General features: G+C 33.0%; 9 protein-coding genes and 1 pseudogene across 11 annotated transcripts; 2 read left to right on the top strand and 8 right to left on the bottom strand.

Moving 5' to 3' along the window:
- Positions 1–868: 868 nt before the first annotated feature.
- On the bottom strand, positions 869–4,435 carry LOC105764871 (putative lipase ROG1). Its single transcript, XM_012583653.2, has 10 exons — positions 3,877–4,435; positions 3,409–3,476; positions 3,029–3,099; positions 2,668–2,910; positions 2,118–2,281; positions 1,946–2,001; positions 1,799–1,851; positions 1,583–1,706; positions 1,376–1,473; positions 869–1,294 (listed from the first exon to the last, which is right to left on the bottom strand). Exons 1-10 carry the CDS (start codon positions 4,011–4,013, stop codon positions 1,223–1,225), a joined length of 1,086 nt encoding a protein of 361 aa, XP_012439107.1. The 5' UTR covers positions 4,014–4,435; the 3' UTR covers positions 869–1,222.
- An 11,115-nt stretch (positions 4,436–15,550) lies between these two features.
- Positions 15,551–19,752, bottom strand: LOC105764873 (uncharacterized). Its single transcript, XM_012583655.2, has 6 exons — positions 19,435–19,752; positions 18,378–18,866; positions 17,803–18,024; positions 17,660–17,729; positions 17,315–17,422; positions 15,551–16,098 (listed from the first exon to the last, which is right to left on the bottom strand). Exons 1-6 carry the CDS (start codon positions 19,549–19,551, stop codon positions 15,731–15,733), a joined length of 1,374 nt encoding a protein of 457 aa, XP_012439109.1. The 5' UTR covers positions 19,552–19,752; the 3' UTR covers positions 15,551–15,730.
- Positions 19,753–24,818: 5,066 nt separating this feature from the next.
- Positions 24,819–26,400, top strand: LOC105764874 (F-box protein At5g07610). Its single transcript, XM_012583656.2, has one exon. It carries the CDS (start codon positions 25,000–25,002, stop codon positions 26,218–26,220), a length of 1,221 nt encoding a protein of 406 aa, XP_012439110.1. The 5' UTR covers positions 24,819–24,999; the 3' UTR covers positions 26,221–26,400.
- A 486-nt stretch (positions 26,401–26,886) lies between these two features.
- On the top strand, positions 26,887–28,420 carry LOC105764876 (F-box protein At5g07610). The gene has a single exon (XM_012583658.2). The coding sequence runs from the start codon at positions 27,058–27,060 to the stop codon at positions 28,267–28,269; it is 1,212 nt and encodes a 403-aa protein (XP_012439112.1). The 5' UTR covers positions 26,887–27,057; the 3' UTR covers positions 28,270–28,420.
- Positions 28,421–28,849: 429 nt separating this feature from the next.
- LOC105764879 (putative kinase-like protein TMKL1) lies at positions 28,850–31,425 on the bottom strand. Its single transcript, XM_012583665.2, has 2 exons — positions 30,803–31,425; positions 28,850–30,012 (listed from the first exon to the last, which is right to left on the bottom strand). The coding sequence occupies exons 1-2, from the start codon at positions 31,287–31,289 to the stop codon at positions 29,420–29,422; spliced, it is 1,080 nt and encodes a 359-aa protein (XP_012439119.1). The 5' UTR covers positions 31,290–31,425; the 3' UTR covers positions 28,850–29,419.
- Positions 31,426–36,065: 4,640 nt separating this feature from the next.
- Positions 36,066–39,465, bottom strand: LOC105764881 (acid phosphatase 1-like; annotated as a pseudogene).
- Positions 39,466–40,036: 571 nt separating this feature from the next.
- LOC105764880 (derlin-1.1) lies at positions 40,037–41,929 on the bottom strand. Its single transcript, XM_012583666.2, has 7 exons — positions 41,762–41,929; positions 41,542–41,677; positions 41,370–41,443; positions 41,048–41,141; positions 40,824–40,952; positions 40,562–40,722; positions 40,037–40,377 (listed from the first exon to the last, which is right to left on the bottom strand). The coding sequence occupies exons 1-7, from the start codon at positions 41,776–41,778 to the stop codon at positions 40,146–40,148; spliced, it is 843 nt and encodes a 280-aa protein (XP_012439120.1). The 5' UTR covers positions 41,779–41,929; the 3' UTR covers positions 40,037–40,145.
- Positions 41,930–42,267: 338 nt separating this feature from the next.
- On the bottom strand, positions 42,268–48,042 carry LOC105764875 (ceramide kinase). 2 transcript variants are annotated; one of them, XM_012583657.2, is made up of 13 exons: positions 47,474–48,042; positions 46,788–46,964; positions 46,546–46,713; positions 46,353–46,445; positions 46,058–46,150; positions 45,493–45,715; positions 45,377–45,403; positions 45,151–45,235; positions 44,132–44,281; positions 43,819–43,920; positions 42,942–43,310; positions 42,709–42,775; positions 42,268–42,630 (listed from the first exon to the last, which is right to left on the bottom strand). In XM_012583657.2, the coding sequence occupies exons 1-13, from the start codon at positions 47,645–47,647 to the stop codon at positions 42,493–42,495; spliced, it is 1,866 nt and encodes a 621-aa protein (XP_012439111.1). In that variant the 5' UTR covers positions 47,648–48,042; the 3' UTR covers positions 42,268–42,492. The 2 variants fall into 2 exon arrangements, with proteins under 2 accessions (XP_012439111.1, XP_052481350.1); XM_052625390.1 differs by lacking the exon at positions 47,474–48,042 and adding an exon at positions 47,095–47,232.
- Positions 48,043–49,435: 1,393 nt separating this feature from the next.
- LOC105764878 (probable isoaspartyl peptidase/L-asparaginase 3) lies at positions 49,436–52,674 on the bottom strand. Of its 2 annotated transcripts, none has more exons than XM_012583664.2 (7): positions 52,411–52,674; positions 52,125–52,299; positions 51,576–51,640; positions 51,073–51,477; positions 50,923–50,981; positions 50,369–50,473; positions 49,436–49,846 (listed from the first exon to the last, which is right to left on the bottom strand). In XM_012583664.2, exons 4-7 carry the CDS (start codon positions 51,457–51,459, stop codon positions 49,627–49,629), a joined length of 771 nt encoding a protein of 256 aa, XP_012439118.1. In that variant the 5' UTR covers positions 51,460–51,477; positions 51,576–51,640; positions 52,125–52,299; positions 52,411–52,674; the 3' UTR covers positions 49,436–49,626. The 2 variants fall into 2 exon arrangements, with proteins under 2 accessions (XP_012439118.1, XP_012439117.1); XM_012583663.2 differs by having other exon boundaries at positions 51,073–51,465; positions 52,411–52,669.
- Positions 52,675–53,340: 666 nt separating this feature from the next.
- Positions 53,341–57,199, bottom strand: LOC105764877 (hypothetical protein). Its single transcript, XM_012583661.2, has 11 exons — positions 57,053–57,199; positions 56,818–56,911; positions 56,440–56,702; positions 55,727–55,789; positions 55,596–55,614; positions 55,359–55,457; positions 55,189–55,266; positions 54,860–55,104; positions 54,282–54,444; positions 53,796–53,988; positions 53,341–53,656 (listed from the first exon to the last, which is right to left on the bottom strand). The coding sequence occupies exons 2-10, from the start codon at positions 56,876–56,878 to the stop codon at positions 53,843–53,845; spliced, it is 1,137 nt and encodes a 378-aa protein (XP_012439115.1). The 5' UTR covers positions 56,879–56,911; positions 57,053–57,199; the 3' UTR covers positions 53,341–53,656; positions 53,796–53,842.
- Positions 57,200–70,321: the final 13,122 nt, after the last annotated feature.

A 70,321-nucleotide genomic window follows, 5' to 3' on the forward strand; every position in this document is an offset into this window, starting at 1 on the left:
CTAGAAAACGAGCCTAAAATTTTACATTGACCCAATCCGACCTAGGTTCAGTTCTTATGTTGTCCTAAAGGGGGAAAATGTATCAGCATTCCGCCCCCCCCCCCAAATGAAAAAATCTTCATTTAGACCCTTTATAATTTATAAAATTTTAAACTAATAGTGGTAAAAATTATACTTTAACTTCCCAAAAATGATAAAAATTTGATTTAATCCCCTAAAAATTATAAAGATATAGACTATTAAAATGATGAAATTACAATTTAATTCCAGCCAAAATTTTTTTGACTCTACCATTGACGGGAGGATGTAAAAATCTAGGTTGGCAAATGTGAAGGATGTTTATTGTTTAGCTTATTAAAGTCCTTGGAAAGCTACTAAATCGTATCTATAAAGAAAGAGAGCATATAATTTTATGTAGGTAAAAAGAAGACAGATTGGTCTTAAAATGTAGTAAAATACAATAAGAGGGAAAATGTAGTGTTCCTTGAATTTTGTGTGGGTTTGTTGTTAGGGTTTTAAATAACAAAGGAAATATGATTTATGTATTATTGATTTGAAAATATACAATTACCATTGCTTGCATATTAATGGCTATAAAATTACTTTGGAAAAATTATTGCCAGACTATATATTGAAAACGTTTTGCAGATTGCTTGCCTTCTTTTTAGATAATATTAGTGTAAGTTACTGTTTGAAAATGTTGTAATATTTTTAAAAATAACTTCAAATAATTTAAATATGCATATATTTACAAATTTTATTCAATATTTTTAATCCAAACACATAAATTTTGATGTCAATGCGATGATAATTAATCTCATCAAAAGGCGCATAGATGGACCAAAAATAGAAACTATCAAGAAATTAGTAACCAGAAGCTTCAAAGTTCCAATTATTGACTAATTTGGTCCAAAGAAACAGTAATTTGTTAACATGGAAAAAAGAAACTAGAAAGTGATAAAATGGTTATAAATCTTAACCATTAAATCAACGGGCTTTTCATTTTTATCCGTATTCATCCTTCTTAGGGGAGAGAATTAATGAATGAACTGCTGACTTAATTGCCCTTGTCATAGCCATCTTTACCAACCAATGTGAGTACTGATCCATTCAACTGCAACCAATGGGAATTCGAGCAATAACTTAACAGTCGACAAATACAGTGAGGTAGCGCATTAATCTTCTTTGCTCATATGATGTGTATCTCAAACACCAAAAGGTTTCATGTAAGAAAATGGTCAATCATATGTTGGATGACATCTGAACCTTCTATATGCATAACTTCATCTTTAACCTGCAAAACTCCGCTCAGTAAGAACTTCTGACTGCATATATGACCGGATAAACTTTTATCAACTCCAGAAAGAGAGAGAACCTGTATAACACTATGAGCAGCAAATCTCTGTCTACTGCTCTGAAAACTAACATCTATTTTTTCCCATGAAACTCGGGATAGGCCTCTCACAAGTTCCTCTGCACAACATTATCCAATTAACGGAATTATGAAAACCACTAAAAGAAAGTAAACTTAGCAAAAGTATAATTTCTATTTTCTTCACAATCAAAAGTTATGCACATATACCTTCTAGCTTGTCGGATGAGCCATCATCCTCTATTGAAATAGTTGCATGCTGATCAGCATCACAGGCCTTGCAGTGTTCTTCATACACGATATGTGGATATGTTTCATTTAGAGACTCCTCCCACTAATAACAATACAGGTTTTTGCTCATCAGCTTCAACCCCAAAAAGTAGCAAACGTGAAGTCAAATGAAAAGCTTCACAAAGATGATAATACCTTTGGCAGTTCACTGTCTCGTCTTATTGATGAGGTTCTCCAGCCCACAATATCTTTACAATATTTCATTAATGGAAACAAATAAAATCAAATTAACCAAAATCTGGAGAAGTTATTAAAGTCACACAGAAAATGTAAATTGGATACGGTCATAGGCCACATTGGAATACAGAACACGGCGTTTGAATGTACGTAATGCAGACCTGCATAGATGAATTCACTACTATTTCAGTCATTCTACAGATTCAGAACAAAAAAGTATGACATTTCGAGTAACTTTACATAAAAAGAAATCTAGACATCAGGGAAAGTTGCATACATGAAATAGAACTCATCATAATCATCCAGCATCCGCTTAAGCAGCGGTGGCTTTCCTTCATCATCATCAGTAAGAAAAAGGTGTCGACCTGTTCTCCTAAATATCCAATGAATAACACAACTAGCAGCTTTCTCAAAAGCAGGTACTCCAAAAAGAAATGGTACCTGGAAACAAATATTTTAGTGACCAATAAGCAAAGACAATCCAACAACAGCTACTATCCTTGACATACTGAAATGGATGACAGATAGTGTGTTGCATAGAAAGCAACGCAAGTCAACAAATGAAAGCATCTTATCTTACAACAAATAAACTACTGCAGTAAAGAAAACTCATCTACTAAACTAAAATTCATTCAGAAGCAACAAATAAGTTACACTCTGAAATCACCATATAGGCATATACAAAAGCCTGTAATGTTGGAATAAACTCCTGCGACATAGCAATCTTTGAGTGAGTGCAAGTACTTGCACCTGATACATAGCAAAAGAGAAGAATAATTTATTTTGGCTATTATATGCATAAACATTTGTCAATACAAAAAACATACCTGCTTATTACCCCTTGAACCAAGATGAGGAGATACAACTGTGATAAAGTTCATAGCCTCCAAGCCACCAATTGTACCCCTCTGTTCCTCCTTGCATCCATCACCTGATTTATCCTCTTTAACTTCTTCCTTAGGTGGTCTATAGAGCCTCCCAATTGCGTATCTTGCCACCAATCCTCCAACAGAATGTGCAACAAAAGAGATCTTGCACAAATTTGGTTTTTCTTGAATTACCTCAAGGACCTAGCATTCAAACATTTTTTCTCGATAACATATTGGAATATGAAACTGATAGTCCTGTAATATAATAAATTTCACTGGTTTCGATGACCTAAATAGGACATTATCAAATATTGCTAACCTCCTTTGCTAGTCGTTCACCCATTACATCCACACCATCTAAAGTCAGCTTAGACATATTCCGTTCACTGCCTGCAGAACACATTAATCAACAAAGTGAAATCAAGCAGAAGTACTCTAGCTAGAAACTTAGATATCATCATTGTTGATCTCAAAAACTTCAAAATGAATAAAACAATTTCTAAAAAAACATGTATAAAAGTGAGGTTTTGGAGCAATGAAGAAAATAAAATTAATGGTGTTTGATGCCACTATGAATGCATTAATGGACTCATCATCCCCGGCAATCTAAGGGGATATGAACAATTGGAAGGAAAGGGGAAAGCCTTTTTTTTTTTTTTCCCTCTGTTAAAAAAAGGTGCCTAAAAGAATGCTACTTACAATGGACAAATACTTTATCCGGTAGCCTTTTAACAAATTGCTCAGCTCCGAATTTCCAATCTGAAGAACTGCACAAGCAACCATAAAACCAGGGCCAAAACCATTTCAGTAGAATTTTTAATACTAATAATCCTATAAAAATCACTAATAGAACTTAAACACAATTTATCATCACAGAATTGAAAACAAAGATATTGGTGCTACAGGCAAAAGTCAAACACTGCCAAATTTTCAATTCAAATCCAACATTTGTTGAGTTAATCTCAAAATCACGAAATTTTAATTTAATCACTTCAAATCAGACCGATCACAATCAAACCAAGCTCAAAAACATGTGTATAATACAAAGTTAAGCATCCACTAAACTAATTCAAGCCTCCAAAATCCAACTCAGGAGAAGGAAGGTAAATTAAATTAAATATCTCAAAATTCTTAACAAAAAAAGTTTAAGAAGAAAAAGAAAGGCACCTGCCGAGGATCCCGTGGACCATGATAACAAGATGATCAGCTGATGAAGAATCGGAACCTTTACAACTCCAAACATCTCGACTCCCATTCGCGGACTCCGAGGAGCAAACTCCGTCGGCGGCGACGCCGTTTTGCATCTTTAATTACTTTAAATTATATATATTCTCAGCCCCGTTCAACGGCGGCTAATAATAAGTAAAAAAACTAACGACAAAAATCAAGCATTTGAAGAATCTCGAGAAAAGAAGTTGAGAAAGAGAGAGAAAGCGCTAGAACAAAACAGATGAGAGATGTGAGAGTTACTATGAAATTAAAAATAAAAAGAAAATTTATGAGTGCAAAAGAAAGAAGGAAAAACCTTAACGCGAAGGAAAGCGTAGTAGCGATGGACTCTACCAATAGGAAAACTTTCAAACGCTAGCAACCAAATTTATGATTCTACAAATATGAGAAACAAATCCTATTTAACCTCAAATTATCTAAGTAAAATCACAAAATTTAAAGTTTGTGTTAGTTAATATTGAAGCAATCTTCTCTCCAAATTAGGAGAACTTGGTGATGTAGAATACTTCTAAGGCAGCCAAGTGGCAAATTAATTTTTTGACATATTTTTAATCCTAACCCTATTTAAAAAAATTTCCATTGCTTCATTCCTTCTAAAAGATTCATGGTTTCATCTCTTCCAATTTTTTATTAAAATTTATCTTCCAACATTACCTACTATATTTATAATATTTTATTATTTAGTTTTTAAATAATAATAATACTTATATAATCAAATATAATATAATTTATTTATGTTGCATCTTTTGAAATTACATCCGATTAAAGATTCTACTAAATCTAAATAAAGATTCATATTATGATGTGAAGCAAGAAAGTTGGACTGTCACATTGTTGTTCAAATCAAGTTTAGTCATTTGGAGGAAGAACATTTCTATTAGGGGTGATTTTCGTCAAATTCTTCTAATTGTGCCATGAGGTAGTAGATCTAACCTTGTCTCATAGAACTATTCATATGAGGTTGGGTGGTGGTATAATGATTCTTCATCGGATGAATATTCAAATATTAGAATACCATACAGTTCTTTTATTAGAAGAAATTTCAATTCATTTCATGACAACATATCTTAAAAGATCATGCTATACTGTCAACTACAAATGAAATTGTCGACGAACTCAATAATTACATGCTTATTAGTATTCTAGGTGAATCTTAAACACATCTAGGTATAGATAGAATTGCACCATCGAATTCAAATGTTGAACAAGAATCTATTTTTACTACACCAGAACAGGTTTTTAGTGGCGTTTTTTTAGGCCTTTAGCGGCGCTTTTTAACGCCACTAAAGGCATTTGCGGCGCTTTAAGAAGCGCCACAAAAAATGCCGCTAACGACAACGTCGCTAACTTTTGCGGCGCTTACAAAAAAAACGCCGCTAAAGATCATGTTCTTTAGTGGCGCTAAGGAAATAAACGCCGCTAAAGATCATGTTCTTTAGCGGCGCTTATGAAAAAACGCCGCTATAGATTATGTTCTTTAGCGGCGCTTAGGAAAAACGCCGTTAAAGATCATGTTCTTTAGCGGCGCTTAGGAAAAAAACGCCGCTAAAAGTAATGTTCTATAGCGGCGCTTGGTCAAAAAAGCCGCTAATAGTAGTGTTCTTTAGCGGCGCTTATTTCACAAACGCCACTATTTGATATGACTTTTAGCGACGCTTTTTTAAAAAACGCCACTAATTTTGGAATTTTTTTAAAATAAAATTTTCTGTTTTTTTCAGCCCTCCTGCAACAACAAATCAAAAGCAACCAGATCTAAACTAACCAAAAACAATAAATGTATATAATATTTCAAATTAAATGACTAAAATAATATTAATTGATATAAATAAAAGTGAATTCATACTTTTCTTTACAAAATGTTAAAAGTTAAAATGATAAAATATTTATGCAATATACACTATGATTGGCGGAAGTTATGATCTTTGAAACATCTTCATCATAATCTGAAGTCATTGTTGAAGTTCGTCGTACTTTTTGCTCTACTCGCTTCTCTCGATGCCGCATCTTTTGAAGTCGAATGTAGTTCTTCATATTTCTTTTGAACCTCTGCTTCTATCGCTGCTTCTCTCGCTGTAGCCTCTGCTTCCCTCGCTGTCGCCTCTGCTTCCCTCGCTGTCGCCTCTGCTTTAAGTTGTTGCTGAAGTTCTTCATATTTCCTTTGAACCTCAAATGTGGTCGCTTGCATCTGAGCCATCTGGTCTTTTAACCTCTGAACTTCAGCTTGAGATTGACTCCCCAAAGCCATGTATTGGTGCGAGCTAGATCCAAAATATTGGGTTGGGCTGATAAAGATCCTTGAAATCGAACCCACCATACTTTTCAGACCCAAAACTTGATAATAATCCGGTTATCAATGTCTTCAAGATGAACAGAACTATCACTAGAAGCAATCGCTTCAGACTCAATCTTTTTCCTTTAGTTTTCCTAATAAATAAATCACATAGTTAGGAACATAATATATATTAAAAAAACAAATGCAATATAACAATAGTCGCATTACAAGCAATGAATTAAACCATTAGAAAATAAACACTATAAATAACTAAAACAAGTCAAATCGTATTAAGTAAACGTACCATAATTTCACCGACTTGAGAGTCACAATGAGATCCATCTTTCTTCTTATGTCTAATTTCAAAAAGTTGAAGGCGTCCAACTTTTTGACCGGACGACCGTTCCTACAATTTTTGTTATTAAATAAATAATACTTTGAATTGCCATTACAAAATAAATATATTTGAAAAAATATTTTTATTTTAATAGAAAATATAAATAAATATACAAATTTATTTGTATGTAAAAGATTATTAATCATTAACATAAAACCAAGTTGCAAATATAAGATCGATAATTAATCATTAATTTGAAGTAAAATTTATAATTGCAACACATAATATCGAAATCGATGATTTATAAATGCTAAACCGATTAAACGATTAGCCCATAATTTATTCAATTACTCAAATATATAAAGTTGTTTAAGAGTTGTATTCAATTTTAATAGTTTAAAACAATTGCCTTTGCCAAATAGCAATTCTTAAATTTAAACATCAAATAATGTAATAAGCTGCAAAGTCAAATGCAAATTTAGCTAAAATGGTAATTAAAACTCCTTCTAAAAATGAAAATAATAATTAAATTATACAACTAAAATATAACAAAATTTTTTTAACAATTTGACTTTTTTATAAGAAAACTAAATAGAGAAACATAGGAATAAATACCTTAAATTTCCTCAATTTGAAGCAAATCTCGGAAAAAAAAAAAGAAATACATTAGTCTTGAAAAAGCGAAGTAATTAAAGCCAAAAACTAAAAAAAGGAGTTTATACTCACAAAGTTAGCTAAACTAAAAAACTAAAAAACCTAAATGTATAAATGATTTAAAGCCATATCATATACATTGTTTCTTTTAAATAAGCCTAAATGCATCCATGTGCAAACCGGCACATATAAAAACTATTACATTATTTATCAGCTTATAACCTATCATCAAAACTGATCAGCTTGGTACCTTAAAAAACACCATGACAGTGAATTAGATGATATTAGAGGTTTAAAATTGAACATATATATGAATATATGTTGAAACCTAACCTAACCAAATCATGCGGGAGAAATCACATTTTCTTCCAAATTAAACATAAAAAAAAAGTATGTTAACTGACAATTTGTTTCAGTAATTGACCCATCAATAATATAGAATGCAAATGAATTCAAGAAATAATACATTTCCCCTTAAATGGATGCTGGAATAACTCCATAGCCAAGGATATTAAAGAAATCATGATTAAAACAATACGAAAAACATAATTTTAATAATGATTTCTCAAAATAAATCATGATTAACTATATTTAATATTGTGTTTTGTATTTAAACGCAGCACATATAAAAAGCAATTGTACGATTCAATCAATTGCAGTGAATAAATCGGAGGTTGTTCCAAGGTTATTGTTTCAACTCTCCAGTAACAAAGAAACTCACAAAATCCACAATTTCCTATCAACACTGCTATACACGAGTTATTTATCAACCACCAATCGAAACAACTTAATGCAGATATAAGAAATCTAAAACGGATTACTACATTGATACCACAAATCAAGATTCTCACCTTAGTTTCTAATTTGTAAAAGACTTTGCCGACTGACACCAGAAATCCACAAATCGGGTCGGATAGGGGTTTAAGGAAGGAGATGAAGAAGCAGCAACAATGCATCAAGGCAACACGGAAAGAAACCCTAAATTTTTTTTCGCTTTTATCTAATGATTCACCATATTTCTGATGTTGTTTAATCGAAACCCTAAAACCCCAAATAACTTAGACTGACCTAAAACCCAAAAAATTTAATCGAAAAAGAACAGAAACGGCTTACCTATTCAATCGACAAATCTCGCAGCTGTGCCCACCTTGTTTCAAGATCGACTCCGACCACCTTTCTTTCCTTTGTATTTTTCGTGAAAAGCTTTCTCCCCTTTCGACACTTAGAAAATTTCTCTCCTAATTTCTCTGCAATTTCCCTCATGCTGTAATTGGAGGACGACACAGATCTAAGTTAATTTGTCCTCTGAAGAAACGGCGCCGTTTAAGTAAAGTTATGTAAGTTTTGCGGCGCTTTGTGGAAAAACGCCGCTACTGATTCCCTAACACGTAACGACGTCGTATATTGCAATATTTGTGGCGTTTTTGACTAAAACGCCGGTAAAGGATACCTTTTGCGGCGTTTTTATATAGAAACGCCGCTAAAACTCTCATTTTTTTTGTCTTACATTTAAATAATTAATTACCAATTTATTTAACAAATAAATAATTACTTACTTATTTATTTGTTTATTTATTTATACCAATATTATTTTGGTCCTATATATACAGATTAAATAATTAATAACTATATATATATATATATATATATCCATATATATCAAAAATATATCAAATGGCCGTTAATTTGGGTTAAATGTTTTAAATATATAACTATTATTAGTTATATTGTATCATTTAACAAGTCTCAAATTATAAATTAACCTTGTAATCTTCATATTAACCAATCAATTTATGTAGCTACATGCATAAAGTGATCATCTACCTATTATACTAAAAACTTATCTTAATATTAAATTTATTCTGGATCTATATTTTACAAATATATAAGAACATATATATTTACCTCCAAAGTTAATCAAACTAATATTAACCTCTTAAGAAACCCTAAACCCCGGCCAAACCCCTAAAACCTCTCTAACCCTTAAATCTCCCTAAACCCTAATTAACCCTATCCCTAACCCCTAAATTCACGTCTGTAACCCCTAAAGCATAACCCAACCCCTAAACCCTAAGCCATAAATACCAAACCTTAAATTCATATATACCGGCCCGTACTCCTTAAAATACCATGCATCGACCAAAATATTCCCTAAATATTCTTTAATAATAAAAAATATAGTGAAAATCTATTAAACAACAAGTTAAATATATATATATATATATATATATATATATATATAGTTAAAAATGTTGTATAAAGTTGAAATAAGGTAGCAATATTATCTTTATGACAAATTTTCGTATGAAGCTTCAAATGTCCTTTTAACAAATGGATGAAATTTGTTATAATAAACTTGGTACAACAAATTTTGTCTCTTTATATAAAAACAATTTTTTTATAAAATTTGGTATAGAAAATGCATTTTTTCCGATAATAAATTAAGTAAAGGATGAGGACACGGGTTAAATGGCCTTTAAAGAAACGGCGCCGTTTAAATTAATTTTAAGTCACATTTGCGGCGTTTTTGCGTAAAAACGCCGCTATTGCATGCCCTTTTGCGGCGCTAGGGGAAAAAACGCCACTAAATTTTCAATTACACAAAGAAATGGTGACGTTTTCACAAAATTGTAGACATATTTGCGGCGTTTTCCCGAAAAACGCCAGTAATAGAGTACGTCATTCAACTGAAACGACGCCGTTCTGACAGAGTTTCAAGAATATTAGTGGTGCTTCCCTATAAAACGCCACAATAGAAACTGATTCTCTAACACGTAACGACGTCGTATATTGCAATATTTGTGGCGTTTTTGACTAAAACGCCGGTAAAGGCTACCTTTTATGGCGTTTTTATATAGAAACGCCGCTAAATTTCTCTTCTTTTTTTTGTGTCTTACATTTAAATAATTAATTACCTATTTATTTAACAAATACATAATTACCTACTTATTTATTTGTTTATTTATTTATACCAAGATTATTTTGGTCCTATATATACAAATTAAATAATTAATAACTATATATATATATATATATATATCCATATATATCAAAAATATCAAATGGCCGTTAATTTGGGTTAAATGTTTTAAATAAACAACTATTATTAGTTAATTGTATCATTTAACAATCTTCAAATTATAAATTAACATGCATCCATAAAATGATCATCTAAGTACCACACACCTATTATATATATATATATATATATATATATATATATATATATATCTATTAATTATAATATAAACTATACTAAACTTCAATATATTAAATTTATTGATCTGGATTTATTTTACAAATATATAAGAACATATATATATTTACCGTAAAATTAATCAATCTAATATTAACCTCTTAAGAAACCCTATCATGACCGTCTAAACCCCGACCAAACCCAAACAATTCCCTAAATTAATATTCTTTAATAATCAAAAATATAGTGAAAATCAATTAAACAACAAGTTATATATAGTTAAAAATGTTGTACAAAGTTGAAATATGCTAGCAATATTATCTTTATGACAAAAATTTTCGTATGGATCTAAATATAAGTTTTATCATTTTGAACTTAAGTATCGATATTTTTGCATCGGTATTGCTATAGCCATATATATAAAAAAATCAAATGGTTAAGGTTAAATGTTTTAAATATACAAGATAATTAATTGTATCATTTAACAAGTCTCAAATTATAAATTAACCAATCAATCGACATGCATAAAGTGATCATGATCTACCTATTATAATATTCAATAAATTAAATTTATTCGGATCTATTTTACAAATATATAAGAACATATATATTTACCATAAAAAATAATCAAAAACTAATATTAATCTAAATTAAACCCTAACATGACTGTGAAACCCTAAATCTCAAACCCTAAATTAACCTTAAATCCCAAACCTTGAATCTATACCCGTACTCCTTAAAATCATCCCATACAAAAATTCCTTAAATCTTTAATATATACAATCATAAAATATAGTCAAAATCGATTATACAATAATTAATTGTTAAAATATATTTTGTATAAATTGGTGTTTTATATTAATTCCTTTGATTTATTTAGTCGAACAAGACTACCAAAATTTATTACTCTTATAAAAGTTAATTCTATTTTTAATTTATTCTTTACAATACAAAATTTAAGTTTTATTATATTTTATTTTATTCATAATTTAATATATTTTCTCTCGTAAAGTAGTTTAAATCAATTGTGATTGAAAATTAGTAATAAATAGTTAGTCATTATATATATATCGACTTCTCTTTAATAAAAACTTTTGTATTAATCAATATTATTTGTTAATTATAATTTAAATGTAAATTGTACCACTATATAATAAATAGAACAAAATATTAATTATTTTTGTTACTATTAGCGGCGCTTCGGCAAAAACGCCGCTAAAGGTAAATGCATTAGCGGCGCTTAGATACAAACGCCGCTAAAGGCCAGAGAATTAGTGGCGCTCAGATAAAAACGCCGCTAAATATCCGAGCATTAGCGGTGCTTAGATAAAAACGCCGCTAAAGGCCAGAGAATTAGCGGCGCTCAGATAAAAACGCCGCTAAATATCCGAGCATTAGCGGCGCTTAGGTAAAAACGCCGCTAAAGGTTTAAAAATCGCAAAAACGACGCAGTTGGTCTTAGGTTTTTTGCGGCGCTTTATATAAAACGCCGCTAATTCCTATTTTTAGCGGCGCTTCTGGGAAATCGCCGCTAATGCTCGATTTTTTGTGGCGCTTTTGTTCTAAACGCCGCTAAAAGTGCCGCTAAAAGCCTAATCTGGTGTAGTGTTTATACCCTAAACTTTTAAACTCATTACCAAATCATGAGATTCAGTCTATTGAAGAGTTGAACCAAAGTTTTGGTGTTTGTAACGGTCAGTTTGATAATGATCGAGTGACATTGCTTCTTTGGTCCGAGCCGGAGAATCCCTTATAAATGATGCAAAATGGATCTTATTCTATCGTTGATCAGAGAAATCTCTATAAAAAATGCGAATCGGAGTTTGAAGAAGGGGAAGGAGAAGGAGTACTCGACCCGCAACAGATAGAGGAGGATTTATTCAATCGCATAGTTTGAGCTCCTAGGATATGGCGCCCTTGAGGCTTTCTATTTGATTGTATCGAAAGGCCAAATGAATTGGGATTTCTCTATTGGGCCGGGTCATTTCAGGGCAAGCGGATTATTTATGATGAAAAGGATGAGCTTCAAGAGAATGATAGATCTCCCAAAGAACAATGCTTTTTTCGAATAAGCCAATTCATTTGGGATCCTGCGGATCCACTCTTTTTCCTATTCAAAGATCAACCCTTTGTCTTTGTGTTTTCACACTGAGAATTCTTTGCAGATGAAGAGATGTCAAAGGGGCTTCTTACTTCCCAAACAGATCCTCCTACATCTGTATATAAACGCTGTTTTATCAAGAATACGTAAGAAAAACACTTCGAATTATTGATTCATCGCCAAAGATGGCTTAGAACCAATAGTTCATTATCTAATGGGTTTTTCCGTTCTAATACTCCATCCGAGAGTTATAAGTATTTATCAAATCTATTCCTATCTAACGGAAGGCTATTGGATCAAATGACAAAGACATTGTTAAGAAAAAGATGGCTTTTCTAGGATGAAATGAAAATTGGATTCATGTAAGAGGAGAAAGGTTTCCCATTACTTAGCCAGAAAGATATGTGGTAATGAAATAGGGATTAAGTGGAACGGAATTGACTGGGTGGTAGAGTTGTGGAAACACCTATTTCTTCCATATTTTGGACCGGTTACAAGTTAAATGGATTGATGGTTACATGTTAATTGAAGTTGAGAGAAGTAACATTGGTGAAGAGTTTTTCATCCCACGGGTGAAAATTTCTCTAAGGGATACAAAATGGCCTTTCACTTTTTATCGCAGACAGTTCTCCATAAAAGTATATTTTGGCATGACAAATTAAGAAGATTAAAGTAAAATTTTATTATTGTATTGATTTATTAGTTTAGAATTTTTAGAGAGAAATTTTATCATCTTAAAAATTAGAATATAATTTTATCATTTTATTTACTTATAATTACAAAATTTGAAAGAGAATAAAATTAAAATTTACCATTTGACTGTCTGCGATCTTGACCCATCTCTGAATGCTACATTTTTTTTTGAATTTTTTGAAAACTGAAATTCCAAACACAAATCATAGTTTTAATGATTCTTTTGGAAAACTTTAGAGTTTTTTTTTGCTAGAATTACAGTCCACGTGATATTTGGAGCAATAGATGAGTGAATATCTATTTATTAGCCAAAAACAACAAAGAAAAGACATTAAACAAATTTGTACAAAAACATTAAGATGAACACTCATTTGACCTATTTTTATTGTCCTTTTCTTTTTCTCTTATTATCCTCACAAATAAATCTATAGTCCCTACAAGTTTCTTTTTTTTTTTTTTTTTGATAAAAAGTCCCTACAATTAAACATTCATCTCCATTGTTTGCATGTCTTGGCTCCTACCCTTTTTTTTTATATCTAGTGTTTTGTATTTCAATAAAATGGATTAGATAGAAACCTGTAAATGATTATCATATTCGTATTTTTCTACAACTTAGTATGTATACCACAATTTTAAATACAAATAGGAAACATAAATATATTTTGAAATGACAATTACATTAGTAGTTTCTACCAGAATAAATCCATACAAATACTGAATCTAAATTGAATAATTATTTAAACTAGAAACAACCCACGTATTTAACTCGTCATGTTAATCTAATTATAATCATATAATAGAAACTCTTAATCTCCTACTCCATTGGAGCTTAGCTTATCCCCAATGGCTAGTGATGGTAATAAAGAAACCACCAAAAAAAGGAAGTGGTGCTCCACTTCACTGATCTGTGTGGACGACTGCGAGTTTAGAACCAAGAAAGGAAGCCCACTACTTATAAATTAGTGCAAAGTCACCCTCTTCCACAATGTGCAAAGGCATGTCTGGGTTTACTAAAAAGATTGGTCCTCCGGGACCTCAACTGTAATGTGTTGGCTTTAATATATTCCAATCAACTCCACCAACCTTGTGCTGGGATTGCAATATTGGAAGCAAAGTGAGACCACCAACAAATTTGGTGCCTTAGATGCCATTTCCCATTCAATCATATCCCCCCGGGTTTCTTAAACCATCTTTTTCTTCCACTTAGAACCTCTTCCACAACAACAAAAAAACCACCCTTTCTTTTTTGTTAAGTGTAAATATAAATAATTAATACGTGTAATAAAATTTTAACCTTTTCTTTTTCCATTTATTACATTGCTTTTGTCTCGTGACTGTGTTGTCCAAACGAAAACAATCAATAATAATGATGATGATGATTAATCCTGGATGAGGGCAAATGTAATTATACCTCTAGTCTTTACATTTCATTAATCCTGGGATTTCCGTGTAGGTAGGTATCCGCTAAAAGAAAGAAAGAAAGTGAAAACAAAGTTACATTTGGGCAAGCACGCATGTACCTAATTGGAGCATGCTTGCTTCAGCTCATGTAATCATCTAACCTTATCAAAACAAAAATGCCTTGAACAAGGCTTGCACGCTAAACATCCTAAGCACGCTTCCAACCTCAGCAACCTCTGTTTTTGGATTTCTTAATGTTCTAAGATACAAACATCACACTTCTCAAAAACTAAAATGAATAGAAAGGAGCCATCCAGGCCAGCCTGAGGAGTTTTAAAGGTAAGATATAATGATCAATATCGTACAGAAAATAACTGAATAAAATGGAAAACTTTGAGCTAGATTATTCTGCAGATTATAGAAAGCTGTTTGCTATTAGCAATACATGCGCACATATATATACGTTCATTACCAAACTGACGCAAAACATAAACTGAAAAAGTTGAGCGAAACCTATCAAATACTTAACTAAAAAATATATGTATATAAATCCAAATAATGAAAAAACACTACAAATTATATGTGTATATATAAGATTTATCTCTTCTACAGCATTATTCCCTACCCCTACCCCTTTTCCATTTTTTGTTTTTCCAGGAAGAAATAGAAAATGAGGTGTTAAGAGGGAAAGGAAAATGACCTTCCTGTGTATCAAGACTCTGCTACACTTCATTATCTTCAGTGTAATGATCTCAACTAACATGCCAAAAAACAGTTGACAAAAAGAAGCGATAATATCACAAGAATCATAAATAAAACAAACACACAACTGAGATATTGCCATCTTAAGGGTTGGGTACAATTTCCTGCCGAAAACCTAGCAAACTGTACTTAATCTGGTATCCCTCTAGAAGCTTTTGTTCTTTTCCTAGAACTATGAACGAAATGGGAAAAGAATGGCATAATACAGAGAATTTTCATAGCTTGATAACTCTTCATTGAAGTCTCAAACACACAAGAGCATATTACAACAGTGAGTGAGTGAGAGAGAGGAATCCATATTAAAAAACTAAAGGTACCTATTTATATTTCTGTTTCTCTAGATAACAGCAAGACAAATTACAAGAGAAATTTGTTTCACTCATCTGAGCTATAGTCACTGGATTCTGGCAGTAGAGGCACAGCTGCACAGCAGAATGACTCCTTGTCTTTGAGAAGAAGACAGCTCCCATCTGAATTCCATTTCAAATCAGTTATAGAAAACTGTGGTAGCGGATTACTTACACAGTACGCACCGGAAGGGGTCCACATATACAAATGAGAGCTGCCAGTGCAAAGAACAAGACGAGTGCTTATCGGATCCCAAGCTGCTGCACGAATAGGATCCTTTTGCACCAAGATGGCAGCCAACTCCAAATGGCGAATGTCCCAAATCCAAAGTGCAGTTGGCATGCTATCATTGCGAGTACAAATATATTGGCTATCATTGCTCCATGAAAGAAGACCTAGAATAAAATTAAATTTTGTTGGTAACAGCATTGAAGGGAGGAAAATCAAAGTTAATTTGGTCAACTATTTCTGATTAGTTTATAGAGTAGCTTAATGCAGCCTTAAACTTGAGTGTACATAGCATGATTAATCCCTAGAAAAATATTTTGAAACCAAATCATTATATCCAATAAGATTACATCTTCTGAAATCCTAGTGTGGCACTGGCCACGCTAGTTGGTAATTGTCATATTTAAGTGGCGGTATCCTACATTTATTAAGTATTGGGCCTCATCCTCTTCAAAAAAAAAAAAAGCTTGACCTCTCAACATAATGCCAATTGGTTTTAGGTTAGATGCTTAACATGATATCAAAGTCCAGGAGTGTTAAGTTTTCTTGCCTAACCGCATGTGAGGTTGTCTATGCATGGACCCTTGCTAAGTACACAAGGGGAAGTGTTAAGTTGTCACAACCCCAATTGACTCGTGATGCATAATCTAGAAGTTTTCTTTTTGGGTGCCCACAGGTCCTCAAGGTTTTACCACCCTCAAATGCGCCTCCACAAACTTGAACCCATATCCTCACACACAAAGAAGTGCACACTATAGCACAAATACCAATTGATCTAGTGGTATCCATTCTACACTTTTTATGTCACTGCCCGGCCTGCCAGGCCATCTGTCATAATCAGAAATTGTCCTCTTTAGGTATTCATAGGTCCCTCAAAGTTTTGACAACCTTAGATGCGCCACCACATTTTTGAACCCACAATCTCACACACAAAGGAGTGCACTCTATAGAATGAATACCAATGATCTACTAGATGAATAGGACAATTCTAAAATATGACACACGACCTGCAAATCGAGTAGTGACATGGGTGGTACTATCCCACATTATTAAAAGTATTAGGTTTCCTATGGTCCTATATTAAGTTTGGCCTCGCCAGTCATTAGAAATTGGTTTTAAATTGGATGCCTTAATAGTCACCAAGGGCATTCATCAAGCAGAAGGGCTGACACGTCTAGTGGTAGGGGTAACGTGGAAAGGAGAGAGATTATTTCCATATTAAACAATATTTCTCGAATAAAATAAAATGTACTGCAAGATCATTATGCTAATATTAGAAATAGAGCATACTAAATTCGTTGTACTCATATTTTGTGTCACTTATTATATGGTATGAAAAACATAAAATGTTTAGTAAATCTACATCAATTTGGTAAGACTTACCAATTCCTTGTTTAGGGTTAGGTTTGTCTGCAGGAGGCTTTTGGAAAGGAAAAGTAATGGGTACTTCCATAACCTCATATCTAACTTTGAAGTGTCCGCCTGGGGCATCTGTTAGTGGGGCATATGAACCATATTAAATAACTGAAGGGCTGCAATTCACGTATTGAAAATGACTGGAAAGGCAGGCATGCAAAAGCATTTAAGCTTAATAAACTGTATACAAAAGAACAGAGCACTCAGGTCCTAAACAGTCGAGCACAATTTCATATCAAGGTCATGTATCAAGCAGTACATCAAATTAATGAAAAGTCAATAATAAGAGATATAGAATCTCACTATCCTTACCAGAGCCTCCCATAAAGTCATCGTCCAAACATAATTCAGACATATCAAGTTGCAACGGCTCATCTACCTCCTGCCAATATCAAATACAAAGTTAATAGATGCTTCTCACAGAATGAATCATCATAACAATGAAAACAAATTACCTTGAAAACGGCAGCACAACAAGGAGCACGAACGGTTGATAGGTGCATAAACTCAGCAAAAGTTTTCCAAGTAAGGTGGTTTAGAACTCGTAGCATCTGATCATAACTACCCACAGCAAGAAACTGGCCACAGGGAGACCATGAAACACTTTTTACTCCCAGTCCACTTTCATATGCTTGATACTTAAAGAGACACCTTCCATCTGGAGAATATATTAGAACCTGTCTCAAATTAAATAAGGAACCATGAACACTTTAATATTTCCAACTATATCAGCTCCAAGAGAAAGTATTGGCACACAAAAAGAAATGCATGCTTATACATCACTAAAACCATAAACATAACTATGTGCTAATAGATGGTTAAGTAGAAATGCAACCATCAGGGCCATGTAAATTCTCATTTGGAGATATCTTACATAAGATACCATTTTCACCACAAATTTCTTGTTCTTTTCTTTTTTTAAATCAATAAAGAAGAGAAGAAACGGTTCTTCCCAATATACACATCGTATATCATCTAGGAACCAGAAAGGGGCAATTTGGCGACTGAAAGGAAAACAAAGTTCACATACTTTGTATTCAAGAGGTGAATCCCCGATCACTATTGCACTGTCATCCGGTGACCACTGAATATCAGTCATATCCAATGTGTCAACGGCGAAAACACCCATTATCTCCCAAGAGTGACAGGACAACAAATTTATATAGTCCTTACAATCACGCCTTGTGCAGATAGCAGCAAACTTTCCATCTTTAGTAAATGAAACTCCTTTGGAACCATGCTTTGGCCATTGTACATGAACGCAAGCTGTGTTCACTAAGGACCAAACTGTTAATCGCAGCTGAAACTCCGAGGTGGTCAGTATGTGACGGCTATCTGGGCTCCATCTTGCATAAGCAATACCAGCAGGACCTTCATCTATTTTGCATGTCCATTCGGGTTGGGTGAGTGACCATGCCTGTATCATGGGTCTTTTATAGAGACCACAAAGAATGTACTCAGAATCAAGTGCCCATTCAATATAGCTTATCTTGTCCAAGCAAGAAAACAACTGCACAACCTGCAGCAATTTGAGTAAATTTACCATTTAGAAATACAGGAAATGTAAGCTGTGAACCTCAAAAATGACCTTTGCATGAAAATAAATGCTTAAGCAAATTCGTAAATCAAAGAAACGAGACAAAACATAGAAGATTAATTTGCAAGTTTTTTTCATTGAGAGGAGTGTTTCAATGCTAAAAGATAAATTTTGCTCAAGTAGTTTGTGATTTCACAACAGACACAATGCCCAAAGAAACAGAACAAACATCAAATCTATTAGCTTGGTCTAAAGAGTGAAGCAATACAAAGCAAATAGGAAGCATTAGTAATCGAATCTGACTAAAATGTTGTCTAAATAAGCACAAGAAGATCTAATCAGAAACTAAAATGAGGTGAATCTACATACCTAAAATTTGAATCAAGCATACAATTCATTCAAAAAAACCAAATCAAAACGCACCCAAAAGAAAAAGAGAAAAGCATTTTATCATATCAGTCGTCTCCTTCCTCGCATTTCATCAGCAAACAAAGAAAGCAAATGAATTGGGAATTAGAAGAAAAAGAAGGAAATATTGAAAATATTTTACCTTGAAGGAGAGTGTATCCCGAATCATAAGACGGTAATCGACAGCAACCGCAATGTAACGAGCATTCGGTGAAAAACAGCAAGGACCCGTTTGTTTATAAGCTTCAGTGAACTCCATTTTTACCAAAAGAATCCTAGAATTTTTTCCAGATTTAGATTGAATAAAATTCAATGAAGGCGAAATCCCTATTTCCTTGGTTTTTCCATCGCAAAAAACAATAATAATAATAATAATAAGTGGAAAATTCAGTTGAGAGTGGGGAGAGTGGTTTAAAATTTGAAGGAGATACGACTCCCTTTTCACTTTTTCTTTCAGCAAAACGAGCACGACAAAAATCGCTTTGACTGAATAAAATAGTATAATGGGCTTGTTACGTTTTTATCAGGTCAGACCCATTTATTTCCGCATGAAGGAATATATTCACTAAATCCGCTTATCAATGGGCCATGATCTGGGATTGGGTCAACCACTTTTGTTTCCTTTCGGAGACTACGATGGATGTGCAAGAGGGATAGCTTATCCTTTGGTAATCATGATTTAGGGAGTGTTGAGGAGCTACTTGAATTGCATTTTACTTGGACAAACAACAAATTTGGGGAAAGGTTTGATGGAGGTTTTTAGAAAATGATGTTTTATGTTCCAAGCACTCCTTTAATCTCTCAGTAACAGTTTAGGATCATGGGCCTATGATGCTTTATATATCGTGTATAGATTTGTAATGACATCAAATAGGCATTGAAAGTACAAATTTCAGGGGTTTGCTTTAAAGAGGAAGTTGAATATCACAAAAGACAGGCTTTTGATTTGGAAAGGAGTTAGGTGAGATCCAAAGTTCTTTGTCTTCAATTCAACAATGCAGGAGGAAATTGATTATGCCAGAGGAGAATACGTCCGAAACAAACACCTAGTAAAGGGTTCTTAAGGGTTATCGTAATACAAAATCTTTTTTACACCACCATCATCAATACATTTTAGAGTTGCTAATGGAACAAGTACAATATTTCACTCATATTTATGATGCTTTGTTGGTGGTTTGTTTTCTAACACGATCACCTGACTAGTGTCTTTGTTTTCTAACACGATCACCTGACTAGTGTCAACCACTTGAATCTCTCATTCATATCTGTTGGACCATGATACATGAAGAATGGGTGGTTGATATTTGACATATTCTTTGAGAAGGCAATAGATGTACGGATCATTTGAAGAAATTGACTTAAAGTTATGATTTGGGTTCAACTTAGCTTCTTTTTTCTCTCGCAAGTCTCCTACCTCTTCTACAAGTTGATTCTTGTCGAAAGGTGTAGTTAGAGTTTAGTCTATGTTTTCTTCTTTTTGTACCAAAAATTTATCACTAGAAGTCTTCATGGGTCAGGTTGAGTCGAGTTTAAGTATAATATTAACATATTTTATGTTTGTTTAAATTCGATTCGGCCCGAACCATATTTTACTCAAATTTGCCTATATTTGTAAATAGTTAATTCAAGTCTATTTTAGGCTTGCTCATATTATTTTTAATTTTTAAAAAATATATTTATATTATTTTAAATTTAATATTTAATAAATTTAGATAAATTTCATTTATCAAAATTTTATATATAAGCAATTTAACATTTTTTAGTATGCTTACATTATAGTATTATTTATTATTATAGATTTAATTTTTGTGTTAAAAATTATTTAGTATATAAAATAACATAATATAATACAAATTTTTAAAAAATATATGTCGAGCTAGACTCAAACCTTACATGCTTGAATTCGAATATGTTCATATTTTAAATAGATTACTTTTTTTTTGTTTAAACTAATTTTTCAAGTCTAATATTAAATTTCAAAATGAGTTCCCAAAATTGGGCAGTGTAGTTATAACAGTTGATGTAAAGTTTGTGATAATATTAAGGGCTACTGTAACACTCCTAACCCGTATCCATCGCCAGAATAGGGTTACGAAGCATTACCGGAGTTTTCATTTCAAAACAAACAAAATTTATAAACATTATATCAATAATCATAACAAAATCAATCCATAACATGCATATCGTCCCTTATATGAGCCCTCGAGGCCCTGAAAATACATTAGAAACAAGCCGAGACTAAATCAAAAACTTATAGAATTTTTCAGAAAACAATGAAAATTTTCAAAACTATAGGGGTCACACGGCCTTGTGGCCATTCGAAGTAGGGACACATGGTCGTGTCCCAGCTCGTGTAACTCACTGACTTGGGTTACACGACCAAGCCACACACTCGTGTGTCAAGCCGTGTACCCTTCGAAATGACCTCACACGCTCGTGTGCTAAACCGTGTAACAGCCTGACTTGCAACCCTTTGAAAGTTACAGGGGACACACAGCCGTGTCACCAGGCTGTGTGACACACACAGCTGAGACACATGCTCGTGTCTCTACCCGTGTGGACGAAAAATGGGCCAATTCCAAGCCATTTTTCTCACCCATTCATGCATGTACCTACAATCACTTTTGCACATATAAACAAGCATCCAAAATGCACCAAAACCATGCATAATCAAATTATTCAAATAAGGTCAATAATCCTACAACCAATATGCCCAAAAGCACCTCAATGACAACATATAAATATACATAACCATGTGCATCATTTAACCAAAAATTATCACTTGGTTTACATATCAAATTCACATCCACAAAATACCAAATTTACCATTTAGCAATTAGCATCATAACCCATATATGCCAACTACATTTTCATGCCAAAATGACTATATTCACTTCCACCATCTAAACCTTCATAAATTATAAATTCAACCATTATAAGGCCACATTCACATAACAACATATTCAACCATTTCAAACATTCAAAATACCAAACTCACAAGCCAAACCACATTGGCCAAAACAAATGGCTACTTCACCAACCAAAATACTTATACATGTCATTATAACCAAACTTAGAAACACTGAAATCTACTGATTTAACCGATGGATAGTGTGATAAGTCTCTGACAACTTTCCAACCCGAACGAGCTTCCGATTAACTACAAAACATAGAAAATAAATACAAAGCATGTCATGCTTAGTAAGTTCATAGTATACAAATTATGCTTATTTATACATTGCATAATCTTAAATTACATATGTATCAATCCAACATAAGAATAAAAGATTCATAAACTTAAATCAAGTGAATTATACTTCTCATTGTCATGGCTAACACATACTTCCTACTTTTCATAGTAATAAGGTAAATTGCATCAATAGTCCTTACCGAAGCTCACACAAGTAAAATTATGATAAGTATCCCAACCCTTTTCATAGCTCAATAACCGAAGCTATCCTTTTTCATTGTCCGATAGTCGTCACCATTCATTTCCATTGTTGATGGTCGTCACCATCCCTTTTCATAATTTGATAGCCGAAGTTATCCCTTTTCATAATTCGATAGTCATATCTATCCCTTTTCATTGTTCGATAATCGTCACCATCCTTTTTCATTATTGATGGTAGTCACCATCCCTTTTCATAATTTGATAGCCGAAGCTATCCCTTTCCATTAGTCGATGATTGTCGATACGCCGTTAGATTTTTCCACCGAGACACAATTTGATATTATATAAAACAATAGCATTTAAAACATAATTTGAAACACTATTTAAATGTACGAACTTACCTCGACGATAAACATAAAAATGGAGTCTATTAATTCGAAGCTTTTTCTTTGCCTCGATCTAGAGCCGTACGTAGTCTATCTTGATCTAAATTAATAAATTCGATCAATTTAATAAATATTCTATTCAATTCAGTCCAAATTCACATTTTAGAAAAAATACACTTTTGTCCCTATAATTTTGATTTCATTACAATTTAGTCATTAGCTCATAAAAATGAAAATTCATGCAATTCACCCTCAACCCACCATAGCCGAATTTCATGTAGGTCCCTAGCAAGTCTTACATTTCATTTAATTCACAATTTCACAATGTATATTTTTTTCTATTTTTCATTTAATCCTGAAATGACAATTTTATCAAAAATCACTTAATAAAAGTTGTTTATCTAACAACAACTAACCATTTCTTTCATCAAACATAAAAAAAACATGGATTCATTCATGGCAAAACCCTAACCTTTTAAAAATTTTGCAAATTAGTCCCTGAGCTAGCTAGATTGAGCTACAACAACTCCAAAAACATAGAAATCATTAAAATCGGGACCAAAAATCACTTACAGAAGCAATGGCCGAATGTAATAACCCTAAAAATGGCTTCTCTTCTTCTAATTTTCGGTCAAACATCACAAGCTTGAAGATGATACAACCATTATACACATTTTAATTTAGACATAATTATTTAATTACTTATTTAACCTTTTAATTAACCTTTGAAAACACAAGTATAACGTCCATAAATGTCCACTCAAATTTCAAATGGTCTAATTACCTCATAAACCCTCCAATCATTTAATATCATAGTCAAAAGATCCCTTTAGCATATAGAACTTAAGTTTTGCACATTTTATAATTTAGTCCTTTTTATCAAATTAAGCATGCAAACGATAAAAATTCTTAACGAAATTTTTATACAATACTACTAACTTGTTGTAGAAATTAAAACAATAATAAATTAAAAATTTTCACATCATATTTGTGGTTTCAAAATCACTGTTTCAATTTTACTAAAAACAGGCTGTTACAGCTACTTTAGCAATGCTTTTGAAAAGTGCTTCTAAAAAGTGTTGTGGAAAAATGCTTTCGAGAAGTGCTTCTAAAAAAGTTTAGTTTAAGATTTGAGTATTTAGCATTACTGTCAAAAAATATTTTTGAGAAATAAAATGTCAATTTTAAACATGGTATTATCAAGTAACAAATATGAATTTAAATAATGTTTAAATTAATTAATATTATTATATTTTAGTAAGAATATAAAAAATTTATTATAACTTGGCGTTAATATATTAATATATGAAATATAAATTTTAAATTTTTAAGCAATAAATATTAATTATTTATAAAATTTAATTAGAATATAAAATTATATTTTAAATATTTAAATATAACTATCAAATATTTGTAATTAAATATTAACATATTTGTATTATTTTAAAAATATTTTCTTTATTTTTAATTAATGATTTTAACAAATTTGTAATTAAACACCAACAAACAAAAAAATTACAAGTACTATTAATAAAAAATAGTTTTAGGAGAGAAGAAAATAAAAATTTAAACCAAAAACAATTTGTGTACCACAACTTATTTTAAGCAAAATACTAAACAAGCAGTAATTTAAGTTGAGGCTTTGAATCTAAACAATACTATCTTGAAGTGAATGGTTAATCACACAGTGCAGTGGAAGTAAATGAGCATCCAATGAAGCCTACTCCGGAATCCCACAATAGGTTAGGTGGTTAACTAATGAGTAATAAAGAAGTGTTTAATTTGGTGGAAATAGAAAACTAAGCCATCTTTTTTGCCGGAATGTCAACTCTCAAGCGTGCTCGGGAATCATCTTCAGCTGTCTTACACTGTAATCTTCCTACAAACAATAAAACCCAGACACCAGAAGCTATAGATTTCTCAACTCAAGATGCTTTCCACCAAGAAAATCAAGGCATCCCCTCAAAGTCCTACCCAGCTTGTATCATCGTCATCAGCTGATATGATAGCCAGCAACGATGACATCTTAACTCTAATCCTTCATCGCCTGCCCCTAAAATCCCTCCTCAAATTCAAGACAGTGTCTAAACACTGGCTTTGTCTCATCACCCATCCCACCTTTCGTCCCCACCACAATTCTAGAGCCATTTCCGGCCTTTTTGTGTGTCGTCTTTCAGATATTACCAATCCAAAATACGACTTCCTCAATCTAACTCCCCATTCCTCTCGTGCCCCCTTTAAGTCCCTCAATTTTATTGACGACCCATCTGGGATCAAAATCTTGCAATCTTGTAATGGCTTGTTGCTTTGTTGTAGCTTTCGTTCTAATCGTCTCGGCACACCTTATTACACTTACAATCCCACTACAAAGCATTACACAGTACTCCCACCACCACGCCACAGTTCTTCCGGGTACTACAGTTTTGGTGTCAGTTTAGCCTTTGATCCTTCAAAGTCACCTCATTACAAAGTCATTTGCATTAGGAATTACGACCCCGAGTTGCTAGATCATTACCAGGTAGAGATTTACTCGTCGAAAACCGGTCCCTGGAGGCCTTCAGGTCGTCCATTCGTAGCACCAAGTAATGTGCAATTCGAAAACGGTGTTTTCTGGAACGGTGCTATTCACTGGGTCAGTGACTGGGGAGATTCGCTATGTTTCGACGTTGAAGAAGAGCAAATGAGGGATATCCCAATGCCCTCCAGCGATGGTGACGTAAGGTTGTACCGGTATTTCGGAGAATCCGGAGACCATTTGCATCTCGTTGAAGTTTATGGTTCAGACAATTTACAGTTTGATGTGTATGAGATGGAGAGAGACCGTTCTGGGTGGTTTGTGAAGTACCAAGTTGATCTAAATCCAGTTGCAGCAGCATTTCCTGAGATGGTTAGGGGCTATGCCGATCCAATAGACTTCCATTTTTACGCGTTTTCAATACTCTGTGTTGTTCATGAAGAAACCGATGAGGGCTCATTCATGGTGCTGCATTTACCTAACAAAGCCATAAGGTATAATTTCAAGGACAACAGTTTCAGAAAGTTGCATGATTTTGCTCCACTTCGTTCTAGAGTTGGGGTTGGGGGAGATAGTTCATTAGAGTTTGAATATTTTGATGCTTATCAATTCATTGAGAGCTTTGCTTGTGTGTGAGGATGAGGTAAAAGTAAATGTATCATTTGTACTAGTAATTAGATTGTATTTTATTTTATTTTATCTAAAAAATAGGTAAATTAGTCGATGTTAAAAATTTCAACTAGATAGAGTATACCTTATTGTGATGTACAAAGATTAATTTTTAGTGATATAAATGAATGGAATTTTTAATAAAAATATCAATTTACACTTTGATCTAACATATAGAAATTAATTTATTCATTTTTTTTAAGTAGCGGGAACAAAATATGATCTAACTTTAAAGTGAAAGCGACTATCTCTATGTTGGAAAATTCTGAATGTTCCTTGATGCTACATGTTTTTTCTCAATGTAAGGTGTGGGTCCACATATAGGAAAAATGTACCCAGCGATTTGGGTTTGATTAGTAAAAATATGATATTTCACATTATGTTGAACCTTCTGAGTTGCTGCTGTACATGAAAGTTCTCCACAACTTCATATCTAATTTAATCAGGCTCCTTGCAGACCTTGAGGTCAATGATTTTCCTTTAAAATATAACAGATAATTCCGAGTCCAAAATTTTTACGTATACAATGTCTGGTCTGTTTTTCATGTAAGAACCTCATGGTCAAAGGATCCAAGATGCTGATGTATGAATGCTGAGTTTTCCTTTCCGAAAAAAACCATACCAAGATGCTATGTAATCTTCCAAGAATTGCTTGGCAATTGCAGAACAGCTTCCAATGACTTTTCTTGTACTAACCTTTTAGATAATTCAACCAGAATCCAGCTCATATAAAGGGGACGTATGGAATAGGCTTATGAGAATTTCAGGGTCTAGCACAACATACTGTGTACAAAAATAATCTCCATGGAAAAACTAGAGTTTTCGAACTCATACACGGAATCAACCGAGTTGATAGGCTACAACGATGATATTCTCATTAACGTTCTCATTCGTCTCCCAGGAAAATCTCTCATGAGATTCAGAAACGTATCGAAACACTGGCTCTCTCTGATTTCTAGCCCCTACTTCTCTCGTTGTCTTAATCAAATCCCGATATTTCCCTCTGCCATCTTCTTGCGGATGCAGCCATCTTTAAACAAGCTCAAGTACCACTTCCTTTCACTAGATAGAAACCCGGTTCGGGAGCCATCAGTTCGATCTTTCACTTTTGTTGATGACCCTGCAGGCATTAGGATTCTGCAATCCTGCAATGGCTTGTTATTGTGCTGTAGCAACAACCGGTTAGGAGAATACAACCGGAACTATTACATCTACAATCCTACCACACACCAATACACTACCCTTCCCAAGCCAGATAACAGAACTCAAAGTCCAAACACTATTTTCGGTGTTATTTTAGCTTTTGACCCCTTGAAATCGGCACATTACAAAGTCATTTTTGTTCGAAGTTCAGAGACATCTCCTCATCTTTATCAGCTGGAGATATACTCATCTGAAACTCATCAATGGAGTTTCTCCAGTGAAATTTCCAAGGTTAATAATTTCAGTCAAGGGGTCTATTGTTGTGGTGGTATTCATTGGAGGAACAACTATGGGCCTTTCCTACGCTTTGATGTTCATCAAGAGAGATTTCAAGAGATCCCAATGCCTAAAATTCCAGATGATTGGGACCAACAGACCAAGTGCAGATACTTTGGGGAATGCGGAGGTCGCCTGCATCTTATCTTAACAAGTTGCAAGCATAGTACCAGGCAGTTTGATGTTTACGAGATGAAAAATGACTTCTCCGGATGGTTTGTGAAGTGTCGAGTCGACCTTAATGCGCTGATTTCAGCAAATCCGAAGATGACCCAAAGCAACTGTCACGCATCAGATCATTGGGATTATCATGCATTTACAGTACTAGCCATTGTTGTTGGTGAAGGAAGCGGACAAGGGTCGTCATTGCCTTTCATGGTGTTGCATGTACCCGGAAAGGTCATTACCTACAGTTTCAAAGACAAAACTTTCACATTGCTCCATGATTTTGCTCCTGATTGCACAGACATTGAAGGTTGTACAACCTTCGAATATGACGATGCTTATCCCTATATTACAACTTTAGCCATTGTTTGAAAGTTTCAGGATTTAGCTAGGTTTTTAGTTACCAGATAACCCCAAGGGTGTGAGCCTGGATGTTGTTTTGTGAAAATAGTGTTAAGTTTAATGTCAGTTTTAACTACCAAATAATATAAATGTTCATTACCGTTGTTTGCGGCACCAACTATGGAATAACCACAGGCCCGTAAGGCTACAATTGTCTGATTGTTTGGCAAGAAAAGGGAAAAAAAAAGGAAAAAGAAGGGGTCCACGAAATTTCATATCGACCCAGATAACAATTTAGTGCAGAAATCAAGGGTTGACCAAAGGTGACAACAATCCCCCCCCCCCCCAAAAAAAAGGAAAAAAAAAGTGATTGGAGCTCTTCTGGGAATAAGTCGAATGAATGGATCTCCATCACAGCTATATCTACATAAATAATATATATATATGTATATAGAATTCTCACCTACCAACCACCTATTGTCAATTGTCATTAACTACTGTGCCAGCTAAAACGATTGCAACACTACAACACACACACAGAGTTATGCAACAAAGATTTTGATTGAATGTAAATTGACCTATGTAGCTACTTGAATATACAATTAGAATATTTGATAATATTTGAGTTCATTCAGAGCAAGATTCTTTTTTCTTACAAAAAAAAGGAGAAATTTAGTCAACTATAACAATGACAATGGTGTTGCTGTTCAAGAAAGTACAGAATGAACAACAACCCACCAAACAATCACGAATTCTTGGAAATGGGTGGAAACTAACCCGCAATGAATGACCAGAAATCACCTATGGTTGTAGCTCATAAGTATTCTGGTATTCGGTTGGTCACTTCATCAAGATGAAACATCTTTCGTATTACATGCCTTCGTGTCTCGTAACTGAATTAGATCAGATACCAATCACAAATTCTATGACCTTCAGTCGGATGCTTGAAAGATCACCACTCTAGGTTCCGGGGAGCACCCTGAGAGAAGGCACTTTCTCCACAAGTATCAACACAATGTTCTATCTTTTTAGCTTCAAAAGATTACCCTACTCTTGCTATTCCGGTATAAATCATTGTTTTTGTTGTTAACATTATTACCATGACCGTCAAAGGTGATTAACAAAATGTAAATTTAGAAACTCCGACCAAGACCAATGAAGAATGAACTACTACCAGTTCCTACTTCCCGATTTCTTCGAGCATCATGAGCACTCGTCTGCTATTCGGTCTAAGAGTAGGAGAAGGAGAACAACAAGTCATGGCAAGCTGAAAGAATTTAAGAATGGATTCTTCAGTAACCGGATTTCCCTTATCATTGTTGTTCCTCAGAAGTAGGTCTGGATGATACAGATCGCTGATTCTATGATCAAGAACTGCATTCCGCATGAAGTTTGGCAGATAAAAATCCTCATCAGGTGTTGGCTTTTCATTTATCGGTTCTTTCCCCGAAAGTAGTTCAAGAAAGATCACCCCAAGACTGTATATATCAGTCTCCGGACTTGCATCCCTCATTTTGATGAGCTCAGGAGCTTTATAGCCCTCAGCTGCTGAAGCTTCAAGTATTTCTTGACCAGAGGTAGGATTCAAGAGTAGGTGTATGCCGAAATCTGAGAGAGAGGGCAGATAATTTCGATCCAAAAGTACGTTCTTAGACTTAAGGTTTCCATGGACTATTGGCTTTTGCAATCCTGTATGTAGATGATCTAACCCTCTAGCCATACCAATGGAAATCTTGTAAACCACTGCCCATCTATGAGATTCCACATTCCCATCTGCCCAAATAAACAGTCCATTCAAAATCTTAAAACATTCAAACTCATCCAACATAAACATTATCCTAACTTGTCTGTTAAACATTATCAGATAAGATTTGCAAGAGAAAAACATAGCCATAAAACTCAAAACAGTATTTCCCATTGAAATGTAGTTATGGAAAAGTGAAGGGAAAAGGACAGAGGTAGGTGCCGACAATCAAATTATGCAGGTAATAGCGTAATTTCGACATACAATATATCTACACACAAAACAAAAGTTAACCCACAATGAATACATGTTGGACCTTTTCTTTACAGAAAAGAAACACCCCCCCCCCCATATCTAACAATTGGAAATGAAACTGAATAACAAGAACTTAAGGACAAAATTTAACAATTTTCATTCTTTTAGTGTCATTTTGAGATTTGGAAAATGTCAAAAACGTACAAGAAAAACATAAATATCAATTTAATTAAGCCAACAAGACTGGTTAGCTACTTTTTTCAATTTTTCCTTCAGGGTTTTCTGTTTGGGGGAATCGAAAGGAGAATCTATCTTCCTTTGTCTTCCTTTCTTCCTAGAAAATGAGTAAATTTGACAATAAAAAAAAAGAGAGAGAATCTTGAGCTTCAAAAGATTTGAAGCTCAGTTCAGCTAAGCCAATAAACAGAATTTAACATTCAATCAATGTTTTTTATTATTATTATTATTATCATCATCATCATCATCATCTACATTTTCAGCATTTTCTTCCAAACCAAACACAAAATAAGACGATCAGGAAAAAGAAAAAAAGGAAGAGATTACCTCTGATTAACTGAGCCAAATTGCCATGCCAATAAAAAGGTTGAACAAGAAGCTTCTCTCCTCTAGGCCCAGCATAAAATCCCAAAAGAGGCACCAAATTGGGATGTCTAATGCACCCCAACATCTGAACCACATCACCAAACTCTTCACCTCTCAAGGCACACACAGGCCTCAAGAACCGAAGCAATCTCACCACGTTACTCCTCTGCAACAAGGCCTTATACACGGTCCCATAGTTGGATTTGCCAATCACTTCACCGGGAGCATCGAGAATGTCACATATGGTGAGGTCTTCTCCACCGTTGAAAGTGATCACGTCCTCCATTTCTGACCCATCATCTTCTTCTTCATCATGCTTCTGCCCTTTGCTTTCAATGTCATCCAGCTGATCATTTGTCGCTGCCCTCTTTTGGTAAAAGAAGAAGACAAGTACGAGAATGAAGAAGAAAGCTATTGAAGATAATGAAAGGAGGAGTTTTAACATCATTTCACCGAAATTTTGATTCTTTTAGCAAAGAAAGATTGCAGCTTGTTAGAGAATGAAGATCAAGGTGATGTAGTGAAAATAGGAAGTTTGGGTTTTTTTTGTTGTTGTTGTTGGGGGGCTGTGGAACCCAAGATTCTAGCGAACTACTGATTTTTAGGACCAAAAAGAAAGAATTTAACTCAAAAACACATTATTTTGGATCTGTAATGTGAAAGGTTTATAATCTTGTTTGACCCTTTTTCTTATTAAACTAGCTCAACTACCCCATTTGTCTTTGTTGCTGCTCCCAATTTTACCGTTTCCTTCAAATATTTTTGGACAATTGAGCAAAAGAAGGGACTAAAATTATAAATTTACCCATATAATTTTGAATTCCAACATTTTTATTTTCTAAAAGTTTATTATTACCACATTAACCAACTGTGCAATCAATATATTAATAAAAGATTGATATAAATAATAAATCACACTTTAGTTTATTGGTAAAGTATAAAGGTTTGAGTTTCAATCTATTTATATTTTTCTCATGTTTAATCATAAATTTAGTCATTAATGTCTACATATTTTGTCAAAATGGTCTTAATTGTATTTTTGAGTTTTTTATAAATTTTGTTCTTTTTTCAAATTGTTCTTTTAGCGATTTGATGAAAATACCTTTAAAAAATTAACGGGATGATGTAGAATTCGTCGTAGAATATTTGTAATGAGATATAATTTATTACTTAGATAACCTAACAAAATAATTACATGTGGAAAATAATAAAATAAATAATTCATGAAGTTAAAAAGCAACTCTTAATTTAAATAAAATAAATGTAATTATCTAAAAAATTTAAAATAATATTATTGGGTTATTTAAGTAATAAATTACATCATCCCGTTAGTTTTTTATGGTACTTTCATCAAATCATTAAAAAAACAAAGATTGATGGCCAAAAAGACTCAATAATACAATTAAGGCTATTTTAATAAAACATATAAATGTTAATGGTGAAATATACAATAATAAAAATTATTTTATAAAATAAAGATATTTTGATGGTTACACAATAAAGTTATTGCTACATTGACTGGAAAATAATAATAATATTATTTCAACTGAGTTAAAAATTGAAAAGCAAAAATTAAAGTGAGTAGGATTGCAAAAAGAAAGAAAAGGTTACATAGCTACTACCATTGATATGCTAAGATTGCTTTTTCCTTCCCATTTAACTTATTCACAACATTTAATAATTCATATCAATTAAGATTTCAAATTAAAAGAAATGTTTATCGTTCAAACGTTGGCTTGCTTCATATGTTGGAATCTAAAGGTTTCCTAAATTTAGTTTCTGTTTTTTTTTTATATAACATAAAACATGAAAAGAGATATATATATATTTACATAATTAAACAAAAGAAGCAATGTGTTGTCAAATTTGTAAATGTTTGATTCTAATTTCATTTCTCCAGAAATTCAACCATATAATGATTTTTATTCCATTGGTGGCCCATTTGCTATCATGCATGGGAATACAAATATGGTTATCCGTCTTAGTTGTGGACTTAATGATAAAGCTGTTGTAAATTATTACTTGTAATTAATATAAATTGTTATTTTTTGGTAAATTATAAGACCTCAGGTTATTCATATTAACACATAAAATCGTAATTTATTGTTATTAAGTTTATTTTTGTTATACACCAAATTCAGAAAACCAAATCATCCACCCCAACATCTCAAATCAATCTGAAATCATCATTTTGATGGTTTTGCAAGAATCATAACAGAGTTCAATGATTGTAAAAGAAGAATTAAGGAATACGATTTTAGAAAGATAAAACTAATTTTTAATGAATAGTTACGTATCAAGTAAGAAATAAAAATAGCGTGGTCGTGGATTATAATATCTGTCAACTGAAAAGTAACACGTGTGAGTAAAAGCGACGGAATGCTTGATGCTGATTGAAGGGGGAATCAGAATGCAAATCAACGGCGTAGATTGATGAGTTGTGTTGGGACCCACGCAATGCAAACCAAACTAATGATGATTACTTCCAGTTACTCCTTATTTAGGTAAAAAATAAGATATTTTTTTAAACGGGTCGAGCCTCGAGTAAATTTTTTTTAGCCTAGGCTCGGTCTGGCCCAAATCAACTGTTTTGCTGTTGTTTCATTATTATATTGTTACTATTTTGTTGTTATTATTTTAGATATTACATAATTGTTGATTTATTATTAATGTTGCTACTATTTTAAAGATATTTGTTTGTTAAGTTACAACTATATTATATTATTTAAGTATAAAGATTTTTATTTTTTATTTTTATTTATTTTTAATTTGTTAAAAAATATTTTTTTAGTGTATTTGATACAATACATTTTTTAAATTTATTTTTATATAAAAGATTTAAAAAAGTTAGACTTGGACAGAATTTTGAGTCTATTTTTTAAATAGGACTAAACGTTTTATATTAATCTGAATCTATGATAAAGTGTAATGGTGATGGGTTATTACTTTGTGCCGAGCCAACTAACTTATAAAATAAAAATTTGATGGGAGGGATTGGGATTTGAGTTTCTAGCCATTGGCAGGCTTATCCCTTCCCTTCAATCATATATAGTATGTAAATCTTTTCATAGTGGTTAATCAGGCAGGGTCAAGCTATCTCACCCTTATATTCTTTATCCAAAACATTTTAACTTTGAAATTTTACTTAAAACCATCAAATTCTTTTCTATTTGACTTAATCATCCTTGCTTCAATTTAATAATTTTATCTACCACAAGTTGAGCCATTAACTTTTCATTTAATTATCTTACCTCAATTTATTGTTTAATCATAAAAGTTGTCAAGAGTATTAGTGAGCGGTAGATAAAATAATTTATGTAAATTTAATGAAGGCATCAACGTGTATCACTACTTTTTTTAATGTTCTATTTACCTTCACTTATACAAACGAGTTATTTGAAAATAAACCTTCATGATACAATGAAACCCAATAATTGTTTTATATTTTACATTGACGAAAATAGTTCTCTAAGCACCGAGCAAAGCATAGCAAGAATATCAATTTTATAAAAGAATTCTACACCAATTCTATATAGAAAATCTAAGAATATAAAATATGGAGGAGAATATAAAGAAACATTGTTTCTATGTTTTTTTCTTTTACGTACTATACAAATGAAATTTCACTCGTTCTTATACATAATTATCCAATGGATAGTCACATCTTTAAACAATAAACATAATTATTCAATGAATATTTAGTTGAATAATCATAACTCTTAATTAATAATTGATATAACTTATCACTATAAAAGTGACAACTCTTGGTTAATAATCATTTAACATAATTTTGGATCACTTATAATTTTTCAATTATAATTTATATCTTTTGAAATTTTATAAATATTTTAAAAATGTTACAATAAAACCCTTTTTTTAAGTATTGTTGACTAGATTTGGTCCTCCTATTCATCTTCTCTCCCACTCAATTAACCTTAACAAAATGATATTATTTTATTTAAATTTAATTACAAATTTATATAAATATTAATATAATTTTTACCCAATTCTAAATGAAATGAATATATTTGGAGCCCCATGTAACTGTTTCATTTTCAGATTTTTTTTTTGCTCTCAGCTACATTAATTAAGCTATAATCTCTATTTTCTTTTCTTAATTCAAAAGTTGAGGAATATTGTGGATGTTGTTTCCATTTTTCTTAAATATTGATCTGTTTTTGTTGAGAAAGAATGATGAATATAGTACTAAGACAACCCAGACGAACGGATGTGAATTAATTGTAGAATACGATGATAAGTTCAATTTTTTTTTTTTAAAAAAACATTCGACTGAACTTTTTGGCCAAGTGGATATGATTAAAAATAACAAAAAGAAGCACATGACATGTGATAACGGGACATTATAATTCTATGTTTCAACACTATGCCTAAATGAAAATTAAGAGAGCCATCCAGTGAATTACAACTCATTCTTCGGTTTCATATTTGTCTGACCAACAGCACAATATCACATGAACTCTCTCACTTTAATTTAAAAAGAATGGGAATTTGTAACTTTTGGCATCTGAAAATGAAGCACATTGCACATGCAAATCTAATTTAGATTTGAAGACCAAAGGAAAGAGTAAATGAAATATATATTGCTTCATTTTTTTTTCCAAATTTCACTTAGATTTAATAGTTCAGCAACACATTTTCTTTAATATTAGAATATCAGTCAAGAGTTGGGGACAAATTTTTGAAAACATATTAATTAAAGTTCACATAAATATTAAAAATTGTTTTTGGTTTAAATGGTAAAAACAAAAATTTATATGCATCATTATGGTAAATATTTTTATTGATTTAATTGAAAAAGACAAACTCACCCTCTCAACCATTTAAGTATAGATAGATATAGTTCATTATAGTATAAAAATATCTTAAGATTTTATAGCCTAATGATTTGGATTATTGGGAACGTTACTTTCAGTTGCTAGACTAAACACATATGCTGCCCCTGTGTTAAGGCAACAGTGGAAGTGGAAATTCCTGCTACGAATTTAAAGTTCAATATTTTTATCCTAAAACAATTGTTTGTTTTGAATGATGAAGGGGGGGAGAGAGAAAGAGAGATTCCTCACAGTTTGATGGGGGCTAGTTGTAAGGCAGGGACCAATGAAGCGACTGAATGGTAAAGCCGAAGGGTGGCTTTGGCGATGTGGTCCTCATAAAATAATGGAACACTATATGTAATCATCTGCAGACACTTGTGGGAGAAAGGTAAGGAAACAGTAACTTTGGATTCAGGTCACTGTCAGAATGAAGATGACAATAGATTCCATGGAAAAACTAATAGATGGAAGTTAATGGTTTTCAATCAACAAACTATCAATCCATCACTTCTTCTTAATTAATTGTCAGTTTCAGCATCTTGCAGTTAATGAGTTTTTGAAACGAAACTGGGTCATTGCTATAGTTCGCCTTGTGTTAACAGAAAAGATACCAATAATCTGGCACAACTTTGATTTTTATTTGGTTGTTTATTACTTAATGATTTAAATACTTGTTATACCTCCACCGATTGAAGACACAATAGGCTACCTGAGGAGTGACCTCCACCCGCTATAGATTGGGCAGTTATTAGAAGCTTTGCCTTCCGTTTCAACTATCCAACCAAATGGGATGAAGCTGCTCAAAGAAGCTACCCACCCATTCCCTAGAAGGATGCCACCACTCGTTCCTCTAGGCACCCGATCTCCTATTAAGAACATGACTCTTGAGGCCACCGAACCCCATGTGGGCTCAATTACTCCCTACCATAATTCAAAGGGAATGGCAATATGTCCCATCACGGACATCCTTTCCACGCATCTCACAATGATGACCTGATAGCGGGTCTGACATGTTAATGCCATCTAACATGGGACCTCTCCTGTAAATAACCCCCAGAACGAGGAGGAAGGGATTGACTCTTCAACATTCTAACCTACACTCTGCTACTCTGCTCTCAGCGTTCACCTCCACCACCTTCACTTTCAATATTCTCTGGCTCTCCGCCCAGACAAGGTGAACCGACCTCCATCAACACCAGTACATCCTCCTCCATGTCTTCTCGTTGATCCCACACATCAACAATACTATATCCCTCTTCTACCATTTTAGTCCTCTTCTTCTATTTAAACACTGTTTCTGGCTTGCCGTGGACTTCGGAGTCTCTGTATGGAATGAAAATATGGGAATTAGTTGGCAATTGAAGCATCCGTAATTTAAAGCGTGAAGACGGCATTAAATATTTCTATGAGCAGATATAGATGACAGAAAACCAAAGAACAAAATGAATTGAGGTCTGGAGGTAACAAAAGAATCCAGGGAATGATTTTGCACCTTTGGAACTTTCAAAGGATGGGATTTAAAGCTAAATGATTCAGTTAATAACAGCATTATTACATAGTTAATGCCATGTTTCAAACAAGTCAAAGAACCGTTCATATCCTTGTAAAAAAAGAGTGATGATGTCCCTCCCAAGCAGGTGAACCCGGAAAGAACAATGTTTTCAAGCACCAAAGCAGATGTAAGGAAGATCAATCGCGTTTTAAGTTCCATTTTGAAAGTTATTGTGGTGCACATGTATGCGTTCTATGGAAAACTGTTTTCCTCAATGAACAATACTATTCCCTGCTCTACAACATGGTTTCCTTTCCTATCAAAGGCACGACTTAGGAAACCATCATTCATGTTAGAGAAAAATCCCACTGTTTCGAGGCATGCTATAAGCTCGACCAAAGTTGATCTACAAGCTTCCCTTATATACACTTGGAGAAACTAGAAAATTTACGCATTCATAAGTTGGCAAAGAAGATAATGACAGATAAACCGAATGTATTCTCCCATACAAGAGAACAATTTCATTTTTCTCCTTTATTCTTCCTTGATTTCACTCCATACAGGAGGTATAAACAGATAGCATGACAGCACACAATCAGCACAACATAAGTAATGTCTACACCTAGGGCATAAAAGAATACAGCGAAGACAAGTTTAGATTGAAAAGAAAATTAAGAAACTCTAGGACCAAAGCCTATCATGGCATAGAAACTAGTGACATTTACCTACTCCATCATATAGATAGTGCCTACTGTTGTAAAATTGTGGTGCAAGAAAGAAAAATTGAGGGAAATAAAATATAAACTTGAAAGTGTGATACACTGTCCTTAAAACCTTATATTTTTAAAGCAGTGAATCTATGTTTCATCATTAGAAGTCTTTTCCGAAAACCCAATTGGTAAGCACACAATGGGCTAGCCACCCAACTTAATTACCTAAATTATACTTTATATATGTTAGCAATGCGGGATTACTAACTTTGCAAACTATTAACACCAACTTCCAATAACAAGGCGTTTATGAAAAATCCGAGAAAAATATCCTTGCAGTCCAACATATGTCATTTAATAGGATATATAAGTAACAAATAACCAAATCCACATACGTCAAACGAAGGAGTACTAATGAGTAATGATGCTCACCTTAAAATAAGCTTGTTCCAGCTCCGAAACCCTGCTTTAGTCAAATTTTCAATAGTCGTAGATCTTTGCTTTTCACTTCTCCCAGTCAGCAAGAAAACTTTAGAGCCCAAATTTAAAACCTTCTTCAAAAAGTTTCAGGCTAGGGTGGGCTAGGCTCTATTGCTGGTGCCATCTCCTCTATACCCACTTATTGAACTCAACAGGATCGAAAATCTCCAAGCTGCAAATTCACAATGAAACCCGCCCGCATTAGAAATTAAGCAATTTCAGTCCCACAAGAGAGCAACAATTAAAAAGAACAAGTTTGTAAACTTCCCAAAGCCATATTAATATGAATGTTATTCTCCTGCAAGAATGGTGAGAAAAATGATAGAATTATAAAAAGCACAAAAATTTGTTTCTGCCTAACCTTTTGCATCAAACTATCAAATCCAGTGCATGTCTATTTATATTTCTCATATTCCCAAACAGCTTCCAATATACAAAACAGCTCAAGATTACAGACAAAGGGATACATAAATTTCAAGCAAATTTCTTTCCTGAAATCAACCAGTTGTTTCGTGTGAAATGTGAATGGTGCTTGATTCTCTCTTCTTCTTTTTTTTTTATTATAAATTTATTAGTAAGATTCCCAAGGCAATGTATACGTCTCAAAATTCTAAATCCTAGCTCCCATACAAGATACCCAAATTCCATATTTCTTCTACTTTCCCGCGTTTTCTTAGCAACCAAACAAAATTATGAAAAATGAAAAACCCTTACCCATAACCATGCTCAACGTAGTGGAGAACAAAGTTTCATCAATGTCAAAAACTCAAACGTGTTTCCCCATCTCCGCTCAGATGCAGGCTCATTGCAAAAACCCTAAACTCAGCCTCAGTCAAAATCCTTTCGAGATCCACCTTATAACCTCGACCCATCATGCAATCTTTAACACAGAGGAAAATAAAATTTGGGAATTGAATGGAAATGAAATAGAGAGAAAAGAGAAGGAAAAGAAAATGCTTTTGTAACATAACGATTGCTGGTGTGAAGAGGAAGAAAGAAAGGAAACACTTTTGGCGAAGAATTTGAGAGCATGCAGTGCAGACAGTGGAGGGAAAGTCCGGTTGGAGGATGATTCTATGAAGGACTGACCGCACCATGTTATCTGGACCCATTTGGTCAGCTCAGTCTGGTCAATCCTTTTCTTTTTTCTTTTTTTAAATTACAAAATATTTTTATATAATTTAATAATAAAACATCTTTTACACTATAAAATTATTTAAAAAACATTGTTTTATTCTTTTTCAATCTTCTCTATTTTTTAGTTTATTTATAATTTTAATCCTCTATTGTATTAAAAGTTGAGATTTAATCTATACATTAATTCTCATATTTTTTATAATATTATTAGTTTACTAAAACATTTTAAAATTATTAAATATTTACATTAATGCAAACTACTCTTTAGAAAAATTGGTCAAATGATTTAAATTTAATACAAAATTTGTATGGCAATTAAATACTCAAAAATAAATTTAAATCAGCAAAATATATAAATTATATTAGATTAAAGCTATTAATATTAAATTTTAATTTGATATAATTATACACATTAAACTTAAATTGTGATTCATAAATGCATATATTTAAAATATATATACATACATGTATATTCATATTAGATTCATATAATTGATTGTGTATGTAATATATTATGCTAATTCAATAATGTTACTTATAATTAGTGAAAATCAAATTAAAATAAAATTTTATTTATAAAATCGTACAAAATCAAAATCCAACCTTACATATCAAAATATAACATAGTCAACCAACTAAAACCATAAAAGTTAATGCCCACTAAGACGGTAACTTTTCCCCCGAAATGCAACGCCCTCGTCTGAATTAGGCTGCCTTGCTGAATTATCGGTCTGGTTCTGCTCTGACGGCGCCGTAGTTGTTCTTGCTCGATTACCATCGAGTCGGTAGCTTCTTCCTCGGAAAGCAACTCCGGCAGAAGGGTCACGCTGCACTGGAGAGTTAACTTGGATTCCCTCCCCCCAGTACGCTACTAGTTTGTGTCTGCAAACGCTCATTAAGGACTATACCACACAGTTCAACATCCCACTAAAATTTGGTTAATCCATAAACATACATTTACTTCATGCCAAGCGGTTTAAGTTCCATCACGAGTGAGTTTGTTTCGATTATATTCATTGAAATTTATATCGTAAGCTGAAAAATAAACAATGGAAAGTAAGGATACACCCAAAGAGGGGTCTTGAGAACGTATTTGCCACCAGCAAGAGGATGAAGCACTGTTAGAAAGTAATAAAGATGCCCTGCAACCATCCCTATTATATCTTCCATTAAAGAAGCCCCAAATATTAGATCCAAAGCTAGCAATGCCCATGGTAGATAAAATCCCTGCTTTGCCAATATCCAACATTTAGAACCAGTTCTAAAAATAGCAATTCCAACTCCATACTACAGTTGTTATTTTGCAGTTTCGGCTCTTATCAACGTACCTTCAATGTTACTACACCATAGATGCTAATTTGTGCATTTGGGAACTCACGGCTCCAAACGTAGACGATCATGAAAACCAGTGAACCGGCCATGAAAGGTGTCCATAGAAATGGAATAGCAGCCATCACCTAAAGAATCAACCAGTAGTATGAAATTATTTTCAGTTTTTATATTTATATGTAGGTAAAGGTCGATTGGTATGCTAAATTCACTTGTTACTAACCAAAAGTGACAGTGCTCCAAACATCAGCATCCAGACATAGTCTGCTGTTCTCTTGTCAAAAGGCCCTCTCTCTAGTAACACACCATATCTTGCTCTGTCAAATTAAACTTTAAATGTTTTACACTATTTTCTTCTCCAACTAAATATGATACTGCAAGGTTTGTATCTTGATCTTGTGTCTGGATTATTTGTCCATATATGGATAGAGAGGTATGATTCTTTAAATATGGAAAAGGTTAAGCATACTCGTATTAGACATATACTTGAGCCCACTAATTCTAGATAACATAGAAGAGAAGAGCCAAAAGATTTAGGTACTGACATCATTATAAGACGGATGGCGAAAAAGGGTGAAAATGGCCCAAGGAAGAAGAAGTTGGTGATGAGCCTCCAAACCTGCAACAAAAGAATATCAATGATGAACCACAAAAAAAAAAAAAAAAAAGAGCTCTCCAAGTTGTAAATTTGATTAAAAAAAAAGCTTACAAGTTTACCTGGAAACGTTTAAATACATCTTGGTAAGAGAGAGCTATGTTCCAGGGATCATAAAGGCCAAGATAGAGGGCGGAGGTGGTCATCGAACAGGCCACTCCATAGAACTTGCTCACAGGCGGCAACGATTGATAATATCTGATTATATTTGAAGCTAACACACAATTAGAACCAAAATATTAAAAGAAAAGTATCTAAATCAGACAAAGGAAGAAAGGTTACTGTGCTGGTGTAGACATTGCAGGAACAATTAATAATGCCTTGGGTTGTGCAAGATCATAAGAACATGATCATGGACTTGTAGTAGTGGTGGTGGAAATACCAATGGCGTGACTTTTGAGTTTGGCAATGATCAAGTCAAGATAAAAACCATAATATTCCAAGTCTTCTCTTTTAATTGTCCCAGCTTATTGGACCAACCATTCTATTGCAATACCCGATTGGTTCAGTGTTTGAAAATTTCTTGGTCTGACGAAGCCCACATAAATGACCAATCATGGTCAATATTTATTGGTGGAATTCGTTATCTGGTCCATTTTTTATACACCATCGATATAATTTTTAAAATTCTAAGAGATTTTTTTTATACTAGGAAGCAATTAAATTATAATGGAAAAGGGGTTTACCGATCGAAATTTTAACTTCGTGTCAATTAACTTGAAACACAGACAAATTTGCTTCTGAGCCAATAACTTAATTGGTGGATTGAAGAGAATTAAAGGTAGATATCATGGAAAATCGAGAATTTATTATAAAACAAACTTTCGAGATAATATACAGTGCTCCATATTCATTCATAACTATATCAAATTCTTGTCCTATGATACCTTAAAAGCCCTGTTGATGTATATCAGCAATAACTAGACTAAATTTTGTTAATACAAAACGGTGTTGGTAGAATGTAAATTACTCAACTACTGCATGCTTTGATGAGAGCATGTTCCCTTTGTATCCTAAACTTCAGGACCAGATGCGAATAAGCAAATAAGGCCCCGAAATACTTGCGCTGAAAGTTTATGTGCTTGAAAAAGCTCACCATCCAGATTCCAGATACTCTCTTTGCCGATTGAAGTGAATGTAAATGCCGGGGTCTAGAAATAACATCAATAATGGGTTCAGAAAGAATTTCAGGGAACAACAGAAGACAAAAACATGGGAAGAACATATACCTTATGATGTTCCACAAAGTCGAAATTCAGGGGGTTTCCACCTTTCCTTGCCAGCTGCGTAAGATGCCTGCAGGTATTGATTAAGAGCCATTACAGAAAAATGGTTTTCTAGACAATGAAGAACTATGCAGAAACAGTACAAAATTTGCAAATGCACTGATGTAAAAGGAAATGAAAGGACCAAATAGAGATCCCAAAAATCCTTATTGAGAAAAGCAAATGCGGCAAATTACCAGAGATATAATGCATGAGGGCAGTCTTTAATTAATAAAAGATGTAGGAAACCATCTGAAAGGTGTGCATCAGCCACTAAACCGTCAGGTGCCCTTTCATTTCGGTTAGACATTATGGCAGCCCCAACACTAAGAAAACGCCCTTTAGATTTCAACCATCTTGCTTCTGGCGAACTTATTGCAGGCGGGCTTCTTATTGAAGAATAAACTGGCTTTGTATTACACACATCGCAATTAGCTTGGCAAATATTTCTTTCAGATTTTTTTCGTTTCAAGCTCCGCACCCTACTAAGCATCCTACTTCCATCTAAAATTGAACTATCTTTTTCTGATTCAACTTCCAGGTATCCTACTTCTGCTTCATATGACCTTTATGAAGAAAAGAGGTTATCATGACTTTGCATAGTCAGCTAAATATCAAATATTAAAAGGTGGCATTTGCAATAATAATATTGCTCAGACATGCCCTGGGAAAGGGAAATCTCAAGCTGAAAATTAATGACAGACATTAACAAGCTAAAATGAAAATGAGATCTCTAGAAAGGTGAAGTTGTTTGAAGACTTCAAGTCAAATAATAGCAGCCAAATCCAGCTCAAATTTCTTACTAAAAAGGGGACAAAAATCTCGTCCTAAAGCAAAGCAAGGAGGTGAAGGGAAAATTCTTCCACGATGCATTATATACAAACAAAAAGAACCAGCTTCAAAGGCCTCACATAACTGAAGGGGAACTTATTGTAAATTTCAGACTTAACTGCAATTCTTCTATAACTAAATTGGAACAAATGCTTGAAGCTGATTACCTTATTGAATGCTATTGCCACCAAAACCTAACATCATTAATCTACAAACTCATTAAGTCTAGATGAAGAGAAATACCTGTGTTTCAAAAACACTTTAGTTCCAGCATAATCATAACGTTTGGGGCCCATCCAGCGGTATTTTTCACTCTCTGTAATGACATCTCCATAAAATCCATACCTGATAAATTTCACTGATGAGTTGCAAAGTGACAATGAGGGTAATTGTTAGAGCAACAAAAGAACACAAGCACACTAAAATGCCTTTCAATTATCATGACTGTGCTTGAAAGGTTATTAACCAGCAAACATGCATGCATTCAACAACATTTAAGACATTTATATGCCAATACTCTCACAAAACCATAACACTAGTTATGACAAGAAACTACCCAGCAAAAGAAGCCGCATAGCGTACACAAGGTTCAATCTTTGAGGTAGATGTAGTTTTCCATCTTACAACTTGAGCAACATCAAGGCACAACTTTTTACCCAGGATAATGTGCAGTGCAGACGTTATAGGATCTCGAGCACCAGTGGTGCTGCAATAAAGAAATCAACAAAACAATATAAGTAGAAAACAAATGACATCCATGATTAGCTCCAACAATTTTCAGTTAGATATATGTTTTAAGCATGTCAGCACTACAAATCACATGCCATTTCCTCAAAGAGATGTGATACCTAACGAAAGTTGTTATTAGTTATTACCTTGGCTATAATTACATCAAAGCAAGGTTGTGGGGCGGATAATCTGGATAAAAATCCTAACATTTAGTACTTAGCATAACAGATAGTTCCTAAGACTTAAATCCTTAGCATAAGGGGCAGCTCTTAAGAATTGGACCCTCAAGTCTATTTGCCACCCAAGACATAAACCACCCATGGAACCAGGGGCCCTACACTTGTAGACTAGGTGAGCTTAACATGTGAGGCATATAATACCAGAGGCAGAAAGAAACCACAACAGCAAAGAACTTTTTCAAATGCTATAAAATCCAATATTCCATCTAACATCATGTAAAACATCACATCTAAAACAAGAAAAAGGAAGAGAGACTTTTAGATCACATTTAGTTATATACGAGTATTTGACAAGAAGAGGCCTTTTGATAGAAATCAATGTAACTTGAAGCCACCCAGTAATAATATTCAATTATTTCTTTAATGTTTTTCCCTCCCAATTTATCACCACTTGCCACAGTGAGCAGCCACTTGGTGCAAAAATGTAAAAGCTTAGGGCAGTATCCATATCAGAAGGACAATTCAAAGTTAGGCAGGTGGACTGTATCCTGATATTACAAATAGTCGCCCAAAATGCCTGCTGCATGCATCCACATGCAAGCTACAGACCTAGCCTTACTATGTTGAGCCCTAAAGAAGGAATATTCATAAGGATGGAAGAATATACCATATAACAATAGCATCTGTTGAACCTGCAGGAATTATTCCAAATCTAAGCCTTTGGTTAGGGAGTGGATTCTCAATTTGTTGATCTGAATATCAAAAAATTTGTTTAGGTTTCAAGCATTGAAAATATGTAAACAATATAAAGAGACCATTTCCGCCACTGTATAGAGAGTTGCAAACAGAGTTCCATTATCATGGTAATTTGTAAGAATACAGTAAAAACTAACCTTCAATGTGAGAACCATCATTAGTTCCTGTAAATAAAAGCAAACATGGTTATACAGGATAAACAGAACAACCACAAAGTTGATTCTTATAGAAATATGGTTATCATGAAACACACTCAAATGAGAGAATCCTGATTCATTATGAGCCGAACTTGAGAGAAGAGGATCACTCTCTATGTTGTTATGAATCTCAGAATCTGCTTCATTTGGATCATTAACTAAGGGGTTGCTGTTATTCCCCAGAGCATCAAGAAAATCTGAAGGGATAGGAGGGAAAGGAGCTTTATGCCTTGAAGAAAGAAACCCGTTAAGGATTTCATTGAAGAAACCATCACCACCCTGCAAATTGACATGAAAAAAAATCACCTTTGTTTATGTATGGTACTATAATTGTCACATAGTGTACTAATAGGTTAAAGCTTAAAGAACAGAAAATAGAACCAAGCCCGCCCAAAAATTAGGTATTTGTTGAGTTAGGTCATTCGGCACTCTTACAGCCTACACAAAGCTTTGAACTAAATCTGTACCACTTAAACAACAAAACATGAACCTGAAGTTAAAAAGAAGAATCTTTTCCATCAAGTTAGCAACTTACCTATTATTTGGTATATTTGGTATAATTATTCTAGACAGAGAAAAGATGCATATGGTACCATAACATGCAGGTATCAAATCACTTACAACAGCTAGAACACCATCATATGAATTCAGCTCTTCATTTGTGGCGGATGTCATCACATCAAATGCATGCCCTGCCCTCTGTGTTACTATCACCTGAAATTGAAACAACAGGTTATTATAACTAGCCAGGCATGCTTGACTTAGTAATAGGTATTAATTGAACCTTTATAACTAGGATTAATATGTTTAAATTTCCGTGATAAGAAAACATGACAATTAATGGGAAAATGCAACAGTTGATAATGTTAGGAAAATAATGCAATAACATCTATCTGCATTTGTTATGGAAGCTTACCTTTGTGTTTATTTTAGCACATGAGAATATAGGAGCAACGGCTTCCCAGATCCTCCGTCCATTCCCTTTCCCACTCATTGGATGAACAAATACCTTATTAAATGGGAAAAAAATCTCTTAAAATATCTTCAATTTCTCATTGGCATTATATCTTGAAACGAAAAATTTTTTACATACTATAGAAGATATATACCAGAAGATTCTTTGGTCTCCCAACTTCCTTACTAAGAGAATCATTAATTTTATTCACCCACATTTGACATGTCTGCAAGTCCTTGTTACCAAATTTGTAAACCGCCAAGCTCCAAAGGCAAGGCTGTGACTTAGACTTTTGAAAAGTATGCACCATAAAGTGGTTCATCTGCAGCAGTAAGTATGATGAATCACTGAAAAATATTATCATTATATAAAATGAGATGAAAAAAACAAACAAACCCCAGAATCATGAGATCCATTCCCCACGAAACACTCTGCAGCAAGTGTGAGATCTGATTCTTGAATCACATCACTGTCTATTATCTCTACGGCATAGATATCAGAGAATGTTAGCTTCGTTGCCATTTTAGTTGCCACTCTAGGAAGAAATTTAATTCCCAAACATGTTGATCCATCCTGTTCCAGTAAATATGAAGAAGCCATCAGAAGCTAAATATGACCCTATATTCGTGTAAAAACACAGCTCAAAGAAGCGGAAAACAATGGAGGATCCTTACATTGATCAAAAGGTATTGAAACAACCTACCTTAAACCATAGTGTATTGTAACGTACGATAATTAAGGAATAACCTATCTTACAACTTAAACCAAAATTAGATTAATTTCTCAATAATCAAAGGGTAACTCAGCTCATACACTTCAAGAAGGTAAAGGGCAAATAGACAAAAGGCAATTTCAATGTCATCCAAGAAAAAGCACAAAATGGATAAGCTTAAGAAAACACACAAATACACGCAAAATGATGGGTTGCGATCAAATGAACAGAAAAACAAAATTATATAATAATAATAATAATAATAATAATAATAATAATAATAATAATAATAATAATAACTAAACATGAAGAGGTATGATAATTAAGGAGAAAGAATCAATATACAAGATAAAAAGAAATAAGAACTTACATTATCCAAGGAATAAAGCGATTTCCAAGACAATCCATCTGAATTAAGAGTAAGAGTAACCTCTCCAACGTGATCCAAGAACAAATTCGAACTCAAAACGGATGTTTGACCCTCAGCGTCGACATTTCGTTGGGATATATTCCCAGAATTATAAACACTTCCATTTATTTCCATTAATTAGATTAACTAGTATACAAATTTTCTATGGAAAAATAAAAATTGAGATAAAAAATCACTAGATTTAAAAAAAAAATAGTTGGAATTAAAAGCCCTAAACCATGCTTCATATACCAAAAAAGAAACAAGAATGAAGAAGAAGAGAGAGCCAAGGTTTTTATTTTGTATTGGCGTTTAGTTTTATAAGGTCCGAATGGAGAGATCGGGTAAATTGCATTCGGGTTTGGTCCACCCTCAACACGAAAGGCATTCACTTACTATTCAAGGGACGAGGCCTTGGAGCCGTTGAAAATTGGCGCTTTGTGTTTTTCATGTATCGTTTTTTTTTCGACTTTTCAATCAACATTCATGTAAAATTCCTTGTTTCAAGGAATGAAACAAAGGGTGGGGAAAGTTTTGACATTAAAACAAACAATTCCCAATGAATTTTTACTTAAATTTCTTCATTTCTTAGCCTCATAAATGTCTCTTCTACAAATGCTTTTCGGTAAAATACAATAGGCATAATTGTAAAAAAACCCTCAATCTTTGGAGACTTTTGGTTTTGTGCTCTTACCCTTTTTATTTTTCGACTGACACCCTCAATGTTACGATTTTTTTATAAATCAGTCCGTTTTTAACCATCAACCTGAGTTAACCGTTAAATTCCACGTCATATATGACGTTATTTTAACTTTTTTTTCATTTTGTCACCATTTTCTTTTTTCTTCCCTCTGTCTCTCTTCCCCTCTAACTGTTGATTCCAGCCATGCATTTTTTTTATCAGGATTTGACTTCATCTTTGATTCTTTTGTGGTTTCCTCATTTTTAAAAACCCAATTTCAAAAACTAATCAGAACGAAATAAACAAAATTTGCTCTTTAAATTTGCAAAAGACCAAACTTTAAACACTCATCAAGCTGAGTTCTTTAACCCCAAGCTTCCACCCAGAATCCTTTCCTCTTCCAAAAAGTTCGAAGGCTCATCGGACATTGTCGACCTCCGTTACCACATGACTCCCGTCCTTTCCTCGTCGCCGATCAATATCTACCTCATTTGGTACGGTCGTTGGTCTGTTTCCCAAAAACTCCTCATCAAAGACTTCATAAATCGCCCACGAGTTAGCCGAGCTCTCCACAAACCCACTGGTGAATGCATGGTACGCCGGAGAGGACCCCACCGCACCAACGGAGATAGGAGACCTCTGTGAAGGGTTGTACGGTACCGGCGGCGGCGGAGGGTACATTGGTCAAGTCACGAGAGACCAGAAAGGGAAAACGTATAACATGAACGGTAACAAAGGAAGGAAATTCATGGTGCAATGGATTTGGAGCCCTGTTTTGAAATCTTCTGCCGGTCCCAATGCTTTGGATTAAATTTAATTTCATTTTTCTGGGTTCTTTTTTCCATTGAAATCATTAGATTCATTTCCATGGAATCTTGAGTTTTGCATGTCAATTTAGGGTTTGAGATAGTTGTATGTATTGTAGAGTTGTATAAACAGGTTGATGATGAAGATGCATAAGTTTAAATATTATAACTTTAGTTTATGTTTATTTAATATAAGAAGAAAATTTTCATTTCTTTGAAATTTGCCGTTGTAGTGGTGGTAATAAAGAGCAAATTTAAAGCTTTGGGTTTTAGAAGAATCGGGAAAAGAGAAAGAGGGAAGAAAATGGAAACAAAATAAAAAAAAAGGTTAAATAGATGAGTTCATATATAACATCGTGTGCTTATATGGCATGTCACATGCGTTATTATGTTAATCTGATTAACTGTTAATATTGACTGCTAAAAGTAGACTAATTTCTGAAAAAAATCGTAATGTTGAGGGTCTCAATCAAAAAAATAAAAAGATTAAGGGTACAAAACAAAAGCCCCAAACGTTGAGGGTTTTTTTTAAATTATGCCAATACAACAATAGATGATGTCCTTGGATGAATTGTTGAACACTTTACGGTGATAATATTGAAACAAGGCATGTTACACCAGCAATTTCAAGGCAGCACTGTGAAAACCTTTACGTCGTCCATATCTGGGCTTCTGACTGAGTATTGAAATGTCCACCCGTGACATGCGCCGGCGTGTACACCATCCTTATTGATAGCAACAACAGCTCCCATAAAATCAGGAAATTTTCTTGCAATTCGTGATATTGCATCCTTGGCCGCAAGCTCTGGTTCCATTCCTTGTCTCATACTCTCTACAACTTGATAGCTGAAAACAGATACGATGAGGTTCGCACATACTACAACAGATTAATCGAAGTAGAACAGTTGCAAAGGGTGAATTTGAGAAAGGAAACAACCGAGTAAATGAAAAGCTAGCCATAAGAAATAACATGCTAACAAAGCAATGCTAATCAAAGACTCCATCGTAGTAATTTGCCACCCTCGAAAAGATTTCTAAACTCTAAGAACATTGTTCTCAAATATTTCAATTAATGGGGCCTCGTCTAGAAAAGAAGAAAAAGTTGAGCAAGCTTTCCCGTGCCTCTCTTACTTTCTAGTCACATAGCCAGCTGCCATTTCGCTTGCAGCCATCAAGACTGAAGGCGAGTCAAGAAGGAAGAGAGAGTTTACAGTTCAAAACCTGGAGTGAAATAGTCTGGTTCTAACGAACCTGGCATCCCACACAGAAGACGATTTTTTTTTGATAGCAGACTTTCCCTTTTCTGATATTTTATTAGTATTAACCTGATCCAAATAGTGGAAGTTAAGTATTGAGTTTATTAGATACCATGGAAGGAAGCGCATCATGATGTCACCATCTCCAGTCGCACCACAAGCACCAACCCCATCATCAGCGTATGCAGCAGATCCAGCAATAGGTCCATCACCCACCCTGCAATCAGGGAAGATAATGTTAGGTGAATAAAAACCCTGGTGACACAATGTAATCCCCCCCTCCCCCCCAACCATTTCCCTCCCTCCAATCAAAAGGGAAAGATGCTTATGAAAAACCAAGACAAAACTTCATTAAAAAAACTTATCCATGTTTTTGAAACAAATTTTATATGTGACGTTTTTTTTTCAAGGCATCCAGAACCCTTGATACTAAAAAGTGGAAAACATCATCGGTGCTGCTTAATGTTTTTATTTCACAATGAGATATCCACTCTACCTACACCTACTTTAGATGTCTCTCTGTCCACCAGCTACAAATAAGTGGAGCCAAGAGTGATCTTGTTGTCTAACTAATTTTATTTGAAATCATTCAATCTCTTTCAAAGGTTTATGAGATAATAATTTACCAAATGCTGAATAAATTTCAAGAAAATATAAGATTAGTACCTGCCAGAGATCTTAAAGGTTGCACCATTTGTTGATGTACCAACAGCCACATGTCCCATCTATGCAAGAAAAAGAAAATCTCATTGAAAACAAATGTGAATCTTAGAATATATGCACCTAAATGGCAATGAATCATCAGTTACAACTTACTTTATCGATAACAGCCATTGAAATCGTGTCATGGCTATGAGGACCGACAAGACATGTCCTGGATTCAATAGTTCCTATCGAATTGGCTTCAGAACAAATCCCCTTATTATGCCCCAGGTTATCCTTAGGCTGATAAGGGCCACAGCTATCAACAGGTACAACATTTTTCCGAAAATTAGGTTGACAGTTGTTTTCTTTCCATCTTGTCCATTTTTCCATAGACTCTGATGAACTGAGGTTTGTGGGTCCTGGAAGACCCATTGAAATCGCAAAGATGGATGCTCGTTCACCAACAAGCATTGTGTGTTTAGTATGTTGCATGACTAATCTTGCAGCTTTAATGCCATCCTTCACATACCTCATAGAAGCAACAGCTCCAACCTCCATTGTGGCCTATTGCATGTCCTTGGTGAACACAAAAGATTAAGTTGTTTCTCTTAACAAAAGCAAACAAATAAGGATCAAAATAACACACAAGACAAACTTGACACAATGTTGAATACCCCATTCATAAGCAATGCATCAATTGTAGTTTCTCCATTCTCGTCCGGACTTCCACCAGGACCCACTGTTACAGCCAAATTCATGTCAATCAGGGAATTAAATGGTAAACAAAATCACAAAACTGCACATGTTCCATTGTTTTTAGTGAATCCCATTAAAGAGGAGGCAACATATATTGAGCTTTTACTTCTAAAATACTTTTGGTCCCATACATACGTTAAAGAACATTCTCAAGGAATACATTAAAGAAGTACATATATCATACCTTTGGGACAACCAGATATTGCTTAATAGAATTCAAAGCATGATTTCAACTAGTGATAAAATTTTCTACAAGTACACCTTCAACTGATAGCAACAAATATTCTAAAAAAAGAAAAATGATGGACCAATTATCTGTCTGGTTAACTAATAGATGCAAGTCCTGCATAACCGAAGGATTTAACCAGACAAAGGCTAAAAACCCAACTCAACCCAAACAAGAAGTATCCTGATTTCTGACAAATTAAACCAAAAAATAAAAAGAACCCAGAGTTTATGCTACCAACCTGTACCATCACACCTCAATTCCTCGCAAGCGGAACAACCCTCCACCACCGCATCAACAGCATTGAACCCTTTATCAACCGCTTCCCACGCAGCTCTCACAGCCTCCAGGAAAGGCCATGTGCTCACCACTATTGGGTACTTCCCTGAATCCTCAACCCCTTCTTGTACTCTCACCTGATAACCAATACAATATGTATGAGATAACAAACAAACGTATATATCATTAATTGAAAGAGAGGAATGAAAAGGCCCAAAACCCATGTCACCGAAGTCGAAGAAAACTACCAAGGAAAACAAGGTGAAGAGGAAGAGAGGTGCGATAATGAGGTTTGTAGGAGCCATCAGAAATTCAGAATAGTTGAAGATGATGTTTTCGATCGCAGGTTCAACGAACATATAGTGGACTTTTCAAGTGAATGTTGCAAAGGGTAGAGTCACTGTAGTCACCTTGATGAGGAGCGGGTAAGTAACAAACCAATCAAAGTATGTTGTAGTGGAGCCCATTTGGGTTACCGTACTTTTGTGGATAAAATTAAGGAAAAACTAAATTATGAGTTTAGTCGCTTAACTAAAATAAATAAATAAGCTTTCGTTCAAGTTTGCTCGAATGTTAAAATTAATGTTATATAAATTTTTTTATTCACTTAATCTGTATTAATTAAAAAATTTCTTCACGAATTAATGAGCTAAAATTCAAATATTTTTTTATCGATCTTTAACAAGTAACTACTAGATCAACTTAAATCTAAGATATATTATTTTACTCATTAATAGATACTAATCTACTGTATAGATCGTCGAATCATTGTTTGGCTCATTGCAAAATTATATTTAAAAAAATTTAACAATCAAGTGATTTAAATAAAAACTTTAAAATATTTCAATAACTTAAATAAAACTTTTAAATAGTTCAAGTGACCAAATTGATGCATAGATCGAACAACTGAACTATTTAAAAGTTTTCATTTAAGTTTAAATTATTTTAAACTTTTATCTATCAAATTAAAAGTGTTTGATAAACTAAAAATTCAAATATTGAAAAGTAATTTTAAAATTTTAATGCTAAATTTTATAAATACTAAATTTAAATTAAAAATTTATTTGAAAAATTAGTAAATATAAATATTGAATATAATTATGTTATTTAATAAAAGTATTTAAAAAATTTAATTTTAATCTTAAACAATTTAATATTTTCTACTTATCAAACACACATTTAGTCAAATTACTTTTTTTTAATAGAAAATTAAAAATTATAATTACACATTTACAAGTCCCATAATTACACCTCAGTCAAAGTAGCATTACTTGCCATTACACTATGTTAAACCCAAATATGAGAATAAGCAAGAGTGATGCAATTTAAAACTTCATGTGAAACGCATTTGCAGAGGATTCTTGTAATTGTCAACTTGTTCATGTGAAAATATTCACTATTGCCAATTTGCCTTTATTTCTGTTAAAAGTAACAAAACAGGTGGCAAATAGACCTTCAAAGAATTTATATATTTACTCTGTCCTCGTCTTTTTCCTGAAAAACAAACCAGCATTTTCCATTCACAAGCAGTAGCTTTAAGGTAATTTCATTTTCATCTCCAAATACAAACAAGTATCTACTAATGAATAAAATGTACATTCAAGTGATCTAGCTCAAATTTCGAGTTTCATACCCGGATATGATTGACTTGGCTGCCCACAACGAATCATCTAGTCTCGGTCATCTCCAGACTGTCTCATTAGCGTCTGTAAATATGGGATTGTGTTGTTCTATGAGGCATTGAATGACCTCAATGGCACCAAAATCAACCGGGATACCATCATCCAAAGGAATGTGGGAGGAAGCATCCATATCTTCTCCATCATCTGTAGCCATAACAAAGAAATAGTAAATCATGAATGAAAACCAGAACCTTCAAGGTTCACAAATACATTTTCAGTCACCATTTCTTTGGAACAAGCATAAGTCAATGCAGCGGTATATGACTATCAAGTCACTTAATTTTTCCCATCATTTCCAATCCTGTGATTAAGAACTAGCTTCCCCAAGTAGAGACTAGAGACCATATTCTATTAAATATTTTGTTAGTATTACATGAAAGTATGCTTTCTCATACACAATCTTATAAAAGCAAACTGTAGCTGATAGGAGAATTTACCTTCAAGCATGTCCCATGCACTATAAGTAGGGGTTGAATCCATGCTACCCTTAGAAGGACTTTTGAGTGGATGACTCCAGTATTTCCTATAAGATTCTGGTTTTCTATCCTTCTGCCACATAATAACAGGGGCCATTTCCAAGGCAAGGCTTCGTGCATCCATCTATTGGAAGATAAACAACAATAAAACGTTGTTAAAGGTACAACTTGTCTATCAGATAATAATAAGCACATAACTGCAACACAACTGTTTGGAGGGATGGGGAAGTGAAGAAACCAGGAAACTGCTTTATTTATATAGGTATTTTGTTCACGAGACTAATAAAAAGATGCTAACAATGACCTCAAAGAAATAAATTTTCCACGAAACAGAAATCATTTTGATCATCAAGTTAGCTTTAGCCCATCAGTACAAGGTAATATAGAAATTCATCAGGTCTGAATGGCAACTCACATATGTGGAGAAATATAAGCTTTTACAATTATATCCAACCTTATTTGAAACCACCTTTAAAGGAAATGCATGAATGCAAAGAGATAAACAGACAGATAGAGACAGAGAAAGAGATAACTCCTACCTTGTTAAGGACTGATTTCTGGCTAACACGAAGCAGCAATGCAGTGATGAACTCAAGAGTCATGTAATTTACACTAGGAAGCATTTTCAGTACATTCCTCATAGCATGTATGCTAGAACGGGCACTTTTGATCTCATCATAAAGCTCAAAGGTGGTCAATGGCTCAGGAAGACTAGCAATATAATATTTGGCTAGAGCTGCTACATCAATTGGATTCACACCCTCTGGTATGGAGGCATTAAAATCTGTGATATACATATGACGACAAATTATGACAATCCAAATAGAATAATTTCTAGTCAAATTATAGCAGATAACATGCAAGATACCTTGGTTGTATGCAGAAACCAATTGCTCAATGACCTTCTTATCTCCTTCAGCTTTAAACAAGTATTGAGAATTTATACCTAAAAAATGTCAAAAACAAATATGTTACCTTCTGTAAAAAGAAAATGTATATTGCAGCAACATTTGCTAAATAAGTACCAGTCTGGATCACCTGATAATATGAGATAATCTGCACATTTCACCAATATAAGAGGGATGGGCTTGATGGCTTGCTGCCGCTGCACAGTAACCTCAATAGGAACTCCAAATACTGAGGACAAGAAAAAAAAGTAAGGGGCAAACACTATGCATTGCTGGAAATATCCACAAAGAGAGAAGGGAAGTGACAAGGATCCCCAAAGAAGTCACCATTTGGAGAATGCATTGTGGTCGGGATAGAGAAACTTACCATCAGTGCTGGCAACACCCTGCAAATGGAATACACATGATAACAGTTCAGAAGCTTGAAAGTGCATGTAAGAAGTCGAAAGATTGAAAAACAAACATCAAAAAGAGAAGTAAAGCGCACAAATTCTATACCTTCTGCCATCGTTCTATATCTGTCAAAATTGTCTTGCTTTTCTGTGCAGTCTTTTTTGCCACCTGTAAACAAATTCACCATTACATATAAGTCATCTTTTACCATGATTTCTGTAGAGGCCTAGGTTAGCCTAGTCTGTAAGACAAAAAATAGTTACATCAATGCCTTGTTAAGCATCAATATATTGCATTCTTAATTACACAAAGGTCAACAGTAACATCAACAAATATCATAATAACACGAATGGATAGAGAGGTCCCAAAATTCACTAGTTACTTGAAACCTTGATAGTTCTGCAATAACAGAAGTGAATCAAGTCATAATACCCAATGGAAAAACAAACAAGCAACTAAAACCCTTTCCGTGGGGTACAAAATTTTGATAACAGCACAAGCTTAACCTATCAGAGTAAAGAACCGAATGAAAGGCAATCTACAAAGCAGGAAATTAGACAGAAAAGAAACAGAGTCTAAAAAACAAACAATCACAATTAAGAATAATTGGTCAAGCACGGAATAAGATTCCAATAGCATAAAACTATAGGCAGATTATCAAATGCTACAGGAAACATCAAAATTTAAATGGTAGCCCATCCTCTCTCATGATGTAATTGATTATTAATACGATGAACAACATATATAATAGTCCGTAAGACCCTTTTAATTAAAAAGGGATCAATTAAAATTACTCTTAGAGATTCTTTTCTTTTTACCTCTTCAACTTTTGTTTTCCCAACAACGACCCTGTCTTTAGTCCCGGTGATGCCTTTCCTCAAAAAGGTTCCGGTCGTTGCAGCAGCCGATATAAGACTCTCTTGCACAGCATGTCTTGTCGCTGGCTGCCGGAGAAACGCCCATCGGCTTTTGACCATGGAACCAACTCGTTCCGCCACGTCAGTGACGTTGCCTTTGGCATCCTTTGCAACTTCTCCAACAAACGTACCGGCGGTTTGGCTAGCTTCCTTCAGCTTCACCCCTGCAATAAAAAAAAAAAAAGCCCGCTGACGTTGCAACATGTAAAAAATAATAATAATAATAATAATAATAATAATAATACAATGATATGCCGAAGAATTGATAGTAAAAATTACCTGAGGAAGAAAAAAAACCAGTCGCCTTCTCTTGCCACTGCTGCGATACGGCTGAAGGCATCGCTTCCGATTAACGCAAACCGAAAAAAAGGAACTACCAAAAAAGCAAAGATTTGAAACTTGAGAGAAAGTAAGCGAAATTGAATTGATACATAATCGTTTTTAGTGATCAAAAAAATAAATGATCGATACAGAGCCCTAATTTTTGACGGAAAACTGAAAAAAAAATACTTACCTTTTGGTGTAGCTTAAATGAAGCAACGATCAAAGACGAAGTTTTCCTTTTGGCGAGTTGAATCGGTAGGTGATAGCGAAAGTCGAAAGTGCTACTTTTCTTTTAATAGCTGTAACAGTTCAATTTTAATATTAAGTTCAATTTAAAATAGTTTTTTTTTTTTGAGAAATTTAAATTTTAAAAATTAGGTCAGTGATTTTTAAGTTTACAGTTTAGAAAATAAAAAACCACGTGGAAGTTACTCAGAGAATACCCGGGTTTCTGGAAGCTTCCAACTATTCTGACGGCTCCCAGCAGCACCACCAAATATATTTTTTTATAAAAATATTTTTAATAAGTACGACTGGAAATTTTATCCTTCTAGCTAAATTTCTTTTTGAAAATAATTGAGTTAAATTATTAATGATTATATTTAATCAAATGGTAAAGGAATATTTGCGGGTCTCTACTCTTGTCGAATTATGTATTCTTCATTCGTTTATATTTTGTATGGATGAATCGATTTTAATTCATTTGTGTTATGTATTGATTTAAACTTAATTTGTAATTATTTATATATGTATTTATTATTATATTGTATAATTCTATTATAATTGTATACAAAGTTTAAAAAACTAATGGAACATTTGTTATTAAAATCCTATATAATAACTTAATGGGTAAATTTGAAGTAAAAACCATTTTTAGAAAAAAAATTAAGAGTTTTGGGTCAAATTTTTTAATATTTAGAGAAATAGACTGATTTTGAAGAGAGAAACAGAAAACACGTCCTACTGCCAACAATAACTTTTCCCAACGATTTTTTTCAACGAATAGTTTATTTGCTACATAAACCAAGCCATTTTCGGATGTGATGTCTGAATTTTATTCGAGATTCTCTGGCCCTAGAATCTCTAGTTTAGGATTACAGTTACGATTTTGAGAATTTTTTTCACGAGTTAGGGTTAGTGTTGAAAATAGGAGGAGAAAAAATACGTCCTACGGAACGTGTTTTCAGATAAGGTGGCAAAATGTTCTCTGAAAGTACGCCCTGTAGGACGCATTTTAAGTTGACTTGGATGTCGTATAGGCTGAAAGTGCGTCTTACAAGGCGTGCTTTCAGAGAACATTCTACCACCTCAATTGAAAACGCATCCTGCAGGACGTATTTTCCTCCCTCCCATTTTTAACACTAACTTGTGAAAAAATTCTAAAACCCGAGAATCCCGAAATAATTTTCAAATTGGGCTTCCACATTTTTTTTTTCAATTTTTCCCCCGAGTTGCCTATATAAATGGGGTTTTGCTCTCTCTACTCCATCAACTCTCTCGGTCACTGTCCCTTGTAAAATCAAAAAATCTTTTCTAAACTGTTTTTTTATTGAGTGTTGAAATTTTTGGACGAAAATATTTATTTGTGTTTGAGGGAGACAATGTGATAGTTTTAAGGTGTGTTTGAGTTCACAGTGATACGGTGACTCTCAAAACCCCACATTTCATCTGTGGTGTAGGTATCGAACCATCACCTTAGAAGCTCATCACATTGCAACTCGAGCTCTAGTTCACGGTGGTTATACGATCACAGTTGAAGTATAACTACGATTCCCTATTGACTGTGGTTATGTAGTGATAACACTCTAGAATAACGTATTTTTATGTATTAATTATGTATTTATTCTGAGTATAATCCTGCTAATTTGAGCTATTTATGATCTTTTATCTCATAAAGACTAAATTTGAGGCAAAAGCAAAATTAAGGGCCAAAAGTGTGAATTTAGAGATAAAATGGGCCAATGTGCGACACAAAGAAAAGTTGGTGCCAAAAGTGCAAGCATAGAGGACACAAGGGTTGAAATGCAAAAAGAATATATTTTATTCTATCAAACTCTATTTTAATTATATTATGATAATTGATATTAAGATAATTATTAAGGATTATCTAATTTTAGGATTTTATTTTATTTATCTTTATTTATCTTCAATTAAATGTGTCGAAACTATTTTTTTTTTAAAAACCAAAAAAAAAGTAATTGATGAAAATTGGAGTTTGGGAGTCGCCACCAATCTCTTATTAATGTGTGATTGGATCACCTAAAAAACGGTTTTGGTTTACGAGTTTTAGAAAAATGGATTCCGGAAGTCGATTACGTACAATGAAGGATTAGCACCCTCGTAACGCCCACAAAATTGGTACCTAGTTGATTAATTAGTGTCTTAATGTCGAGAGTTGAAAAATATGATCCTTAGTGAAAACTTTAAAAAAATACATTACTTATTAAGACTCTTCTCATTTTGGAGAAAGAAAATGTCACACCCAATGCGTTAGAGCACAATATTCTACTTCCTCAAAATGAGTTTGTCAAAAATACTCGTGTAATAAAAATTTTAAAAAATATATTAATTTGTTTAAGATTTATAAAGAAATAGCGGCCCAATACATTAGGGCACAATTTCTCAAAATTCTAAACATTGAATATTTCCTTTATTATTATTTTTTTAAAATCTTCATCTCGAGAAATCAACGCGTCACATCCAATACGTTAGGATACGACATGTTGAATTCTCGATAGCAAGCTTTTGTTTTGTTTGATTAAAGAGCATTCTCGATAATTAGATTCAACGAAGAAAATTGGAACCCAATACGTTAGGGCTCAATCCTTTCGAAGATCCTAAATACGAGTATTGCCTTTACTTTTCAAAGTTTTCTATTTTTAAGAATTCGAGTAAAAAAATCGTGTAATGCTACATTTGATGCATGAATAAATGCCGTTTTAACAAATAACAATAATAAATACAACAATGGTATAGAAATAATATAAACAAATGAATAAATAAAAAAATCAATGACATGCAAAGTATCAAATAAATGAGCAAAATAAAAAATATTCTTTTAAAAATATAAATGAAAACATAAATCAATAAACAAATGAAGGAAATAAAAAATATATAAAGAATAAAAGGTACATAATATATATATTGAAATTATGAAGAATAAAAACATACACATGGATTTACATATAAAATTTTGGATTATAGAATTTATATAACAAAATATATAATGCATTTATGAAAATAAAGAAAATATATATAAATTATAAAATATGTGTTAAAAATATATGTATTTAAGCATTTTGAAAAATAAATAAAAATAGATATATACACATATATATATAAATATAAAAATATTCATTAGAAAAAATAAATAAATATATACACATGTACATATAAAAGATAATTACATATATAAATTATAAAAATAGAAATAATAATTAGTTATTGAAATTAATTAATTTAAAAAAGGGACTAAATTAAACTGGAGATGAAAATCGGGGGAGAAATCCGCAAATAAGTGAAGATAAAGGACCCTATTGAACACGCCAATAATACAGAGGGGCTGGAAAGGAAATTTTCCTTTCTCCTCTAAACGGCGTCGTTCAAATAGGATCAAATTGAAATCAAAAATAAATTTAAGGGGTATATTTAAAAAAAAACTTAATTGCAAAAACATTAAAAGGCGGAGGGGCTAAAAGTGCAATTTACCCCTCCGCATAAAAATATGCGGATCCTAGGCCGGATCGGGTCGAATTCTGGTCGGCCTTTCCAAAACGACGCCGTTTTGGGCGTCTGGGGCCTCTCCAAAACGGTATCGTTTCGGTACCCTGTAAAAGCCCCAATCTTTCCAAAAAAAATCATTTCAAAGCCAATTTAAAAAAAAAACCAAAACCTTTTAAAAAAAACTCTCCCCCAGTTCGTCCGGCTAGGGGTCTGGGCATCGGCCGATCGTCGGCCACCGCGCCGGCCGCCGATCTCCAGCGACGACACTGCCGTTTTCGGTGGCCAAAAAAAGGGAAAATGACCATTTCGTCTCTCTCGACCCTTCCAAGCCCAGATCTAAGTTCGACCCCTTCAAAAATAAACAAAAACACCCCAAAAGCCCGTAAAACCCTTTGGCTTCCAGTTGTCTATCCTCGGAGACAACTTCCTCGGCCGTCCCAACGGCGTTTCAGAATTGAATGGGGGTAAGTTTCTTCGCCTTTATTTTATTTTATTTTCGTATGTAAAAGATAAAAGAAAACATATATAAAACGAAGCAAAAATATCAACCTTCACGTTTATGATTGATTCTCTGTTGGTGTTTTCAGTTGCTCTTTTTGTGAAATGCTGCTTTTTTTATTGATTTTCCGATCTCCCTTACAATATTTCAATGGCCTTTTTATAGCCATAATAATAATAAAAAAATAAAGAAACAAATCATGTTTGATATCTTCTTGATCTGCAATCTTTGATTTTGTTTCCTTCTTTGTGTTTATTTCTTACAGGTGAAGGCGTGGAGATCCGGCTCGTGCGGGCTAGGTGGCTGCGGCGCAAAGGTTTCCTCAGAAACCCTAGGGTTTCTGCAACTAATTTGGGCCACTGAGCTTTGGGCCTCTATTTTATTTTGGTTTGGGCCTTATAGGACTGTTTGTAATTTGGGCCTTTTACCTGGGCCAAAATCGGGTATTATAAAATGTATTTATCTTTTGGGAGTTTAAGTAGGATTAGACTATCTCCCCTAGCACTATAAATAGGGGGTGAAATAACTCAAAAGAGATCCCATCTTTTTTTTTTTTGTAAACACTCTCTCCCCAAAAGTCTAGGCTTTTGTTCTTCTCATTTTTCCTTTCAATAAAATCTCCATTTTTATTATATTTATTTTCTTTTCCACCACAACCATGAGCCACTAAACCCATCTAGCCGAAAGTTGTTGATATTCCCCAAAAAGGGTTCTTGAGGCTTAGAGTCCGTACTTAGCCTCCTCGTTGAGTATTCATCGTTTCTCTGCACTACGAGGCTGACACGTATGCAAAGGCGGCGGCTTTGTATGTTTTGGAAAGGTTGCACAGTCGGTTCATTAGCTTACTGCGTCAAAGGTTGGCAAGCCCAAGAGACAAAATGGTGTGGGATTCGCCATTGAGAAGCATTGATCTAGCATAAGATGATCCAACAGAAGCGATTGTTGGCTAGAGTCAGGTTCCACTAAATCGTAAGTCTAAATCCTTGGAGTTGGTGGTCGTAGGCGTCCTCTTCCACTATAACTGGCTTATTCGGTTTGGGAAGGATCATCTAAAAGCCGAGGATTGAACCCAAGGTGGAACGAGACAACTGGATGCTGGAATCTCCCATAAGAATTTCATTTCTCTCAACTATATTTTTAATTTCTCGAATTTTCGATTCAATATTCCTAATTCTGTTTTTATTTTATTTTTCATTTTTAGATCAAAACCTTTACTTCTATTATTTTTTTTATTTTTTTTCCAGGAACACAGGTTTTCTTGGGAAAGATTCTGCCTGGGATTTCACGGAACAAGACATTGTGCAAATTCAGTCCCTGAGGATTCGACCCTACTTCCCTTTTATTATTCTTTTTCATTATTTATTAGGGATAGAGTATTTTTGGTGCTTTCAACGACTGCATCATGTAGTCACAGGTTCAAGTTTCATGTCACCCCAATAATATGCTTTATAAGCCTTGTACACAAGTTTGAGACCATAATCATAGGGAAAAACTAAGTGGCTTTCCGGTATAATTAGCTTATTCTTTTTTTTTAATCTCCATCAAAGCATTAACCTTAACCTCATTGTTCAAAACTTGAGACAAAGTTGGGGGCAATAAGACTTTTAGGGGGAAGAGTGATTGTGACGGTGGAGAAAAGTTGATAGTCCTTTCGGGTCGATAGCGATTGTTGTATTAAAGAATTCATTAATAACTATAATCGCTGCTGCCCCGACTTGAGCTTTAACTTCTCTCCACCTCCACAATGACGCCCCTCCTGAAAGTCCTCTTGTATCTAATTTTGTCACAAGTTTCGGGCAATTACATTAAGGATACTGCTTTTGGTAGAGATGGATACAAAGAATAAGTTCATTATACCGAAAAGACCTTTTGTTTTCCTTATGATTATGGTCTCAAACTTATGTATAAAGTTTATAAAGCATCCTCTTTCGGTATAATGAAACTTGAACTTGTGACTGCATAACCACTGTCAACTGGTCTCTCGAGTTATACTCCAACCCGTGACCGCATAACCACGGTCAACTAGAAACCCTAGTTATACTTCAATTTAAGACCGTATAAGCACTGTGAACTAAAAGCCTGAGTTTGTAATACCTCGAAAATTTTTACAGTAAGATATTATTTTTGATAAAGTAAGGAAATAAAGTGGCAAAAAGGAGAATTTTGAGTTATGAGAACATTGGGAAGTATATTATGACATATTAATTCAAGAAAGGATTAAATTGAAAAAGTGAGAAAAGTTTTATAACCCAATGGTAAATATTCAAAATTTGAGGGTTAAAATATAAATATGAAAAGTTAAAGGATCAATAGTGTAAATATTTTAAGGGTGGAATAATCTATAAACTAAGGAAAATGGATGGATTGGGACCAAATTGAATAGATGAAGAATTATGAGGGACTAAATCATAATTTTACCAAATTAAGTGATGACTCAAGGATGGAATTTTAGAAGATCTAAAGGGCAAAATGGGAAGAGAGAGAAATCTAGAAAATAATTATGATGTTGGAGGTATTTTAGATTAAATAAATAAATAAATATTAGTTTATTATATTTTGATTTGATTTTTTTTCTTAATGATATTTTATTATTTTATTTAGTGTATATATATATAAGTGGAAAGAAAGATGGAAGCCACCATCCCACCATTTTTCCATGCATCAACGTGAGAAGAAGAGAGAAAGGAAGAAAGTTTTGCTTTCTTTACAATTTGGTTCTCTCACAAAAAATTCACTATTTTCATTTAGAATTCAAAGAAATTTTCATAGCCACCAAGAGAGAAAATTGATAAGGAGACTATGGGGAGCTAGAATATCAAGTTAGATTCAAGAAATAGAGGCTGGAGGAGAGAGAAAATCAAGTTAAAGATTGAAATCAATAGAGCAAGGTAAGAACATCAAGATTTCAATATATTTTTGAGTTTGATGTTATTGAAAAAGTATGAAATTGATGTTAATGTAGGGTTTTATTATATAAGGTTCTATGTTCTTGATATGTTAGTGAAGAAAATAAGAGAAAGTGATGGGAAATACTATAGAGAAAGGGAATAAGGGTGTTATAAATTTAGTAATCAACATTTTGCACTAAAACAGCTTTTGACAGAGAACAAGAAGTTAACTTTAAAATCACCATAAATAATGGAAATTTAATTAGAGGATTAAAAATATGGAATTAAAACTTATTGAGTCTAGTTTCTCATAGAAGAAATGGTGTAATCAATGGAATTGTTTATGAGATATAATAAATTTTGTGAGACAAGGTCAGAATGAATTCGGGTTCCCCTATTCTGACTTTGGAAAATCATTAAAAATTATACAAAAATTATTATGAGTTATAATTTATATGATTAGAATCATTAATAAGTCTATTTTCAAAAGGAACAAATGAGAATATCATCCAAATCCTGTACAAGGAGATAATTAATTTTTAGTGAAGAAGGGTCGAAATTGTTAGACAACAGAACAGGGATGACTTTAAAGAATAAACTGTACTTATTGGCTAAACCAAAAATTCTTAAAATTTTATGGAAGAAGATATGTGAGTCTAGTTTCAGATAAAATTTACGGATCTCAATTCAGAGTTCTGTAGCTTAAGATATAATTAATTTAGTGACTATGACCCAAGTGAACAGCTTGTTATGAGTAAACAAGTAAATAGTGGTAATATATATATCAAGGATATGGAATGGAGTGGAGGAGGAGGAAAAATAATCTATGTGAATGTTCAGCTAATATGAGTTTATTTTAAAATAGCTAATTTACATGTTTTAGGTTCAGGGACTAAATCGAATAAAAGTAAAATTTTAAGGGTAATTTTGTAAAAATGTCAAAAATGACCAAATTGCATTAAATGAATTGTTTTATCATTTAAATTAATAAATTGAATGAAATATTAATTTAGATCAAGATTTGGGTGGAAATTCGAGAAAAATGGAAAATTATCAAAACGTCCCTGAATTTTGATATTTCTGCAATTTAACCCGGTAAGTTCGTGTAACTTGAATTATATTCTTAAATGCTTGAAATGTATGTTATTGATGTGAATATGATTTGAATGTTCGTTGTATGAAAATTGATGAAACATTGATATATTTGATAAAAAGGGGAAGAAATCCCGGTTGAATGGAAGGAAAATTCGATGGATCTTTAAAAAGGAATTGACAATAAAAAGGATCCAGCCCAGACGGGTAATCCGAATTAGGGTCTGAATTTAGCCTGGACTGGTAATTTAGATCCAAGCTCATTAGAGTAATTGTCGTTGCAGGGGATTTAGCCTAGACTGGTGATTCCGACAATACTCTATGAGTTTATATTACAGGGGATTTAGCCTGGACTGGTAATCCCGCTATAAGAAATGAGGTTCGCCGGAGTGTGCTCTCTGAATTGGAAAATATGCGCACATGAATATGAATTGACGGACCCGAATTTGTACACTAAAGTGTACCCTTGAAAATCCATCGAAATTTCGAGAAATTCAACGGGATAAAAATAGAAAATGATAAGTACTTAAAATCATGAAATTAAACTTGAAATACATAGAAATGATAATTATTTGATATACTAAAATATGACATGGAAAATACATGTATGTGAAACTTGCCTGATAATTATGCATATTCAAGATTATGAACTGCTACTGGAATAAATATACATGGAACTTATAAAAAAAATTAATGGTACATGAAATATTGTCATAATGAATTGAATAATTTATATTTAAGAAGAAACAATAAGAAAATGATATGTATCGTGACATGTAAATATGAGACTATCTTTGATACGTTGATACAAGGAAAATTATGTGTATTAAGACGAATAATAAATTTAAGTGAGACATGGCGAGAAAATAAGTTTGTCAATATTAAAGTACGCTAACCAATGTTGTTGCTTGAAGTTTAGGCAAGTGCCAAATTACTGTTGAATGGTAATATGTTTAATTAAAAGGTGCATTGGAATGGTAAGTGCTTAGATGAAAGTATAATTGAGCTTATGAAAGAGTGGAAATGTTTCAGTTATGCAATTTCTTATAAAAAGATTTGTTATGTGATACGCCCGTATGAACCCTGCACCTAATTTGGAAAAAAATCTAAAATCTATCTATATATATATATATATATATATATATATTTAGGATTCTGCGAAAAATTCCCTATGATTCCGATTTAATCCTCGTAGGTTCCTAATAAATGTTTTGGGCTTCGAGAGCCCAATAGAGAGACGTTATGATTTTTTTCAGAATATGAATAATAAATGATTCAGAATTATTGAAAATGTTCAGTAAACTCCGGTAATGCCTCGTGCCTTATTCTGACAACGGATACGTGTAGGGTGTGTTACAGAGTTGCAATGTGATAGGCTTCTAAGGTGATGATTTCATCTCGATACTATAGATGAAATGTGTGGGTCTCCAAACGCTATCGTATATCAAATATAGCTTAAAACTATTACAATGTCTAACACAAACTCAAATAAAAAAACGTGTCATTATGTTTCTCTTTCTAAAATCAACCTATTTCTTTAAATATCCAAATAAAATCCTATCTAAAATGTTAAATATTTTGTAAAATTGACATATTCCTAAAATTTACCCTTACTTAATTAGTGTTGACATTTTTAAAATTGTCACTATAATTGACTTTTATGCGCTGAAATTTAATAATTAATTGCCATCCGAAACCACAAGGAATGGGTCTTTAGTTTTAATATATTTACTAGGAATATCATCACGTTTTAATTATTTTTATTATATATATTTTTATAACTGATTAATTTGTTATTAGATATATATAAATTTAAACAAAAGAAATATAAATATGGTTTAATCTTTTATTCAAATAAAATATCCATGTTAAAATTCTTTAAAGCAAATATCGTGGGCAAAAGTCCAAAAAACCTATTATAGCTTAAAAGAGTGATGATTGAAATGGCTGGTCTTCAATATTAATATTATGCGTTGGGAAAGTGAAATTTCGTTGAGAAATGCCATACAAAATCAATAGTGACTGATTCGGAGAAATTTACATCTAATAATGGATTGGGTCGGCCTAAATTCCATCTAAAATTTTAGATTTGTTTTTCGGTCCACATTAAAAATATTAATTTTGAGTATCATTCACTTGGTTCGTATTAATTTTTTTTATTATCTTTTATATAAAAATAAATATTAAAAATATAATATTAGAAATACATTAAAGCAGATGTTTTCCAACAAATTGAAAATACACACTAAGATAATTATAACTTACGAAGTAAATGTTTTTAAAGTAGTAACAAAATTAATAATAAAACAAGAGTTATACATCCAAACAATAACAAAATAGTAACAATATAATAGCGGAATGACAATAAAATAACAACAAATGACGGCCAAACAATAGAAAAGAAAGTATAGACTGATTTGGACCGAACAAGGACCAAAAAATCCTACCCGAGGCTCAAACCATTTAGAAAATATGTCTTATTTTTTGTTCAAGTCCATTTTTTATCTATATTTTTATTCAAACTCTCCAATTTTTCAAACAGACTTTCAAACATGAACGAATGAACTAGCCTATATGATCAGGTCCAGACAAATACCTATACTAAATTACTTTAATTCAATAATTTTATCCACAAACTTTTAAATAAACTCAACATAGTTTTTTTCCCGTACTTTCAAATAAATGAAATAGTACTTAATTGTTATAACTTGATAATATCACATTTCATAACGATAATGATAAAAAAAATACTAAATTTCACAACTAATTTTTTTAACACTAATTTCATTATAATTTCTTATTATATTTGTTCTTTTTGATATAATACTTAGAACTACTTATAGCCCCTCCTCAACCCTTAAATAGGAGGATAATATGTTTTAGCGCACTCGAACCTACGTCATTCTGCACTGACAATAATACCGATACAAATCAAACTAAGGGTCTGTTTGATTGACGGAATTGATTTTCCGGAAAATCATTTCCAACTTTTCCAGCGTTTGATTGGCGGAAAACATTTTCCATTTGGAAAATAAACTCCAAAACAAGGGAAAATGGGTTACATTTTAGGGAAAATGTCTTACCCTTTCAATTCCCGTAAGACATTTTTCGTGCTCTCCTCTCTATCGCCTCCTTCATTCCTTCCTTCATTTCCGTAGAAAATCGCTTCATTTATCGATTTTCCAAGAATTTGTTTTTAATTATTCAATACTTGTTTTTTAACACAATTACAAATAATTTATTTGATATTAGTTTTTTCAATTTATAACGATTAATATTGTAGCTTAATAATTGAGTATTATTATAAATAAATCATTGCAATATATGTAAAAATAATTTAAAATATAAAATTTATTAATATATATTAATATATGTAAAACAACTTTTCCGAAAAATATTTTCAAAAATCTGCCAGAGAAAATATTTTACATGATTCAATCAAACACCGTAAAATATTTTCCAATAAATCATTTTACGTAAAAGTAAAACATTTTCCGTAAATCATTTTACTAAAAATATTTTACGGCAATCAAATGACCCTAAAACTCAATCGACATCTCACAACTAAACATAGAGTTTAAACTGTTAATTTATTAAAATTTAAGATTGTAATAATTCTTTATTTTGAATATAATTTTTCAGTCATTTCAGTAATATTGATTTTAAAAAATTACAATAATTATTTTAAAATTTTTGAATTACTTTTTTCCATAAAAAAATAATTCAGTTGAGTTCTTACAAATCTTCTAACTATTCTACAATTACTTGCTTAATAAACTATGAATCTATATAACATGTTGTAGCAAAGGAGAAAAAAGAAAAAGAGAATGAAAAGTTGACTTAGAGTTTTGTTTGTTGTTATGAGATTTTATTAAAATGAAGAAAGTAGTACGTCTAGTTACAGCCATCAGCAGTACATGTTTTAGTAGAGTCTTTTATTAAAATATTACAAAAAAATAAAAAAAATACTAAAATAATATAAACTTTTTTTATTTACTAAAATAATACAAAAAAAAGCAGTTAAAAAAAATACCTAAAGGAAGGCCAGCCACATGCGGCACCAATTGTTCGTGTTTTGGCCATTTGTTCGTATTTTTTTTCTAGATTTTATTACTTTTAAAAAATATACTATTTTTTTATTTTACATTATTTTAGTACATTATATTTGAAATGTATTAATTTAGTGTGTTTTTTAAATAAATTAAAAAAATCCTTATTTCGGCCCTTTGTTCATATTTTTTCCCAATTTTATTACTTTCAATAAAATTATATTATTTTCGTATTTTATTATTTTAATTTATTTTAGTACATCATGTTTGAAATGTATTAATTTACTGTGTTTTTAAATAAATTTAAAAAACTTAAAAACCCTTAAAAATACGAACAAATGGTCGTAATAAGGGTTTTTAAATTTATTTAAAAACACAGTAAATTAATACATTTCAAACATAATGTACTAAAATAATGTAAAATAATAAAATTAGAAAATAGTATATTTTTAAAAGTAATAAACTCGGAAAAAATATGAACAAAGGGTCAAATAAGGGTTTTTACAAAAATAATATAAAAATTTAAAATTACCAAAATGTTATAATTTTTTATTTACCAAAAATATATAATTTTTTATTTACCAAAATATAACAAAAAACAAAAAAACAGAAAAATAACTCTGACTGATTTGACAACTCTCTCAGGACAAGGAACATCACATGGCGGCACCAAACAAGGGAACCTCATTGGCGGCACCAAACAAGGGTTCCCATTGGCATGCACCAAACAAGGGTTCCTGTTGGCGCACCACTTGTGTTATAAACACGAACTCATCCCAAATTAAACAAGAAAATCAAGAAAAGAAAAGAAAGAAGAGGTGGTTCGGAAAAAGAGAAAAGAGAGAAAGAGAAGAGAAAATTAGGTATTTTTTAAAAATAATTGATTATGTTATTGTTATTGTTTTGTATAATTTGTATTTTTTTGTTTTAGTTTAGTTATTAAGATTAAAATCAATAAAACTCAAATTAATAGTTTTAGTTAGGTTTTTATTATCAAAATATTACAAAAAATAAAATTTTATAGTATTATTATTATTATTATTATTATTATTATTATTATTAAGATGTTACTTAGTATTATTGTTAGTAAAAATTAGTATTATTTTTGTAGTTAGTTATTAATAATTTTAGTTAGTATTATTTTGTATATAAAATTATTAATATTATTATTATGTTAGTTATTAGGATTAGTGGTTAAATGGCTTTCA

This window comes from Gossypium raimondii, chromosome 12 (assembly GCF_025698545.1).
Source record: "Gossypium raimondii isolate GPD5lz chromosome 12, ASM2569854v1, whole genome shotgun sequence".
NCBI classification, from domain to species: domain Eukaryota; kingdom Viridiplantae; phylum Streptophyta; class Magnoliopsida; order Malvales; family Malvaceae; genus Gossypium; species Gossypium raimondii.

Bases quoted from the DNA above. Each gene is read 5' to 3' on its own strand.
- LOC105764871 (XM_012583653.2), bottom strand. From the start codon at position 4,013: ATGCAAAACGGCGTCGCCGCCGACGGAGTTTGCTCCTCGGAGTCCGCG. The intron at 3,477-3,876 runs GTGCCTTTCTTT...TTGCTTGTGCAG, and splicing joins GTCCACGGGATCCTCGGCAG to TTCTTCAGATTGGAAATTCG. The intron at 2,911-3,028 runs GTTAGCAATATT...TTTGAATGCTAG, and splicing joins GTGAACGACTAGCAAAGGAG to GTCCTTGAGGTAATTCAAGA.
- LOC105764873 (XM_012583655.2), bottom strand. From the start codon at position 19,551: ATGGAGTTCACTGAAGCTTATAAACAAACGGGTCCTTGCTGTTTTTCA. The intron at 18,025-18,377 runs GTATGTGAACTT...AATTTGAGACAG, and splicing joins ATTCACCTCTTGAATACAAA to GTTCTAATATATTCTCCAGA. The intron at 17,730-17,802 runs GTAATTTGTTTT...TGATATTGGCAG, and splicing joins GTTGTGCTGCCGTTTTCAAG to GAGGTAGATGAGCCGTTGCA.
- LOC105764874 (XM_012583656.2), top strand. From the start codon at position 25,000: ATGCTTTCCACCAAGAAAATCAAGGCATCCCCTCAAAGTCCTACCCAG.
- LOC105764876 (XM_012583658.2), top strand. From the start codon at position 27,058: ATGGAAAAACTAGAGTTTTCGAACTCATACACGGAATCAACCGAGTTG.
- LOC105764879 (XM_012583665.2), bottom strand. From the start codon at position 31,289: ATGATGTTAAAACTCCTCCTTTCATTATCTTCAATAGCTTTCTTCTTC. The intron at 30,013-30,802 runs GTAATCTCTTCC...TTATTTGGGCAG, and splicing joins TTTGGCTCAGTTAATCAGAG to ATGGGAATGTGGAATCTCAT.
- LOC105764880 (XM_012583666.2), bottom strand. The intron at 41,142-41,369 runs GTCAGTACCTAA...TTAATTTGACAG, and splicing joins GCCATCCGTCTTATAATGAT to AGCAAGATATGGTGTGTTAC. The intron at 40,723-40,823 runs GTACGTTGATAA...TTGGCAAAGCAG, and splicing joins ATGGTGTAGTAACATTGAAG to GGATTTTATCTACCATGGGC.
- LOC105764875 (XM_012583657.2), bottom strand. From the start codon at position 47,647: ATGGAAATAAATGGAAGTGTTTATAATTCTGGGAATATATCCCAACGA. The intron at 45,236-45,376 runs GTTAGTTTTTAC...TTTGATATTCAG, and splicing joins TGATGGTTCTCACATTGAAG to ATCAACAAATTGAGAATCCA. The intron at 43,921-44,131 runs GTAGTTTCTTGT...GAAATTTATCAG, and splicing joins TATGCGGCTTCTTTTGCTGG to GTATGGATTTTATGGAGATG.
- LOC105764878 (XM_012583663.2), bottom strand. From the start codon at position 52,521: ATGTTCGTTGAACCTGCGATCGAAAACATCATCTTCAACTATTCTGAA. The intron at 52,300-52,410 runs GTAGTTTTCTTC...ATTGGTTATCAG, and splicing joins TCTTCACCTTGTTTTCCTTG to GTGAGAGTACAAGAAGGGGT. The intron at 49,847-50,368 runs GTATCTAATAAA...ATCTGTTTTCAG, and splicing joins ATGATGCGCTTCCTTCCATG to CTATCAAGTTGTAGAGAGTA.
- LOC105764877 (XM_012583661.2), bottom strand. From the start codon at position 56,878: ATGCCTTCAGCCGTATCGCAGCAGTGGCAAGAGAAGGCGACTGGTTTT. The intron at 55,105-55,188 runs GTATCTTGCATG...TGTATATCACAG, and splicing joins GGTTTCTGCATACAACCAAG to ATTTTAATGCCTCCATACCA. The intron at 54,445-54,859 runs GTAGGAGTTATC...ATCTTCCAATAG, and splicing joins AGAAATCAGTCCTTAACAAG to ATGGATGCACGAAGCCTTGC.